At 44.3% G+C, this 67,338-nt stretch overlaps 1 protein-coding gene across 1 annotated transcript; it reads left to right on the top strand.

The window, feature by feature from the left end:
• The first annotated feature begins 8,082 nt into the window (after positions 1 to 8,082).
• Positions 8,083 to 42,808, top strand: PRIM1 (DNA primase subunit 1). Its single transcript, XM_082246818.1, has 13 exons — positions 8,083 to 8,247; positions 12,281 to 12,438; positions 15,854 to 15,960; positions 18,588 to 18,661; positions 19,225 to 19,361; positions 20,523 to 20,581; positions 30,014 to 30,126; positions 30,236 to 30,321; positions 31,108 to 31,237; positions 33,845 to 33,914; positions 34,411 to 34,511; positions 35,196 to 35,294; positions 42,758 to 42,808. The coding sequence occupies exons 1-13, from the start codon at positions 8,139 to 8,141 to the stop codon at positions 42,775 to 42,777; spliced, it is 1,263 nt and encodes a 420-aa protein (XP_082102944.1). The 5' UTR covers positions 8,083 to 8,138; the 3' UTR covers positions 42,778 to 42,808.
• The last annotated feature ends 24,530 nt before the right edge of the window (positions 42,809 to 67,338 follow it).

The raw sequence follows: 67,338 nt of genomic DNA, 5'->3' as shown, positions 1-67,338 counted from the left end.
GCTTCACAGGGCCTGAGTGAGACTCATTTTCCACCCTTGGGTTTTTATGCCTTAGACCGACCCACTTTAGTTCACGACTGACTATATTAAATGTAATTAAAACCTCAGAATATACGTTTGCAATGGCGCACTGTTCTCTACAGCCTTGTAATACATTGTATTTTTCAAAAAATATCATAATTTCCAAATCAGTGCAAATACAGTAGCCTACATCTGTTCCCCTCTGTACCCCCCCCCCCACCTGTTCTCCTCTATACCACCAACCCCCCCTGCACATCTGTTTCCCTCTGTACCCCCAAGCCCACCCCCCCCCCCACATTTGTTGCCCTCTGTACCCCCAAACCCCATTCTGCACATCTGTTCCCCTCTGTACCCCCAGGTAGGGGGGGTTCTTTGTTTAGGGTGGAGAGGCAGGGAGGGGGATCATTGTTTAGGTTGGAGAGGAAGGGAGGGGGGAATGTTGTTTAGGGTGGAGAGGCAGGGTGGGGTGTTTTTTTGTTTAGAATGGAGAGGCAGGGTGGGGGGGGGGGTTAGTGTTTAGGTTGGAGAGGCAGGGAGGGGGGAATATTGTTTAGGGTGGAGAGGCAGGGAGGGGTGTTTTTTTGTTTAGAGTGGAGAGGCAGGGTGGGGGGGTTAGTGTTTAGGTTGGAGAGGCAGGGAGGGGGGGTATTTGTTTTGGGTGGAGAGGCAGGGAGGGGTTTTTTTGTTTAAGGTGGAGAGGTAGGGAGGGGTGGGTTTGTTTAGGGTGGAGTGGCAGGGAGGGGCTTGTTCAGGGTGGAGAGGCAGGGAGGGGGGGTTGTTTAGGGTGGAGAGGTGGGGGAGGGTTTGTTTAGGGTGGAGAGACAGGAAGAGGGGGTTGTTTAGTGTGGAGAGGTGGGGGGGGGGGTTATTTAGGGTGGGAAGGTGGGGAGGTTTGTTTAGGGTGGAGTGGCAGGGAGGGGGGGTTTGTTTAGGGTTGAGAGGCAGGGGGGGGGGGGTTTAGGGTGAAGAGGCAGGGGGTTTGTTTAGGGTGGGGAGGCGGGGGGGGTTTGGGGTGGAGAGGCAGAGAGGGGAAACAAGATGGATTTGCAGCTGCAGAAAAACTCCACTCAGTAGTCATGTAGAGATAGGTTGAAATACCAATTCCAACTCCCAAGACTCATCACTGTGGTCTGTCTGATTCAGCATACAAATATACACACTCAATAAGATGTTCCTGGAGTGATAGATGTATATAGCAGTATAGTGGTGATGAGCTGAAGAGAGAGGTATGAACAGTGACAAATAGGTGAACAGCACTTGAGAGAAATGTTCATGAGAGTATAGATGGTAACAGGTAGGATGCAGATAGGTTAGCAATCATGTATGGTAGTAGGTGGTAGGACAGCAGATGACATACAGGAGAGACTAACCCAGTGCAAGGATAGATGTTAGTAGGCTCAAGAGCTAGCAATCCAAACAACAGTGCAGATGATAGTTACAGTCCTTAATATGCAGAGCTAGATAGTGTAAGCTTAGTAGGAAGGTTATGGAGGATTCCCCTGCGGGGTACATATCACTAATAGCAAGCAGTAGTAGAGAGGTTCGGTATGAGCGAGTGATCCGGTAGCGGGATACAGGGATCAGTAGCGAGGTTCCGACAGCGAGGTACACTTGTAAGCATATGAGCTTCAAGGCAGGTTGAAGAGTGAAGGGTGAAAGCAGCATGCCGGGAGTGATCGGGTGGCGAGACACAGGATCAGATATGGAACAAGTTCAGGTAGCGAGATACAGGAGCGAGTTACATCTGGCATGCCGACTTCAGACAGGGACGATCCAACCATGACGGTTGAACGAACATGTGAGTGAGAACGCCGGCGGTTGAAATAGCCGCTCTGCGGCGCTCAGTGATGACAGCATCGGTCTTAAAGGTGTATGCGCACCTACCAGAAGAGAATGGTGGGACGGATACAGTGAATTGGAAAGTGGAATAAGGGTACCAGAGGTACCAGAACATTACAGAAGGGAGGTATTTGAGGTTTGGGAACCCCAGAGCTGCCAATCACTGCCTAGCACCACAACACCCAGCAGCCCCACCCTCCCCCCTCCATGAAGCTTTGCAGCAGTTGAGACACCCAGGGAAAGTTATCAGAGGTGGGGGGAGCCTGGCTCACAGCAGGACACACGCAACGGAAGAAATGTAAAACAAGTAAATATAATATATCTTACTATCAATTTACTATCTATTGGGGTAGACTTTAGTACTCTATGCAGGTACCGTTGAATAGCTAAGAGTCAAGGGATCCCTACGGTATCCAGCACTTCCTGCTGTGCCATACGGGCCGGGGACCACATACTCTCAAGAGGCCCTAGAAAAAGTTGACCAGGAAATTTTGGGCTTACAACCCCAAAATGTGTCCCCTGCCATCACGCAGCATGTGTCCCTGCCATCTTGCAGCCTGTGTCCCCCCATCATCCAGCCTGTGTCTCGCTGTGTCCCGCTTTCATCCAGATCCAGCCGATCTATCGGCGTGTAAGGGGTTAATTCACTTGAGTTGTGTTTGGCAAGTCGCCAGTGGGAGGGCTGCAGGGAAACTGATTGAAGGAGATGATCCAGCCCCCAGACAAAGACAAAGATCAAAGGATATAGCTTTATAATGTGAGGCTATAACTCTATAACTTCAGGATATTGCTCTATAATCAGAGGATATAGATCGAAGATTAGAGGATATAGCTCTATAATGAGAGTATATAGTGCTATTATTATTATAATACAGGATTTATATAGTGCCAACAGTTTGTGCAGCGCTTTACAATGTGAGGGAAGACAATACAGTTACAATACAGTTCAAAACAGGAGGAACTAGAGGGCCCTGCTCGTTAGAGCTTACAATCTAGAAGGGAGAGTCAAGTGAAACAAGAGGCAATAACCGTGGGGGATGGATTGATGGAGAAAATGGAGGTACATTTGTTAGGTGTTAGTAGGATAGGCTTCTCTGAAAAGGAGGGTTTTCAGATATCGCCTAAAAGCGATAATCGGACAGATAAGGGTAAGGAGTTCCATAGGATTGGAGAGGCTCTGGAAAAGTCCTGGAGGCGAGCATGGGAGGAGGTGACGAGGGGGCTAGAGAGCAGGAGGTTTTGAGCGGAGCGAAGAGAGTGATTAGGTTGGTATTTTGAGATGAGGCTGGTGATGTAGCTGGGGGCTAAGCTGTGGATTGCTTTGTAAGATGTTGTAAGTATTTTGAATTTGATTCGTTGGGTGAGTGGAAGCCAGTGGAGGGCTTGACAGAGAGGAGCAGTGGACACTGAGAGATTGGTGAAGTGGATGAGTCTGGCGGCAGCATTCATGATGGATTGAAGGGGGGGATAGCCTGTGTAGAGGTAAGCCAATGAGAAGGGAATTGCAGTAGTCAAGGCGCGAGATGACCAGGGAGTGAACTAGGGGCTTTGGTTAGAAAGGGGCGTATTTTGGAGATGTTGCAGAGGCTGAGGCGGCAAGATTTGGACAGCGATTGGATGTGGGGCTTGAAGGAGAGTTCAGAGTCCAGGGCAACACCTAAGACCTTGGCATGCGGGGATGGGCTGATAGTTGTGCCATCGATATTGACTGAGAAATCAGGGGAAGGGGCTCGTGGTGGAGGAAAAATGATAAGCTCGGTTTTGGATGAATTGAGTTTGAGGAAGTGGTGAGACATCCAGACCGATATATCTGATAGTAAATTAGTGATACGTGAGGAGACTGAGGGAGAGAGATGAGAGGTGGATAGATAGATTTGGGTATCGTCAGCGTAGAGATGGTATTGGAAGCCGTGGGAGGCTATCAACTGATGGTGGTGTAAATTTGAAAATAGGAGGGGTCCAAGAACAGAGCCTTGGGGGACCCCAACAGAGAAGGGAAGAGGAGAGGAGGAAGTAGAATTGTACATAACGCTAAAGGTGCGGTTGGATAAGTAGGAAGAGAACCAGTGAAGAGTAGAGTCACGGAGACCAAAGGCATGGAGTTTTTTTGAGGAGGAGGGGATGGTCAACCGTATCAAAGGCAGCAGAAAGGTCCAGAAGTAGGAGTACAGAATAGTGTCCATTGGTCTTGGCCATTAGTAGATCGTTTGTCAGTTTTAGGAGAGCAGTTTCAATGGAGTGTTGAGGCCGAAATCCAGACTGAATCAGATGATATAGCTCTATAATGAGATGGTATAGCTCTATAATTAGAGCATATAGCTCTATAATGATAGGCTATAGCTCTATAATCAGAGAATATACATTATCTCACAAATGTGACTACACCCCTCACATTTTTGTAAATATTTTATTATATCTTTTCATGTGACAACACTGAAGAAATGACACTTTGCTACAATGTAAAGTAGTGAGTGTACAGCTTGTAGAAGGGTCCTTTGACCTGGAGCACCGTCCGATGAGGTCCGTTCTGCTAAGCGGGGGATCGGTCCGCCGATCCCCGCTGAGCAGGTGGGTGACAGCTCTGTCTCCGCTCTGCGTGCGCAGACGGAGCTGCCAGATCCCCGCTGTCCTCTATGGGGAGATCGGATGAGAATGGACCGCCTGTCTGTTCTCGTCCGATCCTATCCGATCCGCCAGACGGATGGAAAACAGGGTTTCCGTCCATCCGGATTTCACGGACAGGATCGGATCGGAGAACAGCGGGTGTCAGCGGACATCACCGCTGACATCCACTGCCCCACAGAGGTGCATGGAGCATCCGATCAGATCCGCCTGAAAAAACTGACAGGGGGATCGGATCGCCCGTGTGAAAGGACCCTAACAGTGTAAATTTGCTGTCCCTCAAATAACTCAACACACAGCCATTAATGTCTAAACCGCTGGCAACATAAGTGAGTACACCCCAAAGTGGAAATTTTCAAATTGGGCCCAAAGTTTCAATATTTGTGTGGCCACCATTATTTTCCTGCACTGCCTTAACCCTCTTGGGCATTAGGTTCACCAGAGCTTCACAGGTTGCCACTGGACTGGAGTCCTCTTCCACTCCTCCTTGATGACATCACGGAGCTAGTAGATGTTAGAGACCTTGCACGCCTCCACCTTCTGTTTGAGGATGCCCCACAGATGCTCAATAGGGTTTAGGTCTGGAGATATACTTGGCCAGCTTCTTTAGCAAGGCAGTGGTCGTCTTGGAGGTGTGTTTGGGGTCGTTATCATGTTGGAATACTGCCCTGCGGCTCAGTCTCTGAAGAGAGGGGATCATGCTCTGCTTAAGTGTGTCACAGTGGGCATTCATGGTTCCCTCAATGAACTGTAGCTCCCCAGTGCTGGCAGCACTCATGCAGCCCCAGAATATGACACTTTCACCACCATGCCTGACTGTAGGCAAGACACACTTGTCTTTGTACTCACCTGGTTGCCGCCACACACGCTTGACACCATCTGAACCAAATAGGTTTATCTTGGTCTCATCAGACCACAGAACACGGTTCCAGTAATCCATGTCATTAGTCTGCTTGTCTTCAGCAAACTGTTTGAGGACTTTCTTGTGCATCATCTTTAGAAAAGTCTTCCTTCTGGGACGACAGCCATACAGACCAATTTGATGCAGTGTGCGGCGTATGGTCTGAGCACTGACAGGCTGATCCCCCATCCCTTCAACCTCTGCAGCAATGCTGGCAGCACTCATACGTCTATTTCCCAAAAACCACTTCTGTATATGACGCTGAGCACGTGCACTAAACTTCTTTGGTCAACCATGGCAAGGCTTGTTCTGAATGGAACCTGTCCTATTAAATCGCTGTATGGTCTTGGCCACTGTACTGCAGCTCAGTTTCAGGGCCTTGGCAATCTTCTTATAGCCTAGGCCACCTTCATGTAGAGCAACAATTCTTTTTTTCAGATCCTCAGACAGTTCTTTGCCATGAGGTACCATGTTGAACTTCCAGTGACCAGTAGAGAGTGAGAGCAATAACACCATATTTAACGCAGATGCTCCCTATTCACACCTGAGACCTTCTAACACTAACGAGTCACAGGGCACCGGGGATGAAAAATGCCTAATTGGGCCCAATTTGGACATTTTCACTGAGGGTTGTACTAACTTATGTTGCCAGCGGTTTAGACATTAATAGCTGTGTGTTGAGTAACTTTGAGGGGACAGCCCATTTAGACTGTTATACAAGCTGTACACTCATTACTTTACATTGTAGCAAAGTGTTATTTCTTCAGTGTTGTCACATGAAAAGATATAATAAAATATTTACAAAAATGTGAGGGGTGTACTTACTTTTGTGAGATACTGTAGCTCTAAGATCAGAGGATATAGCTCTATAATCAGAGGATATAGCTCTAAGATCAGTGGATATAGCTCTATAATCAGAGAATATAGCTCCATAATGAGAGGATATAGCTCTATAACCAGAAGATATAGCTCTATAATGAGAGGATATACAGTAGCTCTAAGATCAGAGGATATAGCTCTAAGTTTAGTGGATATAGCTCTATAATCAGAGAATATAGCTCCATAATGAGAGGATATAGCTCTATAATCAGAGGATATAGCTCTATAATCAGAGGATATAGCTCTAAGATCAGAGGATATAGCTCTATAATCAGGGAATATAGCTCTATGAGAGGATATAGCTCTATAATTAGAGGCTATAGCTCTATAATTAGAGGCTATAGCTCTATAATTAGAGGATATAGTTCTAAGATCATAGGATATAGCTCTATAACCAGAGGATATATCTATAATAAGAGGATATAGCTCTAAGTTTAGTGGATATAGCTCTATAATCAGAGAATATAGCTCCATAATGAGAGGATATAGCTCTATAATCAGAGGATATAGCTCTAAGTTTAGTGGATATAGCTCTATAATCAGAGAATATAGCTCCATAATGAGAGGATATAGCTCTATAATCAGAGGATATAGCTCTAAGTTTAGTGGATATAGCTCTATAATCAAAGAATATAGCTCCATAATGAGAGGATGTAGCTCTATAATCAGAAGATATAGCTCTATAATCAGAGGATAAAGCTCTGTGATCAGAGGATATAGCTCTAAGATCAGAGGATATAGCTCTATAATCAGTGAATATAGCTCCATGAGAGGATATAGCTCTACAGTATAATGAGAGGCTATAGCTCTATAATGAGAGGATATAGCTCTAAGATCAGAGGATATAGCTCTATTATTCAGCTATTTAATTTTCCTCGACCTCCCATAGAATGTTATGTACAGTCGATCCCCGCCCCTCTCTCTAGGGGTGTGTCATTATCGAGTGGCAGGGCTGGACAGAGTGCTTCCGCTGACATCACAAGAGAGCTGCCACTCCTCTCAGTCAGCGCTCTGCTCCGGTGTAAAATTTCCCTCGACCGAAGAATATGTTCTGCGCATGCGCACCGGTGACGTGACGCCAGCTGTTCAATGACGCGGCCGCACTGGAAGTGAGCGGTCGAGGATTCTCATGGGTCAAGGAAAATTTACTACACCGGCTCTAAGGCTGAGAACCAAGTGATCAAACACTGCTGATCGCTCGGTTCTCAGAGCTCCCTGAGCAGAGAGTGGGTGGCTGTCAGTCACTGGCTCTCTGTTAACCCTGTAAAGGAGAGCAACTTGCTGAGAGGCTGAGCCAGGTGCCGGTCCAGACATGTAAGTGGATCCCGACCATATGGTCAGGATCCTTGCCTTCGTTGAGCCTGGATCGGCTTTGCAACTTCAACAGTGAGCTTCAGCCTGCTGAAAACGGGTCACAGAAGTGCAGAATAAACTGCACTCCTGTGATCCACAGAAGTACAGCCAAACTAGCTTAGGCTGTACTTCTCTTTTAATATCATTATGAATATTCCACATACTGTCTCTTCGTACACTACAGGTGAGCATGCTGCTGTTCTATGAATCACTAATAGCACTAGTTGATATGATATTGGTAGTATCAAGTGACAACACGGTGACTACTATACTCTTTCAACCAGTGACGCCTTTAACCCCGCCCACACTACGATCACGAATACCCCCTGAGACTTTACCCACACACCACCAAGAACACGCCCTATGCCTGTGTCCACACCCCCGGAAGTGACGCGAGAGTTCGGCGCACTGGTCGGTATGGCGATGACGTAGTGCTGGGAGAGCGGTGTAGGGATTGGCTCCTTCTTTTCCCGCGCACTTTGTGTTGTTGCTGTCAGGATTCCGGGCCGCGCCGTGTCACCCTATGGATCTGTCCGTGTATGACTCCGCCAGCCTGCCGGACCTGCTGCCGCTCTATTACCGGAGGCTCTTCCCTTTCTACCAGTACTTCAGATGGCTCAACTACGGTGGCGGTGAGAACATAGCGGGGCCTCTGTCATGTCATTGTGACCTGTGTTCTCTCCACAGACACCTCTGTGACCGCTTTCTACAGCGGCCTCTCTGTACTTCAGGGATAGCTGTGCATACAGCGCCACGGATGTTGTTGGCATTATATAAGTCAATGTTGTATTTGTCTGTTGTCTCTGTATCAGTTAGGTTTTCTGAGTCGCAGCAATTGGAATCACAGCTATTTCTTCTTTGTGAGGCCTCCTTCACACAGGTGTACTTAACCACTTCCTTACCGGGACAATTCTGGTACTCCTACATGTAAAAATCCTTTTTTTTTTTTTGCTAGAAATATACTCCGAACCCCCATATGTTAAATGTATTTTTTTTATAGCAGAGACCCTAGGGAATAAAATAGCATTTGTTGCAACTTTTTATGTTACATGGTATTTGCGAAGCAATTTTTCAGTCGCGTGTTTTTTTTTTGTTGGAAAAACTTTTATGAATTAAAAAAAACCCCCCAAAGTTACCTTAATTTGTTTGAAATGTAAACAATGATGTTACGCCAAGTTAATAGATATTTAATATGTAACGCTTTAGGATTGCGCAATTTCGTGGAATGGCGTCATTCAGTACTTATAAATCTCCATAAGCGACACTTTAAAAATGTTTAGAGTTATAGAGAAGGTCTTGGGCTAGAATTATTGCTCTCTCACTCAAACGTTCACGGCAATACTTTGCATGTGGTTTGAATGACGTTTACATATGTGGGCGCGTTACAGGTTCACTCTTTGAATATATATATATTTAACTACCTAAGCCCCAGCCCTATTTCGGACACTTTTTTTGTTTACAAGTTAAAACCAGTATTTTTTCCTAGAAAACTACTTAGAACCCCCAAACATCATACAGTAAAACCTTGGATTGCGAGCATAATTCGTTCCGGAAACATGCTTGTAATCCAAAGCACTCAAAGCAAATTTTCCCATAAGAAATAATGGAAACTCAGATGATCCGTTCCACAACTATTTATTCATAAGTCTTTCAGTTTATAGTCTATATACAAAGGTTATAGCAATGTCATAGGTTGTGTCATCATAAAATGTCCATCCACAAGGGGATTGGAAGCAAAATCCAGCAGGAGCTACAGAGTATAGAAGAGAAGAGAGGCGCCTCTAAGTGTAGCAGTATGGGGACATTTAATGAAGCTACAACATTTAGCAACTCGCATGGCTGATCAACCATGTCACATGTCCCAGAAAGCTGCGAGACCATTCAGACAGCACAGTCTTATATTTCAGCACACCAAAATACCCACGTGTGCTGAATCATCTGTGCATTGCGATTCGTTAAAGTACCAAATCCAGGTACTATGGTGTACAAAAACTTCCTTTACCTTCTCTGACTGAGCCAAATCCTCCTCTCACACGCTCCCTCTCAAACACTGCAGCTTACAGAAGAAGTTTAATCAGCTGAGGCAGTGCCGTCCATCCAGAAAGCAGAGGTTCGTATTAGGTGTAGGCAGGTGCTGATTGAAAATCTACAGGCTTGTTAACCACTTGCCGACCGCCGCAAGTTTATATATACTGTGGCGGTCAGCCCCTCACAGGCAGAGTGACGTATCGGTACGTCACTAGCCTGTGAGGCTCTGGGGAGTGAGCGCGTTCACAGACCCCCCCCCCCCCGCGCTTGTGACCGGCGGACCCAATGTCCGCCGGTCACTCAGCGATCGTCGGGGGAGATGGAGAAAGGCAGGCGGCTAGTGTAAACAAGCCGCCTGTCATTCTCCCCTGTGTAGAAACAATGATCATACGGTTCTACTATGTAGGACCGTTGATCATTGTTCCTACAGCTCAAGCCACAGCCAATCACAGTTAGAATCACGCCCCTAGGGACACACACAGCCCCTCCCTCTCAAATAAAGTTAACCCCTTAACTGCCATGTAATTTTACAGTAACAGTGCATATGTATAGCACTGATTACTGTAGAAATGTCACTGGTAACCCCAAAAGTGTCAAAAATGTCAGTCAAGGGTCCGATCTGTCCGCCCCAATGTCGCAGTACCGCAAAAAAAATCGCAGATCGCCGCCATTACGCGGTAAAAAAAAAAACAAAAATGACAAAAATCTTTCCCTTTGTTAGTAAACGCGATAATTTTTGCGCAAACCAATCAAAATACGCTTTTTGCAATTTTTTTTACCAACATATGTAGGATTAAACAAATTGGCTGAAAATGTTAAAAAATTTAGATTTTTACATTTTTTTGGGGGGGAATTTCACATAAAAAAAAATGTGAAAAATATTGTTATTTTTGCAAAATTTACGCTATTTTTTTTGTTTATAGCGCATGATCAAAAAATCGCACAGGTGATCAAATGCCACCAAAAGAAAGCTCTGTTTGTGGGAAAAAAAGGACGTCAAATTTGTTTAGGTACAGCGTCGCACGACCGCGCAATTGTCCGTTAAAGTCACGCAGTGCCGAATCGCAAAATACCCCCTGGTCTTTCAGCAGCCAAATCCTCCGGGGACTAAGTGGTTAATCACAGGTGACCATTCTCTCTGTGGTGCATGCAGGCGCAGCCTGATGAGAATGGCAACACTGCTCTGAATTTAGGAGCAGTAACGTATCATTTCTATACCATCACATAAAATTTTAATTATGTGGGCAGGATCAACAGGTATATGTAGGACTTTGCAGGGGGGACTAAAGGAAAACTAAGTGCAGATACACTTCTACTAAAGGGCCGTAGCACATTTTTTTTCTAATTTCCAATCTAGTCGAGTTATCAACAGCAACACAGACGGCAATAAAAAAACTAACAAAGGGTTCTAGCAATCCCCTTAGAATGGATGTACTGGTGTCTTTATTCAACCTTACTAAGAAAGTTTGTGCTGCTGTTCAGAAAGTAGATTTTCCAACAAACATTCATACGAAAATTCTTTGTACAATCATCGACTGGACAAATCTCATTTGGAAGCACTTCATAATTTTGTTTGCCTTTTGGAATGAATGGACTTTCCTGAACAAAAAACACTTATACCGTTAGAAATTCATTGGTTCATTAAAAATTTACATTTTGCTCCTTCAAATTTTCAAATAAAATGAACGTCGATTTGACCCATTGACAAAAAATGTTCCTAAAACAAAACATTTTGAACAAAATTCTAGTGTATGGCCAACTTTAGTAAAGATAAATTTTAAGTGCTCATTCACATTTTCCTTACATGCATTTCCAGAGCTATGTGTATATGAGGTGTGCTGCAGTGCGATTCATTGTGTATGGTACACCCAACAGTACAATGCAATGCAAAAGTGCAGTGCACAATTCTTTTTATGCTGCTTTATTAACATTAAACAAAAGTAATGTGAAAAAATGGGCTGGCTTAACACAATGGGCCCTAACAAGACCTTAAGATAGCAGTAAAAAAAAATCTGTTTTTCAGTGTGCTTGAGAGGTTGTAATCTGCCAGAGGTTCTGAGACCTTTATCTGAGAAGATCTCTTCTATTAAGATTTGCGCTGGTCCTACCTATCCTATACTTCGTAAAGTGATACATTGACCCAAAAATGTCCTTTAGATTTAGGCCCCTTTCACACGGACACCTCTGCTAAGCGGAATCTGCTTGCTCAGCGGGGGATCTCTCTGCTGATCTCCGCTGAGCAGGCGGATGACAGGTCCGTGTCTGCTCCACTAAGCCCAATCCCACTTTCTTTTATGGGGCAATTGGATGAAAACAGACCGCCTGACCGTTTACATCCGATGAAGAATAGGACCACCATCTGTTCTTATTTTGGCCAACAGGATCGGATGGCGGCGGGTGTCAGTAAACGAGTGTCCACTGACATCCACCGCTCCATAGAGGACAATGCCAGGTCCAATCGGGTCCGCCTGAAAGACTGATGTGAAAAGGGCCTTATGGTATATTTGGAGGCAGAGGGTCAAAAAGAATAGCAGGGAAAAACAAACAAACTGAAAGTTTCTAATTTTCTTTCTTTTTTTTTTTTTTTTCTCTTTCGAGACACTGGATAATTTGAACTTTTTCTGGGTGTTCTTCCAGTTGTGAAAAACTACTTTCAGCACCGGGAATTCAGTTTCACCCTGAAAGATGACATATATGTACGATATCAGTCCTTCAACAACCAGAGTGAGCTAGAGAAAGAAATGCAGAAGATGAATCCATACAAAATAGATATTGGAGCCGTATACTCCCACAAGGTGGCCACTTTATTTATTTATTTATTTATTTATTTTTTTTACTAACAGTTATAAAGAATGTGTTCTGTTTATTATCTTTACATAACTGAAAATTTGTCTTTTACACATTGCGTTTTTGGACCATTTTTCAATATTGCATCTTTTTGCCTAATTGCATGAAATTTAATTGTTATAACTGTTTGTTAGCTAGATGTACGAACCTAACAGAATTCTATCTATAATTTTCCAAAATATTTGTTGTAAGGCCTGGTATCTCTTTACTTTTTTTGCTTTCTAACATACACATGCCAAAAACACTCTTGCACATCAGACTCCAATCATAAAATCTAAGTGCCGTTGACCCTATTCCCAAAGTGATACAACTCTTTATGCAATATAAAAAAAAGATAGAGCTGCACATGGAGTGGTGGATGCTCTTAAAGCCCATCTCCGGGGTCTCAGCAAATACAGCGCACTTGCTGTGATCTCCCACTCGCAGCAAGGGGTATCTCATATAAAGTCTTTTCAACACCCCATGGGGGATCTGGTGCAGGACCTGGATCAGATACCCCAGATTTTCCATGACTATTTCAAGGATGCTTACTCTAAGCCCGACTGCCCCCCCTCGGAGGAGGCGTTGGTGGCATTTCTGCACCATTGTCCACTACCCAAGCTAATAGTGACCGTAAGATGTTAAATGCCCCCATTGCAATAGAGGAGCTTACTGAGGCGCTGGCTGCAATGGCCAATAGTAAGTCCCCAGGTACTTGCAGCCTACCAGCAGAAATATATAAACGATATAGCGACTACCTTTTTGCCTATCTTATTGACTATTAATGCTGCAGTGCGTGTTAAATATTTACCTCCTTCTATGAATGAAGCGGTTATAGTAGTACCCCCCAAACCTGGCAAGGATGTTACGCTACCAGATTCATATAGACCCATATCGTTGCTAAATACAGATTAAATTTATTGGCTAGGGTGCTCGCTATGATACTGGCGAATGTGGTCTCCGGGTTGATTCACCTAGACCTATCCGGTTTCATACCAGCTAGGTCCATGGCACTGAATATAATAAAATGGTTGTCTCTGAATGTTCAACTCCCAGTAGATAACCTTGGAAATAGAGCAGTGTTATCCCTCGACGCTGCCATAGCTTTTGATAGCATTGAGTGGAAATACCTTTTGGGCGGTTCTGTGGAAATTCCAGCTGGGAAGCTCCTTTATTTCCTGTGTTAAATTACTTTATTCAGCTCCTACAGCAAGAATTTAATCAATGGTGCCCTCTCTGAGGCCTTCCCGCTTTACAGGGGAACTAGACAGGGGTATCCCCTCTTACCCCTACTTTTTGCCCTAGCACTGGATCCATTGGCAGCCGGAGAGGGCTTCTACGGATATAGTTTGGTTCCGTAAAGGGAAGATAAACTTTCCCTTTTACGCAGACGACACTTTTAATATATCTAGGAGACTAAGTGGGGTCTTTGAAAACTGTCATGCAGCTTAAAGAACATTTTGGGCGATTCTCAGGGTTTGCCAGCAATTGGCATAAGTCGTCACTTTTATTGTTAGATCCACTGCTATCAGCCCTCCCAGAGGAGGCATCTCAGGTGGAAGTAGTCCAGTTTTTTAAATACCTTGGAATAGTAGTGACAGGAGATGTTGGGGACTACATATCCTTAAATCTTAAACCTCTATTGCTGAAATTCAAACGTAAATGTGCCAGTTGGTGCAAGCTGCCCTATCGGTAACAGAGCTAACCTTATCCAAATGGTGTGGGCTCCTCCACTATTTGTCCTTCATAATGCCTCAGTATGGATACCTCAGTATTGGCTTGACTGCATAGACTCTCAGTACCGTGCCATAATGTGGTAAAAATGGAGTGGCACAAATTAAATTAACTACCCTGCTAACCCTAAGGTTTAAGGTGGCATGGCAGTTCCTCACTCTTTTACATACTTTCTAGCTGCCCAGCTACAACATATGGCAGGCTGGGATTTACTAGTTGGGACTGACCCTTCTAGGACCTTATTGATTCATTCCATGGTGTACTCGGCTATATCCCAACTGGATATGGGTCTTCGGAGACACCATCAGACTATCCCACAGTGCAACTACTCCTAAAACTCTGGACAGAATCAAAGCATAGAATGGGTATAGTGGGTTTTCTTGCAAACACTCCGATGTGGGATAATGGATCTTACAGTGAACTAGGTAAATTACCTTATAGCTTGGTATAGGTGGCTGCTTGCGTCAAATATCTTGCACAATTATGTAACGGGTTGGATTTGAAATTCTTCTTCCAATTGTGTATTGTCTAGTCAAAAAAATGGTAGCAAGATTTTGACCCTCTCTCCCCAAGACCCCACGTGTTATCAATGGATTCAACCGGTCAATAACATACTTGTCCGATTGAAAAATACTTATCAGCATGGAAATGCTGGCAAAATTTACGAATATTTGGCACGAATGGTTAGAAACTCCTGGAGTGGCTCCTCCACAACTCGTTCTAAATAGATTGCTTCAAGAGTAAACAGGCCGGGTGGAAGGGTCATTGCATTGTACAGATGTTTAGGAAGGGTGGTAGGCCGTCCTACTAGACAAGGTACTACCATGAGCCATTTTGACCCGCTATTGACTCACTGACAGTCCCATTCATTTTAATGGGACGGCTGGTGATGCGGCAGTGACAACAAAGTGAGGGACGTGATGGTAGCAGGTGAGTGGACAGGTGCTCTTTAAATGTTGGGGCTTATTCTTGCTGGTAGTTAGAATCTTTAATATTTGCAAACAATATGAAGGTTTCCTTTTTAGAATATTAAGCTGTCTGGTTAGTAAAACAGTGATATCAGAACCGGTTCAATCATACAGTTTGTAGAGTACATAGATTTGCAAAATAATGGAATATTACTGAACTTTGTTTTATCTCACGGTAACACTGAAATTGTGTGAATGCATCAATGCAGTGCATTTTATCAGAGCTGGCAGAGCTTGGATTCATTGAATGAGTTTACCAAAAATGTAAATATTGCAGAATATACAGCCTCGTGCTACATAACTAAGCTCCATTTTATGCTGAATAAACTAAACTAAATTTGTTTTCTATTTAAGATGCATTATTATCTTTCAATAGATATTTGTTTTTTTTTTTTTTACTCAAAGCATTTTATTAAAATGTGTGATAAAAATAAAAAAATCCAATTTAAATTTAAAAAATCCGCCTTTTTTTTTTTTTTTATATATATATATAATCATTGATTTTTATCCACCCTGATTTATATTGGTGCTATATTTCCTTTTTATATTGTATGCGTGATATGCTCTAATCCTTTGAATAAAGGCAAGTTAAAAAAATACTTTTGACACCCACACACACGTAATCGGAGTATCTTGGCCAGTTAGAATGTATTGAAATATGTTCATGAATTTCTCTCCACAGCCCAGCTTGCACAATTCTGTAAAATCGGGCACATTTCAAGCACAAGAGAAGGAGTTGGTGTTTGATATTGATATGACTGATTATGATGATGTTCGGAGATGCTGCAGGTAAATGCTATATTCTCTAATTTTTTTTAAACCTGTAGTACCAACTGTGTTATACTGCCCTAAGTGCAATTGAATAATTTACTAGCAATTGAAATTAATGAACACTCAAGTGCTAGATGCTCCTAGCGTTTATGCGAGTCAAAACTGCTCCTGGATGCCCTGGCAAAAGGGTGTGTTTAATATATATTTTTTTTTTTTTTTTTTTCCTGCCTCTAAACACCTATGTGTGCATTAACACACAGGCTAATATACAGCATAACAAACTGGCCTACTTAAAATCACCAACGACCTAACTGCTAAAACCAATGGTCAGTACTCCGTACTCTTGGATCTTTCTGCTGCCTTCGACACAGTTGACCACCCACTCCACCTCAACAAACTTTAGTCCCTTGGCCCCTGTGATTCTGCTCTTTCCTGGTTCTCCTCCGACCTATATTAGCGCACTCGGTGTCCAATGCAACACCATCCTCTCCTCCAACTCTTCCTTTCTTTTGGGTACCCCAAAGCCCGACTTTGGGCCCCTCCTATTCTCGCTTTACAGCTTCCCTGGGCCAATTGATAGCCTCACATGGCTTCCAATACCACCATCTGAGCTGAGGACACCCAGATCGATCTCTCCACTCCTCAACTCACCCCCTCAATCGCCTCCTGTATCACACACTTACTGAACAACATATTCGTATAAATGTCGCACCACTTCCTCAAACTCCAACTTTCTAAATGTGAGTTTATAATATTTCCTGCTCCCCAATCCCCTCCCTATGACTTTGCTATTGAGATCAAAGGCACAACCATTGGTCACTCCACACGTGGCAAGGTGCTCGGTGTAACCCTACACTTTTACCTCTCCTACAGCGCCCACATCCAATCACTGGCTACATCTTGCCGCCTTAACCTCTGCAACATTTCCACAATCTGTCCCTTCTTAAATAACGCCACAAAACAACTTTTTCACTTGGTTATTTCTAGGGATGCACCGATCCGATATGGCCATTTTTGATGGATCGGGGGATCTGTAACATTGACCAATCCACGGGCCGATACGTTTTTTGCTGAGTAACGGCTCAGCCATCCCTTACTAGGTGCAGTAGTAGTATGGGATGGGAGCCGCTACTTCCTGTATAGGTCCGGCTCACAGGCGGAGTGATATCAGATGCACTCCGCCTGTGAAGCAGCGGCTTTGCTCTGTACTGCAGCCGCTTGGTGTGTAGCTCCGGATCGGTATCGGCGATTTCACAACGCCAGATATCTGTATCGGATCCAAAAAAGTCGGATCGGTGCATCCCTAGTTATTTCCCGTCTTGACTACTGCTCACTGACCTACCTTTTTTACATAGGCTAGCCCCCCTTCAGTCTATTATGAATGCTGCAGCAACACGAATACACCTTACTAACCGATCCGTGACTGCTGCTCCTCTCTGCCAATCCTGTAATGGCTTCCCCTACCCCATCGTATAAAAGTCAAAATACTAACTACAACATGCAGTGCCATTCACAACATCACCCCCCAGCTACATTACCAATTTCATCGGCAGATATCGCCCAAGACCTCCTACTTTCTGGCTCCCTTGTGCCCTCCCCCCCCCCCCCCCCCCCCCGCTGACCTCTAGGACATCTCCAGAGCCTCTCCCGACCACTGGAACTCCCTGCTCCGGTTTGTCCGGTCAACCCCTACCCTGTCCGCCTCTAGGCGATCCCTGAAAATTCACCTATTTACTGAAGCCTACCTTGCCTCCACCTAAGAACTGTACTGAGTCACCTCCATCAGATCATCCCCGCAGCTATTCTCTTTTGTAATCCCCCCCCCCCCCCCTTTAAATTGCAAGTTCCATGCGCAGGTCCCTCCTATGCCTTCTGTATTGCACTGTATTTTAATTGTACTGTCCCCCCTCTACATTGTAAAGTGCTGCATAAACTGTTGGCAGTATATAAATCCTGTACAATAATGTAGTGGTGTTTAAAGGCACAAAAAATAGCCAGATGCCCCTAGGAGCAACATTTAAAACATCCAAGTTGCATGAGACCTTAAGAGCGGTTTACCTCTAAATCTCATGGGGTGAGTCATAGTATTGCATAACTGCTTACCATGTTTGTAAAGCATGTTTGTGTTTAAGAATCCACATTGTTCTAGATGGACCAACGCACTTTTGTATCTTGCAGGTCTAATTTTTTGGCACTTAACAAAATTCTCTAACTGAACTAAACTTGTGCAGTTTATGTAACCCTAGTTGTTGGGAATGTATTTTGGTTGTGGATTTAAATTTTTCAAGAAGCTTTACTGGTTTTAACAACTGCATGGTTTGAATGCTTTCCAGCCTTTTAGTTTCCATAGGTGAGGGTAGCAGATTTCAACTGATAATACTTGGGGACCTAGGAAGCATTTGCCCCAGGTATCAGATTCAACCAGTCTGAACCTCCATTCCAGCAAAACACTGCTTTAACAATATTTTACTCCACATTTATGTTTTTAAATTTATGTAAGAGCTGCTTGTACAGGATTTTACCCCTCATCATGATGAATACATTTTCCACTGGCTAATTGTTGGATGTTTATCGCAACAACTATTTAAATAGATTTTTGCTTTAACGATTAGTTGTATGCAATAACCTGCTTCGTAATGTTCCAGTTCTGCAGATATATGCAATAAGTGCTGGATTTTAATGACCATTGCCATGCGGATACTCGATAGAGCTCTAGCAGGTAAGTGTTTGCTGCAAGAGGTATTACTACTTTTACTATAATCTGTAAAAATTCTTTGAGAGTTACTGTATTTTTCACAATGCTTCTTTTATCACACTATAAAATATGTGCTAGAAAGAAGCATACTGTATGTGGATTTCAGCAAGCCTTTTATAAGCACTTTTTATATAAACAAAGACCACAGCATAACAAACATAGCTAGGAACTGGCAACCATTAAAAAAAGTCCTCATTATCAGGTGTGTGTGTGTGTGTGTATGTATGTATGTATATGTGTGTGTGTGTGTGTGTGTGTGTGTGTGTGTATATATGTATATATATATATATATATATATATATATATGTGTATGTATGTATTAAGCTTTGTCTCCCATTCTGGACATGCATTGCTGGATCTTGATCTGCTGTTTGCCTTATGCTGGCACTGCTCTTAGGTGTATGCTATTTAGGCAGCAAGAAGTTGATAATCTGCAGGCTAGAGAGGGATCACTTTGATGAAGTTGTGCAGCTTTAAAAATGTATTGCATTATTTGCAAACTAATTATTCATTTTTTTCTTTTTTAGAGGACTTTGGGTTCCAGCATCGATTGTGGGTTTATTCAGGCAGGAGGGGGGTGCATTGCTGGGTGTGTGATGAATCTGCCAGGAAGCTCTCCCAAGCTGAAAGATCTGCTGTAGCAGAGTATTTAAGTTTGGTGAAGGTAGAGTATTTTCTTTTGTGGCTATCTGTGACTGTTAGCAATGCAAAATTAATTTTTCTCATTAGCACAAGATGGCCAAAGATATTAATTGACAGCTAGATTAGGGGGAAAAATACTATTATACAGGATTTTTATTGGTGCCAACAGTTTGATCAATGCTTTATGCCTTTCTATGGAAGATAGATTTTTTTTTTTTTCCAGAGAAGACCTTGCATATTTCAACAGGACCATGCTAAACTGCATTCTACATCTATGACAACAGCATGGCTTCTTAGTAGAAGAGTCTGAGTGCTTAACTGGCCTGCCTGCACTTCGGACCTTTCACCAATTTTATAAAATTGGTGCATCTTGAAATGAAAAATACAAAAAAGACCCAGGACTGTTGAGTAGTTAGAATCCTATATGGGGCAAAAATGGGACAACATTTCTCTCCCAAAACTCCATTAAATAGTGGTCTTAGTTCCCAAACCTTTTACAGAGTTATCAAAAGAATAGGGGATGTTACACAGTGGTAAACATGTCCCTGTCCCAACTTTTTTGAGATGCATCGCTGCCATCAGTTGCAAAATGACCTTATTTTTTTTTCTTAAACTGGTACATTTGCTCAGTTTAAACATTTGATATGTTTTCTATTTTCTATTGTGACTAAAATAATACATTTTATTTATAGGCGACTTTTCAGAACACCCAAAGTCCCCTTACAAAAATAGCAACATAATATGGGTTTGAGATTTGCAAATCATTGCATTCTGATTTTTTTATGTAGATTTTACGCAGCTTTCCATCATTTTTGCAATTGGGGTTGTAATTACACACTATGCAAACAAGGCTTTTACAAGGAAATACACATTGATGCAAATTTGTACATCATTCGAATGTACTTTGTATGTTTGACAGTGCTGGGACAAACTGAGATATAGAGGATTTTACAACATTTATTTAATGGTAAAATACTCGGCTGAGAGCAGGGAGGGGGCTCTGTGCTGGCTGTGCCTCCCTCCACAGGAATGTCCCTACGTTGGCCCTTTAAAATGTGGTGGAGTTAAAGCCAGCATTAGGAGGTGCATTTAGGTGCATCGGTCAAACCAAGACCAAGTGCTGTTTGAACATTTCATATGTGCTTCTGCTAATTTGAGCTGCTTGTGACTGTTCTTTCTCTAGGGAGGGGAAGAGACCATAAAGAAAGTTCAGCTCTCCGATCCCATTCACCCATTTATAAGGTATGTTTAGCTATTGATGCTGCCATTTGATTTACTGTTCTATTTAATAAACATGTAATATAAATAGAAGAAAAATTTCCGCGCTAGATGTGACAGAAAACCAAATGATTAAGAACAATAGTGAGCAGCTGGCACAAAATCAACTAACAGTGATTCAAAAAATACAATAAAAACCAAAAAGTGCAGCGCTGAAATCAGTATACAATTATATAGCTGAAAAGCTCATATAAAGAAAACAAAAAAGGAGAGGGGATAATGTCCAAATGAATAGTCCCAATATTAAGTGCAGAGATGTGAATCCACGTGCAAAATAACTTTCTTCCAGTGACACCAGGGAAAAGTGTAGGAAGGGGACACCCTTGTGCTCAGGTATAACAAGCAGCTTACCGAAATTCCGTGGCTGCTCAATTTAATGAGACAGCCTCTCCCAGCTAGTAGTAAACCAGTAGGTCAACCGATATCAAGCTCAGGTGCTTCGAAAGACTCCAAAAGCCGAAAGCCGTTTCCGGTGTGTTGTTAAACCGATCACATTAATATGTGGCACACTTGGAACTTCTCATATACTCCATTGAACGTAAAGCCATAATTTAAAAGACAAAAACAGGCATGTAGTATGTGCCGGTCATGGATCTAACCGCGGCGTCCCGCAAGTCTCCAGATCAGCATATGGATAAACGGCCGGCTTCGTTGGGGGGCGTGTGGACGTTTATGTCTGGGATCGCCAACGTTTCGTCATAAGAAAGACTTCTTCTGGGCGCCCAGAAGAAGTCTTTCTTATGACGAAACGTTGGCGATCCCAGACATAAACGTCCACACGCCCCCCAACGAAGCCGGCCGTTTATCCATATGCTGATCTGGAGACTTGCGGGACGCCGCGGTTAGATCCATGACCGGCACATACTACATGCCTGTTTTTGTCTTTTAAATTATGGCTTTACGTTCAATGGAGTATATGAGAAGTTCCAAGTGTGCCACATATTAATGTGATCGGTTTAACAACACACCGGAAACGGCTTTCGGCTTTTGGAGTCTTTCGAAGCACCTGAGCTTGATATCGGTTGACCTACTGGTTTACTACTAGCTGGGAGAGGCTGTCTCATTAAATTGAGCAGCCACGGAATTTCGGTAAGCTGCTTGTTATACCTGAGCACAAGGGTGTCCCCTTCCTACACTTTTCCCTGGTGTCACTGGAAGAAAGTTATTTTGCACGTGGATTCACATCTCTGCACTTAATATTGGGACTATTCATTTGGACATTATCCCCTCTCCTTTTTTGTTTTCTTTATATGAGCTTTTCAGCTATATAATTGTATACTGATTTCAGCGCTGCACTTTTTGGTTTTTATTGTATTTAATAAACATGTCTTATTCCCCCCCCCCCCTCCTCTTTTTTTTTTTTTTTTTTTTTTTTTTTCTTTTCATTTTCAGTGGGCATAGCCCTCTTGGTGACTGACTCAGATAATTTCTGTCAGTTTTTGAATTATTATTATTGTGTATTGAAGGATAAGTAGTGGCATCTTGGTAACTATTTAAACAATGTTGATCCTTTTTTGAGTTAATTGAAATCTAGACCATAGAGACCATGCCCCCAGAGGCAACATTTTCTAGTTAAAACCTGAAACCAGAAACCATCAAACATCTGTGCTGATTGCCTCACTGTAGCCTTTCTACACTAGCCAGCTCACTATATAAATATATAGAGCAGGAAGTGTTATAGTATTTTTGATTAGCATGGTGATTAAAGTGCCCTAATCCTTCCCAATCTATGTGACAATCAAAATAAGAATAAAGTGACCAGTTTTTCCACTTGTAAAGTGCAAATGCTAACTGAAAGCAAGAACCTACTTGTTGAAAAAAGTTTTATGGTGATTAATTTCCTTAGAGCAAGTGCTGTGCTAATGTTAAAATATGTAAACAAATACAATTCACTTATGTGTAAACAAACACAGTTTATAAGTGCAAGTATTCATTATTAGTCCACTACGCCTGTGTTTTTGTTTATTTATTTTTTGTTTCCCCATCCGAAAATGTGTGTTAATAATCCACCAATCCTCGCACACTTTTATTGCTGTGGGTTTATCCCATTTAACTTTTACAGAATAGCTGCTCTTTCTGAGCAATGATTAACCTTCTAGTTAAAAATAGGATCAAACATGCTTTTTTCCTCAAATGAGAATCGACATGGACATCAGGACCAGCTTGTACACATCCAGGTAATTCCAGGCAGAAACTAAAAAAAAAAGTATTTTTATCGTGATGATGTGGACTGAGCAACTCAAGCAGGCAAACGTTTTCTGTTCGAGCAGCCCCAATTCCACAACATAGCTATAATTCCAGAAGTGCATTTCCATAGGGTCTGGACAAAAAACAAAACTTAGGCTTAGCCATTAAACATTTTGCTATAACATTACTTGGCAGATAAAGGAAGCAAATAATTTGTAACAGACATTCTTATCAGTCTATTGAGAGGACACAGGAGGCCCTCTCAAACCTGTTAACCAATACCCAATTCAGTCTAGGTGCCCTTGTAAAACAATCAAACTTGCAAGCTTGGGCTATCAGGAAAGCAACCAGAGATCCTGCCACCCCGCATTATAAATACTTCAGCTGCAGTCATTAGCAATATGCATTGCTGTCTCTTCTCCCCGGTAGAATCAAGAAATTCAGTGTATTTCATAATTCATGAGATAAACAGTTCAGCCAAAAGGATGTATTTACCTATACAGTTAGTTTGCAGCATTTTGAGCCCAAACACCCCTATATTGGAGGGTACAGAAAGCCAACGGCACACAATTCCTCTCCTAGGCAAACTGAACATTCACAATCATATTAATCTCTATTGAAAAGGTAATTGCACGCTGGACAATAATTTGCAAGTTAGTGGACTGTAACTTGTAGGTATTCAGAGATCCTAATACCTAAATAAAACTGGATCTGTAGCATGATCATAAACACACTGGCATCCCATGGTTAATCCTCAGCTGATGAATTGGTCAGGTCATTCCTGCCAACACCCCTTTCACTGACAAACTAGGGGCTGCTCCTGCAGTTGACATCTCTCATGTACGATCAAAAGACAGAAGGTGTACCATCCTACTCCTTGATTGAACATGAAACCGGTCTTGATAAGTATTTTTTTTTTTTTTAACCCTTTTGTTTTGCTGCTATGTTGTCTTACCTTTTGTAGACCTTTATTCTGTAAAAATGTATTTGCACCATTTTTTTAGCTTTTCATTATTAAACAAGGTTTCTCTATCGTTAATTGATGGACGCAGTCTCTGATCATATGAGTAGGGTTATACTGCCCCCTACAGGAGTAGGACACTAGGTAGAAGAAAAAAGTTCTGGCTACACCTATGAGCAGTCCCAGGGGGTATTTTCTCTCTCCCTGCTATAGGATGTCAGTTTTAATCTGCATAGTCCGGAGTAAGGAACCTAGTTCCTTACTGGTCCTGGCAAGTTTTTTTTTTTGTTTTTTTTTTTGTTTTTTTTTTTTGCAGTTTGTAGATAGCTTTTTCACCGGATTTTTTTTCCTGTGAGATCTGAGAGCAACTAAGCCAGATCTGGGCGACAAGCTGGATATATAGATCCAGTGGTCACCCCAGCCGGCCAGCGAGTGCGCGCAGACCCCAGCTCCGCGCTAGGTTGGCCATGACATAGTTCCACTGGACAGGGACTGGCCCCGCGAGTTAAACTGGGACCTGGGACGGCCACTCGCAACCACGGGTTCCCCTCTGTCATGTCACGCACCCCCTCACCTACCTATGTCCCGTAACTACTCCTGGGGGCTGGGACCGAGCTTTATGCTGACAGTGGGGGCAGGGGGGGCTGTGCCGGCGATGAACGATCGTGCGGGGCGGTTTACCTGTCACTCACAGGGCCCCCTTTTCTGTCGATCCAGGAGGCTGGGGGTTCCCCTCAAGGGCCCTCAGTAGCTCCGCAGGCCACCATTTTCTTGTAGCCCATGTGCCCTGCAAGATTCGGAGGCCATATTGGTAAACCCGGTGGCCATTTTGCAGTGGTTTTCTATTGAGAATCACTGGCGGCCATGTTCTGGGAGTTCCTAGAGGCGTTTTTTTCTGGTGGTGGAGTCCCTCCCTATACCTTAGTGCTGATACTCGGAGATCTTTCTCTGTGGATCGAGATCGTGGCAGACACGTTCAGCCGTTCTGGGCCTCCTGGTGCATCTTTGGTGAAGTGTGGTGAGTCTGGGGGGGGGGGGGTCTCTCTCTCTCTGCTGGGGGGTCTCCAGTGCTCTCTGCCTGACCTCTTGGGGGCGCTGTAGCACGCCGTATCTGGGGTGGAGGGATGTCTCTACCCGACAAATGGGTTCACAGGGTCATACGGTCTGGGTACAATGTGAGACTGTCCCCGGATAGCTTACAGGCTCTCTTTGGGGCGGTACAAGACCTGGTTCAACAGGGAGTAATAGTTCCGATTCCATGTGCAGAACGTTTTCAGGGCTGTTATTCAAACCTGTTTACACTCCCCAGGAAGGAAGGCAAGGTGCGCCCAATCCTGGAACTGAAGGCACTGAATTGCTTTGCGCAAGTTCAAAAATTCAAGATGGAATCCATTCGCGCGGTGGTGGCTTCCCTACTTCAGGGGGATTTCCTGGCCTCCATAGGCATCAAAGATACCTACCTTCACATTTGAATATGTGCAGGACCTCAACGGTTTCTGCGCTTTGCCGCAGGAGAGGATCATTAAAGTTGTTGGCACTGTTAAGACAGCGGGGGATATCAGTCCTGCATTACCTGGACGATCTGCTTCTCCATGCAAGGTCTCCCACGGTGCTGGTGACAAATTTGGAGATCATCATGAGAACTCAGAAGGAGTTGGGGTGGATTCTGAACCTTCAGAAGTCGTCCCTGGTCCCTTCCATGAGACTGGACTATCTGGGCCTGACTTTGGACTCGTCCGCAGCCAGGGTGTTTTTTCCTCTGGAAAAACTACAGACTGTGATTCAGCTGTTGCTGTCCAGCAAATGGTCATTCCTTCGGACCTGTATGAGAGTTCTGGGACTGATGGTGTCGTCCTTCAAGGCGGTCCCCTTCGCTCAATTCCATACGAGAATCCTCCAGAAGGAAATCCTTCTCAAATGGAACAAAAATCCAAATTCCCTGGAAATCAGATCCAGATGACTAGGGAGTCCCTGATCTGGTGGCTTCAGTCCCCGATACTCAAACAAGGGAAATCCTTCCTTCCTATATACTGGACAATTGTCACCACGGATGCCAGTCTGTCCAGATGGGGAAGGGGTTCTTGGCAGGTTTTCTGCTCAAGGAATCTGGTCCTTGGAAAATTCAAGGTTACCGATTTAAATGTACTGGAGCTGAGAGCGATCAGGATTTGCCTAGTCCACTGGACCGAGTATCTTCGGGGTAGTTCAGTGCGTATTCAGTCGGACTATGCCATGGCCGTGGCTTATGTCAATCACAAAGAGGGCACCAAAAGTGTCCTTGTTGCCTTGGAAGTGGCCGGCGTCCCCGATGGGTGGAACGCTTTGTTCCATCTCTCTCCGCTGTTCGTTTTCCAGGAGTGGAAAATTGGCAGGCGGATTTTCTCATTCGACAGACCTTGGATCATGGGGAATAGTCTGACCAACCTGGTCAGGCTGGTTGCTCCTTGGAGACTTCCTCTCAGGGAGGATCTACTTTCTCAAGGGCCAATCTTCCATCCTGCTTAGTGAAAGCCCGGTGCTGAAGGACGGGTTTGTCTGCTTAAAGCAAGGACTTCTAGAAAGCTCTATCATCATACATGGAAGTCGTATATTGCGTGGTGTGAGTCTCTTCTGGTTCCCCCACGCTCTTACTCGGTGGCTCGGATCTTGGCTTTCCTTCAACAGAGAGTTGATCCAGGGGGTGCCACACTCGGCACCTCCGGTGCAACCTCCGTTGCCACCTTGGGGCCTTAATTTTAGTGCTGTTGGTTCTCCAGAAACCTCCTTTTGAAAGTATTCGGGAGATTCCTCTGCTTACCTTATCCCAGAAGGTGACCTTCTTGGTGGCTATTACTTCTGCGTGCAGGGTGTCGGAACTGGCGACGTTGTCCCGTTGTCCTGTTCTCTCCCTATCTGGTGGTTCGCTGGGATAAAGTGGTACTTCGTCCGGATCCATCCTTCCTTCCGAAAGTGGTTTCCAGTTTTCACTTAAATGAAGACATCATGTTACCCTCTGTGTCCGAAGCCTAAACATCCTAAGGAAATTGCATTACATATTTTGGATGTGGTTCAGGCATTCAGGGTGTACTTGGCGACTACTTGAGTCTTTTCGAAAGTCAGATTCGCTCTTTGTACTCGTGGATGGCACAAGAAAAGGGCTGCCTGCGTCTGCTGTGACTATTTGCAGATGGATTAGACACAGTTGTGCAGGCTTATTCAATTAACGGTCAGGTTCCACCTTTCCCTGCTAAGGCGCAATCTATTCGGGCGCTTAGTGCTTCTTGGGCTTTTTGCCATCAGGCATCTGTCCTTCAGGTTTGCAAATCTGCTACCTGGTCGTCTGTTCACACTTTCACAAAGTTTTACAAGGTGGATGTGCTGGCATCTGCAGATGCCTCTTTTGGCCGCAAAGTTTTCCAGGTTTTAAGGGTGTTATTGTCTCCCTTGAGGGTGTTTAAGGTTTTTCCAGGTGTGTCTCATCTTGTTCTGATGAGTCCTATGTTGTCTGGTTTGGCTATGGTTTAGCCTTGGGGAATTATTTTTCTGCTGTTCCCACTCCTCATCTTATGGCACTGCTTTGGGACGTCCCTACTGTTATAATAGCAGAAGACTACATCCGTCAATGAACGATGGAGAAAATTTGGATTTTTGTCTTACCGTAAAATCCTTTTCTCCGAGTTCATTGATGGACGCGGTACCCGCCCCTCTATTTGAGTTGGGTGGTTGTTTTCTCTGACACTGCTTTGATACAAAACTGACATCCTATAGAAGGGACAGAGAGTATAATACCCCTGGGACTGCCCATAACCGTAGCCAGAACTTTTTTCTGCCTAGAGTCCTACTCCTGTAGGGGGCAGTATAACCCTACTGATATCAAGATTAGAGACTGCGTCTGGCAATGAAAGGATTTTACAGGTAAGACAAAAATCCAATTTTTGAAAAGTGTTAAAACTGTGGACTATCGCAAACTAAACAATATACACTATTTTGGGTTATTTTTACCAAAGAAATGTAGCAGAATACACTTTGACATAAATTTATGAACGATTATTTGCCAAATTCTATAATGAAACCCCCCCCCTTTTTTTTTTTTTTTCTTCACAATATTCAGTCTTTTCTTTGTTAGCAAAAAGTAAAAAACCCAGTGGTGATTAAATACTATCAAAAGAAAGCTCTAGCGGTGTGAACAAAACAATAAAAATGTAATTTGGGTACCATGTTGCATGACCGCGCAATTGTCATTCAAAGTGTGACAGCGCTAAAAGCTGAAAATTGGCCAGGGCAGGAAGGGGGTAAAAGTGCATGGTATTGAATGTGTTTATCTACATGTAAGTGATATAACTAAAGTTTTGATGCCAAAGGAAATTAATAAGCTATTGCGCTGACTGGAACCCAACCGTCATTTAACAGGGCACATAAGAGGGCCAGGAGAGTGGTAGGGAATACCTAATAAAGTGGATATAGCTATCAGATTAGGTCTTTCGATCCTAATGCACATAAAAAAAACTAACACAAAAGGGCGCCTCCATCTAAGTGTAGTGATTTATTAAAAACAAGGATAAAAGATAATAAAAATGCACTCACTAGATAAAAGTGGATCAAGGCTTTTCATAGACCCATATAGACCTCCATAGGATCATCATGAGGCTGCAGAGCTCAGCAGGCATGTGGCTAGTTGAGGCAGAGTTCTTTGTTTTATTTTTAAACACAAGGTTTGGTGGGCAAGGTATGTCTTTTTGCTGAAGACACAAGTGTGAAATAGGGTTGATATCCCTGGAGGAATCTGTAACATGATTTGACATTGCTGGAAGATTGGTCAGTGCAGTAGAAACGGCTGTTCAGTGTTTATAAATGTAAATAATGAATCTAGGGGAAAGATTCTCCTTAATAGAGTACAATGGTGGAGAAAAAGATTTTGGAGTATTTTTTTTTTTTTTAGAAGATTGCAAAGTAAACGGTGTGGCCTGGCAGTGTGAAAAGTGAATAGAGTTCTACGATACACCACTAGAGGGGTCACCAGCAGGGAGAATTAAATCCTAATTTCCATTCTATAGATCTTTAGTGAGACCTCATTTAGAATACTGTACTGTATTCAGTTCTGGAGTCCTCCCTTATAAAAGGTAAAATAGAACCAATCCAGAGATGGCTAACAAAATTGGAGAAAGATCTGAGAGATAAAGCCAGGAGACTTCAGGAACTTAATATGTACAGTCTGGGGGAAAGAAGGGAAAGGGTAGAGATGATTGAAACCTTTTAAATACACCTGGGGAGGATAAATAAGGTTCAAGAGGGGTAGTATATTTAAATATGAACCACAGATCAAAAACACTGGAAGATGACCTAAAACTAGCAGGACGAAAGTTCACAACTAATCTGAGAGAGTATTATTTTACTGAAAGGGGAGTTGACTCTTGGAATAGACTTCCAGTAGAGGTAGTGAGTCAGTCCACAGTATGTGGATTCAAACATGCTTGGGAAAAACCCAGATCTATACTCAGACAAAAAAGTTAAAGAATACAAAAGCATGTATAAACTGGGGGGGAATGGGGCAGACCCGATGGACCATTTGGTCCTTTTTTTTTTTTTCCTGCCTTCACTTTTCTATGTTTCTACTTAAAAAGTTCCATGCAGATAATCTTTATTCCTATTAATGGATGGTGAATTTAGCAGTAGGTACGTTTTTTTAGGGCAGTATGCGCCCCAGGACAAGTGCCTAAAATGCAGACTTCCTCTACATTAAACAGGCTGCCAGTAGCGGGCCAGCAAGGTGCACCTGTGCCCTCTGCCGGCAGCCAAATGCCAGAGCCCCATGTGCAAGATGAGACTAATAAAACCAGAGGCATCAGTGCCTTAGATGATCTTACACTGCAGGTATACCACTTTTAGGCTACAGAACAGGAGTGTGTCTAAGTACAGAGGCATGTTAGGAAGTGCTCTATTAGTTCTCAGAATTAAGACAATGTGCTTACACGGTTATGTTTCTATGTCTAATATAAAAAAATAGCAGATCTTCACTTTGTTCAGGTCTGCTTTAAAGTATATGTAGATCTAAAGCCAAACTTTTTTTACTTGCATTTCAGCTTTTCATACATTTTCAAATGGGTGGGCAAGAACCCATGCTTTAACCTAGTGCTTTAAACCATTATTGAAAACCTCATGAAAACGGTTAGATTTTTGTTAGCGGGAGCTATTTTAATGGTACCATGCAGAGAGTCACTAGTAACTGAACACAATGTTTCACTTTATGAAATAATTGTTCTGTCTTTTAGGAAATCCATCATGGTGGTGGAGAAATATTTTGAACAATATGCTTTGGTGGGGCAAGACATTCTGGAGAATAAGCAGAACTGGGATAAGGTGTTGGCACTTGTTCCAGAAGATATCCTTTTTTTTTTTTTTTTTTTTTTTTTTTGACCATTCCATTTATTGTACAATTTGTGTGGGTGTGAAAAAAAAAAACTGTTTAAATCCTTAACCAATGAGATCACCAGTTCGAGAGGCTTTGCAAAAAGATTTCCAGAAAGCACGCACTTCAGTTGAGCGATGGGAGAAACTAAAGAAAAGTTTAAACTCAACGGTGTGTAACAAATACAGGAAAATGCACTTGTTTTTCAATTTAACCCTTTTATTCAGTCTTGCTGTCAGTCCCTTTTAGAACAATGGGGCACATAAAGCGTATTCTTTGTAGATTCTCTATCTTGTATTCCTTTTTGGGGGGTTTTCAATTCATTTAATGCCTTAAGCCTAGTACACACTGCAATTTTTCTTTTTCACCCAACCCAGTGGGTTTTTTTTTTTTTTTTTTTTTTAGTTCAGCTGGCAGCTCAGGTCGGGGACTTACTACTACTAACGATCCAATCTCCCCGGATCTCCCTGGATGTTCTGTTGTGTTCTGACATGGGGCTCCCCCCTCCAGAACATTCCGGTCAGTGCTCTTAGCCATTGGCTGAGAGCGCTGACCGGGAGGCGGTCGGCAGAACTTTCGGTCATGCCCCTTTTGACAGAAGCCGGCCCAGCTGCAGTACACACAGGCTGAATATTGGCCGGTTTCTGATGAACCAGCCAATCCCACTCAACATGCGGCCCATGTGTACGGGGGCTTTAGACAAAGAAAACTGAAAATCTTTTGACAGTTGTCATAGAACATGAGGTGGGAGAAAATCTTTTAGAGGGGACACCTGAGCAATGACAACTTAACATTTTTACATTTCCCAGTTAACAGGAAGCAGGGCAGTAGGTTAAGGCTTAGATGCTGAAATAAATGGGGTATTTACAAAGTAAGTTGGTATAAGGGTCCTTTTGGGCTGTTAAGTTCCCAATGTGTACCTGCATATACTGAAACATTTGCATTTTGCTTTTACAGGATCTTAAAAAAGGTATATATGCGTCTAAGGAAGTTATGTTACAATACTGCTATCCTCGATTGGATGTGAATGTCAGCAAAGGTGTTAATCACTTATTAAAGAGCCCTTTCAGTGTTCATCCTAAAACAGGTAATTGAACATGGCGCATATGATATGCTTCTCTCTGATACAGTGCTGATCATAAGTCCCTTTTTGAAAAGTAAGATTTTATTCAATATCTCAAACACAACAAAAAATTTCCAAAACTTTTGACAAAACTGAGTTTTATAGAACATTTGTTTAGCTCATATACATGAAAATAATGGCGCTTTTCCACTGCATGGAACCGAACGGTTCGGCTCGCTTTTGTGCTTTTCCACTGCTGGTACCGCATGGTACGGTGTAGGAACGGTACGGCGGCGCTTTTCCACTGCAAGGAACCGAACGGTACGGCTCTCTAAACAGTACCACCTCGATTGTGGTTCCAAGAGGTACCATATCCCACAATCCTTTGCATGCAGTCACTACTAGCCACTGATTGGTCAGAGAATCGTTGTTATCCCACCCACTTAACTTTAGTACTACTTTAGTGGAAAAGCAAACCATACCAAACCGAACCGTTCCAACATTCCAGCAGTGGAAAAGCAAGCAGGGCCGAGTAGAGCCGAGCCGGTACTTGCAGTGGAAAAGTGCCATATGGTTAATATAGCTTGGATTTCAAATTTTCAGTTTTACTTAAATTGATGCAAAAATGAATACACCCCACAACAAAAACTACTACATCTAAAGTTTTGTATGACCTCCATGATTTGTAAGGACCGCACCAAGTCTTCTAGGCACGGAATGAACATGTTAACAATCTATTGCAATATACGTCTCTTTCCATTCTTCAAGAACGACCTCTCCAAGAGACTGGATGGAGACTGATGCTCAACTTGTCTCTTTAGGTGCTCGATTGGGTTTAGATCAGGAGACCTACTTGGTCACTGAATCACTTTCACCCTGTTCTTCAGAAATGCCGCAGTGGCCTTAGATGTGTGTTTTGGGTCATTGTCATGTTGGAAAAGTGCATGACGACCAAGGGTGCGGAGTAATGGTAGCATCTTCTCTTTCAATATAGAGCAGTACATCTGTGAATTCATGATATCATCAGTGAAATGCAGCTCCCCGACACCAGCAGCACTCATGCAGCCCCACAGAAGGATACTGCCACCACCATGTTTCTCTGTAGGCACCATGCACTTTTCTTTGTAGTGCTCACTTTTGCGAGGCCATACAGTTTTGAAACCATCTGTTCCAAAAACCTCTATCTTGGTCCCATCACTCCAGAGTACAGAGTCCCAGTAGTCGTCATTTTTTTCAGCATGGGCCCTGGCAAATTCTAGGTGGGCTTTTTTTGTGCATGGGCTTTAGGAGAAGCTTCCTTCATGGCTGACGCCCATGCATGCCATTCCTCTGTAGAATTTTTTTTTTTTTTCTCAGGCCTTGCGTTATTTCTCTTCCATGTGGGGCCATTGCTGACAGCATGAAATAGTAAGGGGTTTTCTTTAAATAATGCCCTTTTATAATTGCCTGTCTTCTGGAAACCTGTTTAATGAATAATCAGACTCGCTTGTGGTTGAATTCTTGTTAATTATGATTTTGTTGCCTAAGGCTCCTTTCACACGGTCCGCCTCCATCGGCAAACTCTGTGCTGCTCAGCGGGGGATCAATACACTGATCCCCGCTGAGCAGGCAGGTGACAGCTCCCTCTCCGCTCTGTGTGCGGAGAGGGAGATATCAGAGCCCCTCTGCTCTCTATGGGGAATTGGATGAGAGTGGACCACCTGTCCGCTCTCATCCGATCTCATCCAATCCGATCCCCTGGACAGATGGAAAATATGGTTTCCTTCTGTCCGGATTTCAAGGACAGGATCGGATGCGGATGGCAATGGTTGTCAGCTGACATGTCTCCGCTGACATCCGCTGCCCCATAAGGATGCATGGAGGGATCCGATCAGATCCGCCTAAAAAAACTTACAGGCGGATCTGATCGCCTCGTTCGTGTGAAAGGACTCTAAGATTTTTATTCAGGTGTATTCATTTTTGCAACATGGTCTTGAGTGAATTTGTTAGAAAAAAATACTTTTTTGTGTGTGCAAATGAACAAATCTCGGTTACAATCAATGGCCTGCATTTGTGGGAGTATTTTGTAGGATAGTGTCCCATAGAAAATGTTGATTCTGAAAGGAAAGGTTTTCTGACAAATCTGTTGGGGTGTACTCATTTATGCTGAGCACTGTATATTCATTATTAAAGGGTCTTTCAGCTGTAATGTGACATTTTATTTATATATGGGGTTTGGTGGACTGAGCCAGCCCTCCGACTTCAAATTTGTCTTAAATACTCAAAGCAGTGAGATTTTCATTTTAGAACTGCTGATTCTGTTCTTGTATACTTTTTTTTTTTTTTTTTTTTTTTTTTTTTTTTCTTCCCCCATGTTTCAGCATCACCTGTTGGATTCACTGTAATATAAAATCCAACAGGGAGAATGGGAACCCCTGGCTGTAGTAGGTGTGCAAACATTGGAACGTGCTCAGAAGATCTTACCAACGGAGTCCCTAAGAGATACTGAAAATGTCATGTAGTAACTTGCAAGCACTGATCTATCCGTTTTGGGTGTACTGCTGCTGTAAAACCAATGAAAAAATATTTGATTGGCCTTTCCTGGTAATGGATGGCAGTATTTTTAATTTTGCACGGTATTTGTCTTTTCAGGAAGAATTTCTGTACCAATAGATTTCAAGAGGCTTGATCAGTTTGATCCATTTGCAGTTCCAACAATAAGGTAGGCAACAGTTGGGGACTTGAAATTGGAGTCCCAAACTCCTTCTCTTGCATAATCTGTAATGCTGTGTGGAGTAAGCAAACGTTACACATCAACAATAAGTTTCAATGACCCTTAACGCAAACCTTTATACACTTTAACCTTTTATCTTGGTTCAATTCAAACTGTAAACCATTTTACAAATGCTTCCTATCATAGCATTACTATAAATACCATCACCGCAGGGAAATTCTGGCACCAAAAAATGTGCCTAAATGAAATGATTGCCACCATTGACGTGAATTTTTATGAATACTCCATCTAGTCATAAAAATTCACGTCAGTGGTGGCAATCGTTTCATTTAGGCACATTTTTTGGTTGCGAGGATGGGACAAAAAAAAAATGAATGCTACTTAACTTTTTTTTTGGTTGTTAATAATAATGGGCTTCTGGTATAAAAGTTGCTGTACAAGTAGTTAAGTAAAACATAACTTCTTTTTTTTTCTCCTGATTTAGCTTGATATGCAGTGAGTTGGACAATGTAAATGTAAATGTAAAAGAGGAGGATCATGAAAAACCTGGTGATGAAGACTCAGAAGTCAAACGCAAAACAAGAGGTAACCTAAAGAAATTATAAAAAAAAAAAAAACAGAAGCTTTACAAGGAATTGAACCTCGTGAATCTGAAAATACCCTTCTCGAACCATTGCTTGAATACTTCCTAAACATGTGTAATTCCTTTTCCCCAATTCAATTGCATTGTAAATATATACAGTAAGTAGCTATCATTTTGCATTATACAAATGTGTGCAGGCATCTGGCAATCAGAAATTGTCTAGAAAGTATATGCTAAATGTATTTATGTATTTAACTTGCCGTCCTGAATTTTGAGTCCGATACATTTTGGTATTCCCATTTACCCTCACTTCCTGTTGGGGCAGGGAATGAAAATTTCTCTAGTTAGAATAGAGAAATAAAAACGTATCTACTAGTTAACTGGGAAACAGTTTAGAACCTCTGTAAGGTTATTACTTTTTTTTTTTTTGTCCCGATGACAACTGTTAATTTATGTCTTACCTTGTTGAAGCTGTTACAGGGACGAAAAGTGGGGTGAAATCTCAATAGGGCCAATGACTGAAATGACCAATATGGTTGCTGTACCAAAGTCTGAAATTACATTTTGTTTCTTACGTGACCCTTATTTTTCATCATTAGATGGGACTTGCACTTTTGGTTAGATTTCTTTTTTTGTCTAGACTTCAGCTTTCAAAGTAAAATACAAGTCCTGTTTGTTTTCATTAGATTATAAAAGAACAAGCCTTGCTCCATATGTGAAGGTGTTTGAACAGTTTCTTGATAAACTCGATCAATCACGAAAAGGTGAACTACTGCTGAAAAGCGGTAAGTGAAAACGGCTCATGTACGACTTACCAAGTCAGGGAAAATATGCATTTTCAGGTTTGAGGAGGCTTAAACTAGATGCATAACATTGTTCTAGATCTCTGTCTCCAGTATTTAACATCTAAATATATAGTGGCAAGAAAAAGTATGTGAACCCCTCGGCATTAACTGGACTTCTGCAGTAATTTTGCCATAAAATGTGATCTGATTGTTATAAAAGTCACAACAATAGACAAACGCAATGTGCTTAAACTGATAAAACACAAAACAATTCTAATTTCTGTTGTCCTTATTGAATACACCCATTGAGCATTCACAGTACTGGAGGAAAGAGTAAGTGAACCCTTGGATTTATTAAGCAAACACTTTCTCTATCTGACATGCACAACGTCCAGGAGGAATTTTGACCATTTACAAAACTACTTCAGCTCAGACCCATTCATGAGATGTCTAGTTTGGCTCTCTTGAGGTCATTTCACAGCATCTCTATGGGGTTAAGATCTGGGTTCTAACTGAACCACTCCAAAAGGTGCGTTTTCTCTTTCTGAAGCAAGTCTGTGGTGGATTTATTTCAATGCTTGGGGTAATTGTCCTGCTGCATCACCCAACTTCTACTAATCTTCAGCTGGCAGACAGCCATCCTGACATCCTGTAGGATATTTTGGTAAACTTGGTAATTTGTTTCCCCCTCTGATGACAAGTGGTCCAGCCCTAAGGCAGTGAAGCAGTCCCAAATAATTATGTTCCCTCTACCATACTTCACCATTAGAATCATGTTTTGATGTTGGTAAGCCGTGCCCTTTTTACGAAATACATTTTCCCAGTAGTGTTGAGGTTTGCTAAGGTGCTCTATGGCAAACTTCTGGTGAGCAGCAATGTATTTTTAGAGCAGCGGTGTCCTTGGTGGTGTTGGATCATGGACACCCTGCCTGTTCAAAGACTTGTATGGTAGACTCATGAACCGGAATGTTTGCCAATTCCAGTGATCTCTTCAAGCCTTTAGCTGTTACTTGTGGGTTCCTCTTTACGTCATTGAGGATTCTGCGTTGTGCCTTGAGTAATCTTGGCTTGTGCCCACTTCTAGGAAGAATAGCTACAGCACTGAACTGTCCCTGTTTATAGACAATTTATCTAAGTGTTGACTTATAGATGCTTAAACACCTTGAGGTTGCTTTGTATCCCTCTCCAGCCTTCTACAGAATAACTACTCCTTGATCGTATGTCTTCAAAGAGCTCCTTTTTGCAAGACCTGGTTCACATCTGCTGTTTCTTATGAACAACAATCGAATTGTTTAATTGTTTAGGGGTCTGGAGGTAGAGCTACTTAGAAGATGCTCAGACAACTTTAATTGTACCCCAGGTGTGCAAACTACTGACTTAATGAGCTTGGAAATTGGAATTGTTTGTGTGCTATCAGTTTAAGCATATTGTGTTTTGTCTATTGTCGCTTAGATGAGGGTTAGATCACATTTTATGACAAATTACTGCAGAAAACCAGGTAGTAGGTAAGTGATATTGCACCCAAAAATGTTACGGCCTTGCATATCCTTAAATGCTGTGACTGAATTTGTTTTTCCGTTTTTTTTTTTGGGGGGGGGGGGGTGTTTTTTTATTTTTTCCATTTTCACCTGGTAATACAGCCAGTAACACACTCCCTCTCTTAGGTTGGCTTCATTCCACTGGAGAAGCAATATAAACATCTTTGGACAGCAGTATTGTCTATCTTGGGGAGAGGGTAGTGTTAAGTGAACAAGTAGCTTTATATGGAATTGAATAAAAAATTAGAGCTGAAATCCAGCAAAACCCTTGTAAGCAGTTACAGGGAAAGGTTTTTTTCTTTTCGGATAAAAGTTTTACATACTGTAAATGGATGGATAAAATATGACCATTGTAAGCACCCCTGTTAGTGGCAGAGGGTTTGTCTCAACCTAACTGCTGCTTTCGTTGGACAGCTTGATATTGAGGCCTCATCCAAACTGGACGTTTTTTTCTGCTGCTCCTAGGGTCGTTTAGAGGCAGGGGGAAAAAAAACCTCCAAATGCCCCTGCATGTTAGCCTGTGTGTCCATGCACACATAGGCGTTGTAGAGGCAGGAAAAAACCCACAGCCAGTGCATCCAGGCATAGCAAAGTTTTGGTAGAAAAAACGCTTTATGGGGCTAAACGCGTCTCACGAGTTTACAAGTGTCTGCCAAAATTGCTGCTAGGAGAGTTAGCAAAATGTCCAGTGTGCATGGGGCCAGATTTACCTGGACACATCATTTGGAGAAAAAATAAAGGGAAAAGCCCAAAAATAAATAAAAACTAAAGCAGCCACCACATCTAAGAATTAGTAGTCTGCGATATATTACATTTATGCCTTTTGGGTTTAAAGTGGTTGTAAACCCTTACATATACCCAGTGAAGTGACTGACCTCAGGTGATACACAGAAATTAAACAAATCCCCCTACATAAGTTGTACCAAGCCCAGAATTTATTAAACTTGTCTGAGCTTTCAGAAAATGGGATGGAGAGCTGAAATTACACACTGCACAGCTCAGTGAGGAGAGCTCTAAGCTAATTGGAGGAAAGGGACACGCCGCTCACAGCATATAGAAACAGAGCCAAAGTTGTCAATCACAACTGTGTGATGATGCTCCCTCCCGTCTCCCTTTTTTTTTCTCTTGGTTTAAGAAAAACTTGTCAGAAGTGATTCATGCTGATAGCAGAGGAACAAAGCAGTAGAAAGAAATGACAAAGTGCTCTCAATTGAGACAAGTATACACTAAAGAGGGATATGCTTTGTTCATGTCTGAGGTTTACAACCACTTTAATACTGCTTTAAATTGATATGTTACAGTTGTGGTACTCCCTACATACAGTATGCAGCAGCACATTAACCACTGGTCTACTATGGTATGGATGTTTATAAACATGGTAGACAAGTTATTTAATCAAGCTTAAATATGTGAGCTTGATACCGGCTTTAAGAGCCAGTGAAGGGCTTTCCGATAAAGTGATCAGGGCACCTGTAGCTGCCTGATCACTTGTGATAGGATTTCCAAAGGAATGCGTCTAATAGACCCCCAATTGTCTCCATAAAGAGGACCTGTCATCTACCCCTGCTATCACATAGGGGGCCTCCTATGTGATTTGCAATAAAGTAAAAAGAAAAAAAATGTAAAAGTTTAAAATAATGGGAACATTTTTTTTTCTTTTTTAACTACTTGCCTACTGGGCACTTTCACCTTCCCAGGCCAATTTTCCGCTTTCAGCGCTGTCACACTTTAAAATTACATTTGTGTGATCATGCTGTACCCACTTTTTTTTTTTTTTTTTTAGACCGATTTCTTTGGGAAGGACCGAACATTTTGGGGGCGGGGGGGGGGGGTGGATTTTCTTTTTGTTATAAAATTATGTAAATTTTTTTCTCCACTGATGTGGTGGCACTGATGGTCGCTGAAAGGCAGCACTGACTGGTATCATTGCTGGGCACTGATAATCTGTGCCTTGATTATCTGTGCAGATCTCCCCTGCGAGGAAATGCTGATCGGTTGCCTTCTCTCACGCTGTCAGTTTGAGGAAAGGAATGCTGATAACCGACATTTCCTTGTTTACATGTGATCAGCTGTGATTGGACACAGCTGTTTACATGGGTAAAGAGCCTCGGCATAGGCTCTTTACCGAGATCGGTAATGCGCAGTGTCCCAGGGAGAGAGCAGACCACCGATCACTGCTTGCCCCTGCGGCGAGATTGGGACAACACCCTGTGACATAGTTCCAGAACAAGAGAGCCGCTGCCTGCCCATCATTTGTCAATACGGCAGGTGGGAGGTGATTAAAGCACACACCCCCATAACAGTGCATCGTAGTGCAAGCACCTGTACACTGAACAGAATTATAAACGCAACACTTGTTTTTGCCCCCATTTTTCATGAGCTGAACTCAAAGATCTAAAACTTTTTCTATGTACACAAAAGGCCTATCTCTTGAAAATATTCAGAAATCTGTCTAAATCTGTATTAGTGAGCACTTCTCCTTTGCTGAGATCCATCCACCTCACAGGTGTGGCACATCAAGATGCTGATTAGGCAGCATGATTATTGCACAGGTGGGCCTTAGGCTGGCCACTCTAAATTGTGCAGTTTTATCACACAGCACAATGCCACAGATGTCACAAGTTTTGAGGGAGCGTACAGTTGGGCATGCTGACTGCAGGAATGTCCATCAGAGCTGTTGCCCGTGAATTGAATGTTCATTTCTCTACTATAAGCCGTCTCCAAAGGCGTTTCAGAAAATTTGTCAGTACATCCAACCGGCCTCCCAACCGCAGACCATGTGTAACCACACCAGCCCAGGACCTCCACATCCAGCACCTTCATCTCCAAAATTGTCTGAGACCAGCCACCCGGACAGCTGCTGCAACAATTGGTTTGCATAACCAAAGAATTTCTGCACAAACTGTCAGAAACCATCTCGGGAAGTTCATCTGAATGCTCGTCATCTTCACTGGGGTCTCGACTTGACTACAGTTCGTCATCTTAACCGACCTGAGTGGGCAAATGCTCACATTCAATGGCACTTTGGAGAGGTGTTCTCTTCGTGGATGAATCCCAGTTTTCACTGTACAGGGCAGGTGACAGACAGCGTGTATGGCGTCGTGTGGGTGAGCAGTTTGCTGATTGTCAACATTGTGGATCGAGTAGATCAAGGTGGCGGTGATGGTATCGGCATGCGTATGTTATGAACGAGAACACAGGTGCATTTTATTAATGGCATTTTGAATGCACAGAGATACCGTGACAAGATCCTGAGGCCCATTGTTGTGCCATTCATCCACGACTATCGCGTCATGTTGCAGCATGATAATGCACGGCCCCATGTTGCAATGATCTGTACACACTTCCTGGAAGCTGAAAACATCTCAGTTCTTGCATGGCCAGCATACTCACCGGACATGTCACCCATTGAGCATGTTTGGGATGCTCTGAATCTGCGTATACAACAGCGTGTTCCAGGTCCTGCCAATATCAAGCAACTTTGCACGGCTATTTAAGAGGAGTGGACCAACATTACACAGGCCTCAATCGACAACCTGATCAACTCAATCCGAAGGAGATGTGTTGCACTGCGTGAGGCAAATGGTGGTCGCACCAGATGCTGACTGGTTTTTGGACCCCCCTCCCCATACAGTAAATATATGCATTTTAGAGTGGCCTTTGTGGCCATCCTAAGGCACACCTGTGCAATAATCATCATGCTGTCCAATCAGCATCTTGATATGCCACACCTGTGAGGTGGATGGATTACCTCGGCAAAGGAGAAGTGCTCACGAACACAGATTTAGAAAGATTTGTGAACAATATTTGAGAGAAATAGGCCTTTTGTGTACATGGAAAGTCTTAGTTCCTTGAGTTCAGCTCATGACAAATGGGGGCAAAAACAAGTGTTGCGTTTTTTTATAATTTTGTTCAGTGTATGTAACCTCCGATTGTACCACAGGTTAGGTATTGTCATGGACATTGGAGTGAGAGCAATAATTCTAGGGCCCTAAACTGATGACCTGTGAAGTCATTTAAAGCGTTGCCTAATTAAGATTGGACTTGTTTGGCATCTATTTACTTGAGACCAAAAAAAAAATAGTAAATTGCCTTGGTAGACAAGTGGTTAACCGGTTGCCGACCGCCGCACGACTATATACTGCGGCGGTCAGCCCCGGCCAGGCAGAGTGACGTATCGGTACGTCACTCGCCTGTCACTGACTTGCGAGCCTATCGCGGGCGGGCGCGCGCCCGCCGAGGCGCGCGCCCGCCGCGGCTCGTTCACAGGCAAGTCAGTGCGTGTGACCGGCGGACTCGATGTCCGCCAGTCACACTGCGATCGCTCCTGTGAAGGGAGAAAGACAGAGCAGCTTGTGTAAACAAGCTGCCTGTCAGTTCTCCCTGTGTAAAAGTAAAGATCTGACCGTTCTACTATGTAGAACGGTTGATCTTTGCTTTTACACCAATAGGAATGTCCCTACACAGTAGAAAGCACGCCCCTAGGACACACTTAACCCCTCCCTGTCCAATAAAGTTAACCCCTTCCCTGCCAGTGTCATTTTTGCAGTAACAGTGCATATGTATAGCACTGATTACTGCAGTAATGTCACTGGTAACCCCAAAAGTGTCAAAAATGTCAGTCAAGGGTCCGATCTGTCCGCCGCAATGTCGCAGTACCGAAAAAAAAATCGCAGATCGCCGCCATTACGCGTTAAAAAAAAAAAACACCAAAAATGACAAAAATCTTTCTCTTTGTTAGTAAACGCGATAACTTTTGCGCAAACCAATCAAAATACGCTTTTTGCGATTTTTTTTTTTTTACCAAACATAGGTAGCATAAAACAAATTGGCCGAAAAATGTTAAAACATTTTGATTTTTACTTTTTTTTTTGGGGAATTTCATATAAAAAAATGTGAAAAATATTGTTATTTTTGCAAAATTTACGCTCTTTTTTTGTTTATAGCGCGTGATCAAAAAATCGCACAGGTGATCAAATACCACCAAAAGAAAGCTCTGTTTGTGGGAAAAAAAGGACGTCAAATTCGTTTAGGTACAGCGTCGCACGACCGCGCAATTGTCCGTTAAAGTCACGCAGTAAAAAATCGCAAAAAGACCCCTGGTCCTTTAGCAGCCAAATCCTCCGGGGCTTAAGTGGTTAAAGGAGAACTACAGACAACACATTTTTAATAAGAAATGGCTGATTCCTTCAGTTTTTGCCTTTGGTATTTGAATGCCCTGCTAGGCAGAATGCTAGTCTTTGCTATATCTACTTCTTGCAATATTGGACATTCTGTGCCCAGGATAGCACTACTCTTGGGTTGGATATAAATCTACTGTAGGAAGTACACACACCCAAGCATAATGATCCTTTACCATTTCATATCCACGGAGAGAGACCGTGCAATACATTGATGAGTTAGCAGAGCTTTGATCATGGCAAGGACTATGATGGATTGAGAGCCTCAGGACACTAGGGGTAAAAAAGGTGCTTGCAGGGAGTTTGTTCATTCATATCTGAAACAATATCAGTTTGTGGTCAGCACATCAATTTAAGGGTTGTGTTTCTTGTTTTCTGTAATCCCTTTTTTGTTGTCATGGCGCACACACATTTTGTGTGCAAAATCTGGTGCAGGTGTGCATTGTAGCCAATCAGGTTTTAACTTCAGCTTGGTCAAAAAAAAGCTTTGACCGAAAAAAAAAAAAAAAAAAAAACCTGGAAATTAAATTGGTTTCTATGCACAGCTGCACAAGATTTTGCACTCATTTTTAGTAAATCAACCCCATTGTGGCTTAGACCCTCAACTTTCACACTGTACCTATTCATACATTTCCTTTTTGTTATGTTATACAGTTTGTAACTTCTCAAGTTATACGTGGGAAAATTTTGTAAATGGAAATTATGTTTATGAATATACCATAATATATAGCTTTTTACATTTTAGATCTGAAGCGGGAGTTTTAAGTTTTCTGGGATGATCATCGGCTTGCATTTTGTGTCTGATGTACAGCAAGATAATCTTTATGCGTTTGGGACTTATTTAATAAGAGAGTGCAGAGTTCAATAACCCGTATCAACTAGATTAGGTAATGATGAAAACTGATTGCTATGGGTTACTGCATTTTTAAGTCTACTTGACTCTCTTCTCGAATGATCTTTACAAAGCTACATCTGTACATTGTAAGTAAATGCAGGAGATGATTCACTTTTTTTTTTTTGCCCCAGAAATATGACTGCCAGAGCTGCCCAGATGCACTCCCAATTCTAAAAGCATGCATGCCTGGGAAATTCAAATGCTGTAGGTGTAAGCACCTGAAAAATATCTATACATGACTGGATTGTGCCTGCATATCTTTAGTGTCAACAGCCAGCATTTGAGTTTTCTGTCTGAAATGTAAATATAAAAATTTTTCATATTGAATTGTTCCATCGCTAAGATATGAAGAAGCTGCCGAAGAACTGTCCAATGTTACTAAAGGATGTATACTTTGAATTTTACTTTTGTACCCTGTAAAATAAAAATTCCTTCAAGTTGTATGTTTTACAAATAAATTGTCATATAGTTTGGTACATGTGTGTTGCATGTAAAAACACATTCATAGAATGAATTTCATGATAATAGAAAATTCACAGCCATTGGATTCGTTTTAACTGCAATACATATGGAATTTCCTGTAAAAGTAGGGAACAGTGGGGTTGACGGAAACCAGCTTAACCACTTCAGCCCCGGAAGGTTTTACCCCCTTAATGACCAGGCCATTTTTGCAATATGGCACTGTTACTTTAACTGACAATAACGCAGTTGTGCGACGATGTCTTTCTTTTGGTGGTATTTAATCATCTTTTGCCTTGTGCTCTGAAGAGGGCTTCTTTTGGGGTTGTTTCTGGGCGCACACCGGGGGTTACAACGGGGTCTTTTGCCACCCTAGGGGGGTAGTGACCTGCAAAAGGGGGTCTTAAGGGCTCCCAGCTGTTGTGTTGGGCTGGGGGACTGGATGGGTTCACACCCTGGGGTCCGCTCTGCATGCGGCCGGGCTCGGGCAATAATTTAGGCTGTGGCCTACGGGCCGGATGCTTTCAGGGGAGGCCTCAGCGAGGGCCACCACCCTCCGTTTGTGCATCCGCCCTCTTCCCCGTTGTCCCTGGGCGGTCGGCCCAGGCAGTGGGGTGCCAACAGAAATTTAGGCTGCGGCCGAGTGGTTGCAGCTGTGGGGGGGCGGCCCCTGTGAGTGTCCTGTAGCCACCCGCCTTCCCTTGGATGGGATCTGTGCGGCTGGGCCTCCACCAAAATTTAGGCCGCGGCTTACTAGACCGTGCAGCCGGTTTGGCTGGGGGGGGGGGGGCGCTGTGGGGATGGTCAACTTTTTTGATGACCGTATGCCACCATTATTGCGTAGGGCGCTTGCCCTTTTAGCACTGCGGACCCTCTGGGTACCTTGCCTGCATGTCCGCGTTATGACAGGCGGCCACCGTTAAGGGGCCTTTTATTTTCATGCCGTCCCCTATGGAGGGGCTCAGAGCTACCTCCCACCCTCATTTTTTTTTTTTTGCGGGGTCCAGTAAGTGGCCCATTCGTGGGCACTGAGCCGGCGTCCCCTTGTGGGATCGCAGTCGGTGACCCTCACCCGCCTAATGTTGTTTTTTTTTTTTTATTATTATTATTAAGCCTGGGAAATACAAACACTGCATAACCAAAATATTCCTACAATTTTATACATAAGCAGTGTCATAGTTATATATTTATCCTGAGAAGTATAACTCAAATAGCAGAGAGAAGGAGAGAAAAAAAAAAACACACACACAAAAATAATCATATTAACCTATCCCAAGCCCCCTATTTATAAAGTAAAAAAAAAAACCTGCCGAATTTTGTGTGTATATATATATATATATATATATATATATATATATATATATATATATATATATATATATATATATATATATATATATATATATATATATATATATATATATATATATATATATATATATATATATATATATATATATATATATATATATATATATATATATATATATGTGTGTGTATTGGATAATAAAATCAGGCAATACATCCCCAAACCAGGTTCCAAAGAACCAACATAGCAAATGGGACAATAATAGTATAAATAGATATCATGACATTCAATGACTGACGCGTTTGGTGGGCTTCGCCACTTCTTCCGAGTCGATGCATGATCCATGTCTATAAAAAATAAATAGATATAGATGTATATAGGCATTGCACAAAATGATGATGGAAAATGGAGAGGGGAACAAGTCCCCACATTCCCAGAACTTACATAATAGCTGAAGCAGTAACCATTGCTGGCGGTGGGGGCCTGGACCCAAAAACGCCTCCCACGGGAGCTGAGGGCGCATGAGGCGCGGCGGGCAGGGCGAAGGATGTCACACACCAAAGGAATGTGAGAAGAGGTGATATAAATAATGCTGAGTAGCCACATAGAAATATCTATAATGGTAAGTAAAAAAATTGGATATTTGAGTATAATAATATGGTATAGAGTGGGGTAAGACAGATTTTGTTGTTCCTACTTACCAGAAGCACAAGTTCTTGGTCTTCCACCCTGTCAGAACAGCGATCTGCCTTGTTTACGTAGACAGACCCATTTTGTGTCTCATGAACAATCGCGGATGGCCAGTGGACCCGCTGATGGGCTCCCGCTCTAGCCAAATGGTGCACTATTGCACCTCCGGCGGCATGAGCCCCTGCACAAAATAAAAGCTATACAGGCACGTGATTTTGCGCAGGGGAGCCGACTTGCCACAGTAAAAGTACGTTAGGCATTTAGCAAGTGGCTAAGATGGTCATTCAAAACAAGGTAGAGTGACAACTGTGTGAAAGTTTCTTATGGAATTGCCAGTCAGTGCAATATCAAAAGAATGTGCTTGGTTACAAATTGCTAAATCTCAGGCGATAATGCCACCTCTTGGATCACTACCAGTTCTTTACAACTTCACTGAGAGACTTGCACATTTTTTTACTCACAAGCTGTCCTTTGTCTATATGCACAATGCTTTGTGTTCTGTGAATAGACGGAGAAGAGGAGGGGGCAGGCCAATGACAGGTACAGCGTGCGCACACTAGAAGTCTTCTTTTAAAGCACCTGAACTATAGCAAAAACTGTTCTAATCACTCTATCATCCTCAGTTTTTACTAGTGTCCTTAGGAGAATGGTTTACCCCTCTTAGCTTTTCTGCTTTCCAAGACTATTATCTTAGTGGAATTGTTCATCTGCTGGTTCCAGGCTTAAGCAAGATTGTGAAAATGTGGTTGGGATCTACCCCCATGCCTGGACCAGCAGCCGGCTCAGCCTCTCAGCGCGCTGCTGCTGGTTTTTATGCCCAGCCAGGGAGGGGGGGGTACCAGTAAGTGCATTAATAAAAAAGTGTTTACCTTGGCGGCTAAATGTGCACTCGCATCCACAGGAAGGAACGCTTGTAATGTAACAGCAGCAAAGTTGATGTATTGATTGTCCTTTTCATAATCTAGGATGTCAACCGCAGTGGCAGAACTGCGTGAATGGGAGAACCAGGGTGTCACTAGTCAGCTGTGGTGGAAGGCCATCTGGAACTATCGTGGAGTGCGTAAGGGAAGTAATGTTAAGCCTGAGATGATCTGCTTTAGTAACACGTTTTGAGTCTGTCATTCTGGCACAGACGGAGTGTGCCAGCATGCGTACAGACTCAGGGGCAGATCCAGAGTCTTATCTCGGGAGGCGCACTGCCAGAAAATAAGTTGTTGCTTACAGAACTGTACTGCAAAACTAACTTTCCCCGCACTTCTCCTTTAAGTGTGTAACCAGCTAAAAGTGGAAAGGGCTTAAAGGGGGGCAATAAAACAGAATCTGTGCCTACTCGTATACACTGCACACACATACCACAATCCTTGTACCACAAAATACTCCTAATCACTGTGCCACAGGTAACCGTTTTTATAGGCACATATAAACCTCAGAATGAACGATCATTTTTAAAAAAATGTTTCCCTCACATATTCGTTACTTTGCAAAGAAACTGATTATTGAGCTTACCTTAAAGAAGATCTTCATTAAAACCTATATCCAGGATGGGTATGGGGAAAAATCATGAGAGCAGCCTAAAAACATCAAATGAGGATAGGTGTAACCAGTCAAAATTAAGAGGTTTGTATACCAATGCCAGAAGCCTGGCCAACAAGATGGGAGAGCTGGAGCTGCTGATGGTTGAGGAGGACTTACATTTTGTGGGGATAACTGAGACTTGGTTTGACAGCTCTCATGACTGGACGGCGACCATTCAGGGGTATTCCCTTTATCGCAGAGATAGAGAAGGTAAAAAAGGGGGAGGGGTATGTCTGTATATTAAGAACAGTGTACAGGTAAATATGAGGGATGATATTAAAGCGGTAGTAAACTCATTCCTAGTATATCATTTAAAAACATCAACACCTGTAACATGTAATTTCCAATCCAATTTAGTGAAATCAATCAATAGCTCGTTTAGCTAACCTGTATTATTTTATATAATATGTTCTTATTTCCTCATACTACAGCGCCGCCATCCTTACTGTGGCTTTCTCCAGCGGAACGCTTCTGTGTTTCCGCCCACAGTACGAGTAGTATTGCCGAAATCCCACGCATGCGCAGTAAACGCCGAAACCAAGCCTCGCTTTGGTTTCATTCACGATTTGGACAGCCAATAGGAGGCTGTCCAACATATTCCTTCTGCACAGTTGCTCCCCCCCTTCTCCACGATCTAATAATAGGGAAACAGTACACTTTCGTTTCCTTATTATTACCTCATGGTGTAAAGGAGGTGAGCTGCCTTCATGTATATAATATAATAATACGTCTATATAACGCTATCTAAATCTGTTCAATAAATTTAAAGATGTGCTTATATATATATATATATATGTGTGTGTGTGTGTGTGTGTATATAAATATATATACACATATATATATATATATATATATATATATATTTTATTTTTTTTTTAGAATATATATTTATATATATATATATATATATATATATATATATATATATATATATATATATATATATATATATATATATATATATATATATATATATATATATATATAGAGGGAGAGCTATATATGTATGTATATATATTTACATTTATATGGGAAGGAAAGGAGGGGCAAAAAAAATGTCAGTAAATAAACCTTTATTACTTGTGAGTCGGTGATTGGTGCACTATTGATAACTTCTCTCTCGATCTCCTCTTCTCTGCCGCTCTGCCCTCCACACGTCTTCTTCCTCTCTCCACTACTCCACTATCACTCCCCTGTGACGTAGCAAGTCACATGGGGTAGTGGAGAATTTTTTTTAATGGGGGAAGGTCGAAGTCTCGTGGGAGCACGGGGCTGACGTCTAGGAGAGGAAATGACGCAGCCCCACACTAGACACTGAAATTCCGGCAAGCTAATTATCTTGCCGGAAAAAAAGATAACGATGAGCATGCGCAAATGAAGTGGATCACAGCACTGATACAAATCTAAGGAGAACGGCTCTATAACATACGGACACATGTCATTATTATACTGCAAAGTGGAAAATTAGATGATACTACCGCTTTAATAATGGAGCTAAGGACGAGGCAGAATCCCTATGGGTAGAGCTTCAAAGGGAAGGCACTGTGGGAAAGGTATTATTGGGCGTATGCTATAGGCCCCCCAACCTGAGGGAGGAGGGGGAGGTGGACCTCATTTTACAGATAGGATTGGCAGCAAGGATGGGAAATGTCATTATAATGGGGGACTTTAATTATCCAGATATAGACTGGGCAGAAGGAACCGCACACTCAGCTAAGGCTAGGCAGTTCCTAAATATTTTGCAGGACAATTTCATGGGTCAGATGGTGAATGCACCGACAAGAAACAATGCGGTACTTGACCTACTGATTACCAACAATACAGACCTGCTCACGGATATAGAAATGCGGGGCAACTTAGGAAACAGTGACCATAGGTCAATAAGTTTCAGTATTAATTACAGTTATAGGAAGCAGAGGGGTAATATAAGGACGCTGAATTTCAAAAGAGCCAATTTCCCAAAACTGCGCTCGCTGCTAGAAAATATCAAATGGGATAGAACCCTGGGAACAAAGAACACGGAGGACAAATGGGAGTGCTTCAAGAGCATACTTAACAGGGGGATTGGCCAGTGCATTCCAAAGGGAAATAAATTTAAAAGAGCAAAACTAAACCCTGGGTGGCTAAACTCCAACATAAAAATGCATATTAGTGCTAAAGGAAAGGCTTTCAAAAAATACAAGGCTGACGGGTCATTGGCAGCATTTAAGCATTACAAAGAGTGTAATAAGAAATGTAAAGATGAAATCAGGGCGGCTAAAATAGAACACGAGAGACATATAGCGGAGGAGAGTAAAAAGAACCCCAATAAATTCTTTAAGTATATAAACAGTAAGAAAGTGAGGCCAGAACACATTGGCCCCATAAAAGATGACAAAGGAAATATGGCCACTGAGGACAGGGAAAAGGCGGAAGTGTTAAATAATTTCTTCTCTTCAGTCTTCACAAAAGAATCGGGGGGCTACACAAACCCAGTTTGTAAGGCCAAACTAAACAACACACCTCAGGAAGTGCCGCCATGGCTAACAGAAGATAGACTCAGAACTAAACTTGAGAAACTTAACATAAATAAATCACTGGGACCGGATGGCTTGCACCCGAGGGTTCTTAAAGAGCTCAGCCAGGTGATTGCCAGACCATTATTCTTGATCTTTAAGGATAGTTTACAGACGGGTATGGTGCCAGCCGATTGGAAAAAGGCCAACGTAGTACCAATATTTAAAAAGGGGCCGAGGTGTATCCCGGGTAACTATAGGCCGGTCAGCCTAACATCTGTAGTCTGCAAGATTTTGGAGGGGATGTTAAGGGACCACATACAAGACTTTAGTAATTAAAACAGTATTATTAGTAGTAATCAGCATGGATTTATGAAAAATCGTTCTTGCCAAACCACTCTACTTACCTTCTACGATGAAGTGAGCTGCCACCTAGATAAAGGTAAGCCTGTGGATGTGGTGTATCTGGACTTTGCAAAGGCCTTCGACACCGTTCCCCACAAACGCTTACTGTACAAACTAAGGAAGGTAGGTATGGACCATAAGGTGAGTTCCTGGATAGAGAACTGGCTCCAGGGGAGAGTCCAGAGGGTGATGATTAATGGGGAGTACTCGAATTGGGCGGGTGTGGAAAGTGGGGTCCCCCAGGGTTCTGTCCTGGGACCAATCCTGTTTAATTTATTCATAAATGATCTTGAGGAGGGGATATCTAGTACAATCTCAGTATTTGCGGATGATACTAAACTAGGCATGCCAATATCTTCTATGCAGGATGTGGAAACCTTACAAGCGGACCTGAACAAAATAACGGGGTGGGCAACTACATGGCAGATGAGGTTTAATGTTGAAAAATGTAAAGTAATGTACTTGGGGGCCAGAAACCAGAAAGCAAGCTACTCTCTGGGGGGGAAACCTCTGGGTGAGTCTAGGATGGAAAAGGACTTGGGGGTACTGGTAGACAACAGGCTTGTCAGTGGCATGCAATGCCAAGCAGCTGCAAGCAAAGCCAACAGAATACTGGGATGTATAAAAAAGGGGATTCACTCCAGAAATAAAGAGATTATTCTCCCGCTCTACAAGACTCTGGTCCGGCCACATCTGGAGTATGCTGTCCAGTTCTGGGCACCGGTCCTCAGGAAGGATGTGCTGGAATTGGAAAGAGTCCAGAGAAGGGCAACAAAAATAATTAGGGGAATGGAGGACATCAGCTATGAGGAAAGACTACAAGCACTGAACCTATTCTCTCTGGAGAAGAGACGATTGAGGGGGGATATGATATCAATGTACAAATACTGTACTGGCGACCCTAGCATAAGGAACAAACTATTCAGAGTAAGGGAATACAATAAGACACGTGGCCACTCACTAAAACTAGAGGAAAGGCGGTTTAACCTTAAAATGTGTAAAATGTGGGGTTCTTCACTGTGAGAGCGGTAAGGATGTGGAATTCTCTTCCACAAGCAGTCGTATCAGCAGGGAGCATTGATAGTTTCAAAAAACTATTAGATGGGCACCTTAGAGACCACAACATACAGGGGTATACAATGTACGGTTAAAAGCAAACACACACACACACACACACACATCATAGGTTGAACTGGATGGACCTCACTAACTATGTAACCTGCAACTGTTGGGACAATAAACGCCTTGGTCAGGGTTATGTAATGTACAACATACTGTGTAGAGTGCAGGGGGCAAGAGGAGTAACATACAAAACATCATAATGGATAGAGTGCATGGGGCCATGAGTAAAGCTCGCCATACATGGTTCAGTATTTTTCATTCAGCCAGCTGAACAAAATAAACTGAATAAATTTCCCCATCCACACATTCCAAGGTGAATGCGGAAATCCTCCCTGTTGTGTCTGTATATTCTGACAGCAGGATTCCCCCACTGTCAGAATACAATGATCAGCATTGCAGTCACTGGCTATATGTGCTGACTGAATACTGTAGGACTGTTTATCAGAAGCCAGTCTATCAGACAAAACAACAGATAGAGTGCTGCAGTCAGGACAAGCCCCCCTGTTTACATGAATATCCCTCTTTACATTATAAATCCCCATCTTCCCTCTTTATCAGAGTCCTCCCCCTTATGTCAAAGACACCTACCCCTTATGTCCCCAGAGTCACCCCCCCCCCCCATTACATCAGGGTCCCCAGAGTCACCCTCCCCCCTTACTCCAGGGTCTCCAGAGCCACCCCTTTTACATTAAGGTGCCCTGATCCTCCCCCCTTACATAAGGGTCCGCTGAGCCACCCTCCCATGCATTAGGGTCCCCAGAGCCCTCTCTTTATTACTTCAGGGGCCTCAGAGCCCCCTCATTACATCAGGGTTCCCAGAGCCCTCCTCCTTACATCAGGGTCCTTAGAGAGTCCCCCTCCTTACATCAGGGACCCCAGAAAGCCCCCTCCTTACATCAGCATCCCCAGAGAGCCCCCTCTTTACATCAGGGTCCCCAGAGAGCCCCTCCTTACATCAGGGTCCCCACGGAGCCCCCTCCTTACATCAAGGTCCCCACAGAGCCCTTCCTCACAGGGTCCCCACAAAGCCCCCCCCCCTAACATCAGGGTCTCCACAGAGCCCCCTCACATCAGGGTCTCCACAGAGCACCCCTCACATCAGGGTCCCCACAGAGCCCCCTCCCTCACATCAGGGTCCCCACAGAGCCCCCTCCTTACATCAGGGTCCCCACAAAGCCCCCCTCATATCAGGGTCCCCACAGAGCACCCCTTACATCAGAGCCCCCCTCACATCAGGGTCCCCACAGATCCATCCCCTTACATTAGGGTCCCCACAGAGCCCCCCTCACATTAGGGTCCCCACAGAGCCCCCCTCACATTAGGGTCCCCACAGAGCCCCTCCTCACATCAGGGTCCCCACAGAGCCCCTCCTTACATCAGGGTCCCCACAGAGCCCTTCCTCGCATTAGGGTCCCCACAAAGCCCCCCCCCTCACATTAGTGTCCCCACAGAGCCCCCTCACATCAGGGTCCCCACAGAGCACCCCTCACATCAGGGTACCCACAGAGCCCCCCCCCTCACATCAGGGTCCCCACAGAGGCCCCCCTCACATAAGGGTCCCCACAGAGCCATCCCCTTACATTAGGGTCCCCACAGAGCCCCCCTCACATCAGGGTCCCCACAGAACCCCCCTCCTCACATCAGGGTCCCCACAGAGCCCCCCTCTCATCAGGGTCCCCACAGAGCCCCCCTCACATCAGGGTCCCCACAGAGCCCCCCTCACATCAGGGTTCCCACAGCCCCCCCCCCTCACATCAGGGTCCCCACAGAACCCCCCCCCCCCCCACATCAGGGTCCCCACAGAGTCCCCCTCACATCAGGGTCCCCGCAGAACCCCCCTCCTCACATCAGGGTCCCCACAGAACCCCCCTCACATCAGGGTCCCCACAGAGCCGCCCTCACATCAGGGTCCCCACAGAGCCACCCCCCTCACGTCAGGGTCCCTGTAGGCTGACACTGTGCTGGAGTAGCTGGAGGGAGGAGGTGGGTGGAGCCAACACTCCACTCGGCACGCAGCAGAGGAGGAAGGAGGCTCTGCAGTGAATGCTGGAGCATCCCTCTCCTCCTCCTCCTCAGGTGACGTCACTGGTTGCTAGGCACCGGGCGGCGATAGCAACCAGTGCACTCACTGCTGTATAGGCCAGCAGTGGTACTGACACAGAGGCTCTCGGCTCCGCTGCCGCCGCTGCTGGCCTGGGACACTGACACACAGGGGACTCTGGTATTGACTGTCACTGGAGTGGCTAATATTTTCGGGGGGGCAATTGACCCGATGCCCCCCGGATCCGCCACTGCACAGACTACAAACGGGGCACGTATGTGTGTCATGTTGTAGAAGAGACTTAGCATGTCTCTTCTACAATGGAGTTGCTTGCAGTTTTTAAAATGTTCGCTTTAGTTCCATTTTAACCACTTAAGCCCCGGAAGATTTTACCCCCTTCCTGACCAGGGCCTATTTTGCGATTCGGCACTGCGTGACTTTAACGGACAATTGCGCGGTCGTGCGATGCTATACCTAAACGAATTTGACGTCCTTTTTTTCCCCACAAACAGAGCTTTCTTTTGGTGGTATTTGATCACCTGTGCGATTTTTTGATCATGCGCTATAAACAAAAAAAGAGCATCAATTTTGCAAAAATGAACAATATTTTTCACATTTTTTTATATGAAATTACCCAAAAAAATTTAAAAATCAAAATTTTTTTAACATTTTAGGCCAATTTGTTTTATGCTACATATTTTTGGTAAAAAAATCGCAAAAAGCGTATTTTGATTGGTTTGCGCAAAAGTTATTGCGTTTACTAACTAAGGGAAAGATTTTGGTCATTTTTGTTGTTTTTTTTTTTCTAACGCATAATGGCGGCGATCTGCGATTTTTTTTTTTTTTTTTTTTTTTTTTGCGGGACTGCTGCCACATTGCGGCGGACAGATCGGACCCTTGACTGACATTTTTGACACTTTTGGGGTTACCAGTGACATTACTACAGCAATCAGTGCTATACATATGCACTGTTACTGTAAAATGACACTGGCAGTGAAGGGGTTAACTTTTTTGAGAGGGAGGGGTTAAGTGTGTCCCTAGGGGCGTGTTTCTAACTGTGGATTGGCTGTGGCTTGAGCTGTAAGAACAGTGATCAACGGTCCTACATAGCAGAACCGTATGATCACTATTCTTACACAGGGGAGAATGACAGGCGGCTTTGTTTACATTAGCCGCCTGCCTTTCTCCCGGTGTAACCGACGATCGCGAGTGCCCGGCGGACATGGGATCCGCCGGGCACACGTGCGCGCGGGGGGGGGGTCCGTGACCGAGCAGAAGCGCGCATCCGGCGGCGCGCGCGCTCGCTCCCCAGAGCCTCACAGGCTTGTGACGTACCCCTACGTCACTTTGCCTGTGAGGGGCTGACCGCCGCAGTATATGTACTTGCGGCGGTCGGCAAGTGGTTAATGGCCCTGTAACCAATTGTCCAATAAATAATTTCTAACAGTTTTTCTGCCTCCTTATAACATCTGTGAGTCATGTTTGCAACTGTCAGCCTTCTTCTATGTGGCCTGACAATCTTTAAGATGCATTTAACTACTTCAAAACAGGGCACTTTCACCCTCTTCCTGCCCAGGCCAATTTTCAACTTTCAGTGCTGTCGCTCTTTGAATGACAATTGCGTGGTCATAAACTGTACCCAAATTCATTTTTTTATTTTCTTCACACATATAGAGCTTTTTTTGGTGGTAATTAACCACTGCTAGGGTTTTTTTTTTTTTTTTTTCGTTTTACCTTTGTTTGAAAAAAAAAAAAAAGTTTATCGTTCATTGACAGATGCAGCTCCATATCTTCTTGACCATTGGATTATGCTGCCCCCTACAGGAGTAAGACTCTAGGCAGGAAAAAACTTTACCACTCCTATGGGGCAGTCCCTGCAGTCATATCCCCACACACTCTGCTATAGCTCTATTTGTTTCTGCCTAGTTTAGGAGTAGGACCTAGTTCCCTGCTGGGACTTCGGCCTTAGCTGTCTATTTTTGGGAACTATTTTTTATGATTAATTTCTTTTAGTTAGAGTTCCTGGAGAACTACAAGCAACAGCCGGCTGGGCTTCGCACTGGATATTCTAAATCCTTAAGGTCTCCCAGCCTGGCAAGCGAGTGTGAGCAGGTTAAAGTCCAGCACTAGGCCTCCCCACACCAGAGCCTCGATTGACTGAGATGAGCCTGTGAGTGGACCATCTTGCCGGGACATGGACAACCTGGGATTCCCTGAGTCGCAGCGTACCCCCTGGCTGTCAGCACCCCCACCCCGGGTGGGAGGTGGTCTGTTCGCAGTAGCGCCCGCCTGATACCGTGGTATGGTGAGTGTCCCCCTAATTCCCTGGCGGTCTTGGGGTTGACGTTGGCCCTCTGCATGAAATAGTCGGACCCTCGGTTCCCCTGGCCTCTTGGGCATACCAGGCCCCCCCCCCCTTTGTAGCAGGTTGATACCTCATGGGGGGTGGTTGTATTGTGGCTGCTGCAGGGGTTCTGTGGGGGAGGGGGCTTCGGTCCTGATGGGGTCTCCTTCTGGGGATCCTCCAATGCCTTTGGTATGATGACCCCCATGGGGGTCCTGGAGACCGCATGGCACATCGTGGTGGCTGCCATTTTGCTGTAGACTTGTGCTCTGCCTTAATGTAAAAAGTTTTCTCATTACAATCCATGTTTTGATAGTTTCCCATAGGAATGCATAGGGCGGCCATTTTCTTGTAGTCCACGATCGCTGGACAACAAGGGGAGACACTTAAGGCTCTAGGCATGACCCAGGTGCGTTTCATTTCCTGTGCCAGATCGTTTCTATCTTCAGCAAGGAACATTCCTATGGCTTCCAGACCGGTTTGGTGGCAATGTTTTTGGGGACCCTGTAGGCATTCCTCACACTGCTGCAGGCTGCGTTAGGCTGGGACTTGTAGTATTGCTGGAGCAGAGGTGCAGATCGCGTTTTTGCGACCTTTTTGAAGTGACACTGCATTTTTTTTTTTTTTTCAATGCTAACGGAGTCCCAGGACAAAATTTCACCTATAGACCCCCTCAGTGCGGCTGCGGGACCCTCTGGGTTGCAGCCCCTTTCTGCTTTTACAGCAGTTTTGGAAAGCATGGTGTCAAAAGTCTATTTAATTTTAAAAAGCGCCCTTTGCCTTCACCTCCCTCTGTGGTGGCCTCAGATTTTGAGGCAGATATGGCTGCTGCGGACGCACCCCACCTTTTGGTAGATCTATGTCATTGCATTCTGATGGCGGGAAAGCACTCTGGTGGAAGCACTTATAGTAGCAGTGCGGGAAACATATAAAATGGCAGATGAGTCTACAGGGTCCAGGATGCAAGTGTCTTTTGGCACCCGCAAATCCCAGAAGTCGGGCAAGGTGTTTCCTTGTCCGAAACTTTTTGACAACATTGTCAATGAACAGCGGGGGCGCATTGTTAGTGGTGCCTAAGCGCTTTAAAGTTCGTTACCCCTCGCGGATGCGGTTTTCACTGGGTGGACCGTACCACCTAAGCTGGATCATCCAGTTTCCAGACTGAACAAGTCTACAGTAGTTCTGGTGGAAGAATCCCCGGCTTTTACTGATCCTGTGGATTGACGGATTGAGTCTATGTCCCACCATTTACATGTGTTAGCGGGCTCAATATTAAAACCGGTATTTGTGATCACATTGGTATCACAGACCATTACAGAATGGGTGAAGTTACTAAAAGCTAACTTGGAAATGAAGCAGCTCTCTCCGGGTCTGATTAAGCTAATGGACCAGATGGGTCAAGCCCTGCTGTATATTTGTGATGCGTCGTTGGATGCGGCTCCCCTCGTGGCCAGAGTGTCTGCTGTGGGGATTGCTATTAGACACATGGTGTGGTTAAAGAGCTAGTCAATGGACCCACTCTCCAAAAGGGCTCTTTCTAACCTTCCCTTTACGGGGGGCAGGTTGTTTGGATCCTCCTCGTGTGAAGGAATGTAATGAGCACTGTGATGAATCAGGCAAAATGACTATTTTTTATACATGTAAATATGCTTTTATACTCCTTACTCAAAATGGTTGTTACTAGATACCCCCTCCCATCGAAATGGAATTTGTGTGAGGAAGACAGCTCTTCCGTATGGACCACTCCTCCGCAGATAACATTCATAATTTGGAGGGAGTTTACCTTATAATGGACATAACCAACCAGAAAGCTGCAAGCAATAAGATAATATTATGCTTATGATGACAGAAACTACTCACAATATATAACCCACGTATGCTGTATAAATAAACAGAAGTATCACTTACCTGGACAGGTGTCAGCGTGGTCTTCTTTTGCATGCACTAAAACATCTAATAATTAGAACCAACAGCAGAAATCCATTTTTGAGCCTGATTGAGGTTCTAGATGCATTACACTTGGATGAGCTAATAAAAGGCCTTACGGGAGGGAAGAGTACTCTTCTTCCACAATCATCCAAAAGCAAGGCACCACGTATCAGAGGGGGGCCCTCTTTCACTGCTCATAGGCAGCCCTTTAGTTCATCCGGGTTGCAGGAGAAAGGAGCAAAGCCATTCTGGTCTTCTGGGAGGGTTCCAAGATAACATGGTCGGGTAAGCAAAAATCTGGCCAGTCTGGATCTGCGGACAAATCCTCATCTGCATGAAGGGACGCCCTCACCCGTTTCTGGAGTGGGGGAATGTCTTTAATTCTTTCCGGAACCATGGACTTCCTTAACTCAGGACAAAAGGGTCCACAAACTAATCCGTTCGGGTCACAAGATCGAATTCTGGTCTCGACCATCGGACAGGTTCTTCCCGTCCAATCTACGCCTATTTCCAGACCAGTTAAGGGTACAAAACCTGCTGTCACAAGGGGCGATTGTGACGGTTCCCTCTCGAGAACGCTTTCAGGGATTTTATTCAAACCTGTTTACTGAGCCCAGAAAGGAAGGCAAATTATGTCCAATTCTGGACCTCAAGTCTCTGAACCGCTTTGTGCGCGTACAGAAGTTTTGAATGGAGTCCATTCAAACGGTAGTGGCGTCTCTACACCAAGGGGATTTTTTTTAGCCTCTATAGATATCAAGGACGCATATCTGCACATCCCTATCTACGCTGGACACCAGCATATTCTTTGCTGTAGGAAAGGCGCATTATCAATTTGTGGTGTTACCCTTTTGTCTCGCCTCTGCCCCCAGGGTCTTTACCTAGGTGCTGGCTCAGATTTTGGCATTACTGCGCCAACGGGGGATTTCGGTACTGGGATACCTGGACGTTCTCCTTTTGAGAGCGGACTCTCATTCAGCCCTGTCAGGCGACTTGACGATCATGATACGAACTCTGCAGATTTAGTTGAGTCACAACACGAAGACTGCTCTTCTCTGCTGGCTTTGATCGTAAGCACTACACCAGGGCAAGTCCTTCCTTCCAGTGTATTGGACGGTGGTAACCACGGATGCCAGCCTGTCAGGCTGCGGTGGAGTGCTGGGGAAACTCAGCACCTACGAGCCTGGACGGTGGAAGAGTTAAAACTTCCGATAAATATCTTAGAGCTCAGGGCGATAAAGCTTTGCCTGAGACATGGGACAACTCGTCTGCAAGATTGTCCAGTCCGGATACAATCGCCCAATGCCACAGCCGTGGCTTACATCAATCATCAAGAAGCACAAAAAGTGTCTTGGCAGGCCGGGAGGTGGTCAAGTTGTGGAGAACTGGCAGGCGCATGGATCAGGGGGAGTGGTCCCTGCACCCGTAGGTGTTTTATCTCTTGTGTGTCCAGTGGGGGATACCCGACGTCGACCTGTTTGCGTCTCGACTCAACAAGAAGGTCCAGAGGTTCATAGCCAGGACTCGGGATCTTCTGGCTGACGCCGCAGATGTGCTGGTGGTTCCTTAGAGTCAGTATCAGCTGATTTATGCATTCCCTCCGCTCAAACTTCTATCGAGGCTTCTTCGCAGGATAGAAGTGGAAGGGAATTCCGGTCATTCTGGTGGCCCCAGACTGTCCTCGTCGGTCTTGGTACGCAATACTGGTAAGGTCGGTCGCCAATGCTCCCTGGAGATTCCCTCTCAGGGAAGATCTGCTGTCTCAAGGACAGATCGTCCATCCTGCTTTAACAGCGTGGGATCTGAATTTGGTACTATCTGTTCTTCAAAAACCTCAGTTTGAGGACATTAGGGAGATTCCTCTGCTTACCTTGTCTCAGAAGGTTGCCTTTTTGGTGGCTATTACTTCTGTCCACAGAGTATCTGAGTTGGCGGCGTTGTCCTGCCGCTCACCATATCTGGCAGTCCACAGAGATAAAGTGGTCCTCCGACCTAATCAGTCTTCTCTTTCGAAGGTGGTTTCTGATTTTCATTTGAATGAAGATATTGTGCTGCCTTCACTTTATCCTAAGCCCAAGCATTCCAAGGAAATTGCATTGCATTCCTTGGATGTGGTGCGAGCAATTAGTCTATCTGGCGGCTACTAAGTCATTCAGAAAATTAGATGCTCTACTTATCTTTACCGAAGGATCTTGTAAAGGATTGGCTGTGTCTGCTGCGACCATATCTAGATGGATCAGACAGATGGTAGTTCAGGCTTATTCACTGAAGGGTCAAGTTCCTCCTTTCCCTGTGAAGGTGCACTCTACTAGGGCGCTAAACGCTTCCTGGGCTTTTCGCCATCAGACGACCGTGATGCAAATTTGCACGGTGGCGATTTGGTCATCAGTGCACGTTCACAAAATTCTACAAATTAGATGTCTTGGTTGGAATCTTCGAATGACTCTTTTGGCCGCAAGGTTTTGCAAGCTGCTGTCTAAAAGAGAATTTTTTTTTTCTTTGAGTGTGTTTTTTTTTTCTGGTTGAGCTCCATGTTACCTGGTTGGCTAAGTTTAGCCTTGAGAAATTACGTTATTTTTTTGCCTTGTTTTTCCCACCCCTTATGCAAATACTGCTTTGGGATGTCCCAATGGTCAAGAAGATATGAAGCTGCATCTGTCAATGAACGATAGAGAAAACTGGGTTTTTGACTTACCGTAAAATCCTTTTCTCTGAAGTTCATTGACAGACACAGCACCTGCCCCTCTATGAGTGGAATGGGGTTGTGGTCTTCTAAAACACTGCTTGCAACAAAACTGAGAGCTATAGCAGAGTGTGTGGGGTTATCTGTGCAGCAACTGCCCCATTGGCGTGGTAAAGCTTTTTCCTGCCTAGTGTCCTACTCCTGTAGGGGGCAGCATAACCCAATGGTCAAGAAAATGTGAAGCTGCATCTGTCAATGAACTTCAGAGAAAAGATTTTACGGTAAGTCAAAAATCCATTTTTTTCTTAGTTTCTGTCAGAAAATTTTGTAAATGAAATAAAAAATACATTTTTCTCCTTCACTGATGTGCGCTGATGAGGCTGCACTGGCACTGATGAGGCAATACTGAAGGTCACTGATGTGGTGGCACTGATGAGGAGGCACTAATATGTGGCACTGATAGGTGGCAGTGATGGGTAGGCACTGAAAGGCAGCACTGATTGGCATAACTGATGCGCACACAGTGCCTACTTATGAGCACAGACTGGAGTCACTGATGGGCACAAAGTGACCTCACTCATCAGTGGCGGCTGGTGCTCAAAATTTTTTTTGGGGGGGGGCGCAAACAGAAAAATGTAATAGGCATTGCTTTGCGGCCAAAAACGCTGTAAAAAATTGCGTGACTTTTGAGGTCACAAAAGTGTGAAAGGGGCCTTCAGTAATCAAGGTATCGTGTGCCGCCTTTCAATGCAGAGAGCCCAGCATGCCCCCTTTCAATGCACAGTGACCAGCGTGCCCCCTTCACTGCACAGTGACCATGGGTGCCCCCTTTCAATGCAGAGAGACCAGTGTGCCCCCTTTCAATGCACAGTGACCAGCGTGCCCCCTTTCAATGCAGTGACCAGCGTGCCCCCTTTCAATGCAGTGACCAGCGTGCCCCCTTTCAATGCAGTGACCAGCGTGCCCCCTTTCAATGCAGAGACCAGCATGCCCCCTTTCAATGCAGAGACCAGCGTGCCCCCTTCAGTGCAGAGACCATCGTGCCCCCTTTCAATGCAGAGACCAGCGTGCCCCGTTTCAATGCAGTGACCAGCGTGCCCCGTTTCAATGCAGAGACCAGCGTGCCCCCTTCATTGCAGAGACCAGCGTGCCCCCTTCATTGCAGAGACCAGCGTGCCCCCTTCATTGCAGAGACCAGCGTGCCCCCTTCATTGCAGAGACCAGCCTGCCCCCCTTCAATGCAGAGACCAGCGTGCCCCCTTCAATGCAGAGACCAGCGTGCCCCCTTCAATGAAGAGATCAGCGTGCCCCCTTCAATGCAGAGATCAGCGTGCCAAGCCCCCCCCCCCCCCGAGACACCTGTATCGACGGCTTCTCTTCAGTCCCCACGTCTCCTTAAATCCTCGAGCTACCCACTGCAGCGGCTTCAATCACTTCACTTACCTGCTCTCCTGGGCAGTGGGCTGGCTCGGCTGACTCGACTCCAGACTGTGAGATGTCCACGCGCTGCTCCTCTCTTGTTCGCTCTGACAGCGGCCGGAACCGGGAAGGTGACGGAGACGGACGGTGACGGTGAGTGAATGAATTAAGCACCGCCCCCACAACGAAGTCAGCCGGGATGTCCTGAATGATTGGTCCAGGCTGGAGTCTGGACCAATCACAGCCAGGACAGGACTACAGTAGGGAGTGTCGGGTAGGGTGACAACCATTGCTCCCGAGTCCCTACATAGGAGTGGAGGAGTAATGGCCACCCAGGGACAGGAAATATGTTATTTGCAGGATTAACAGGTAAAAATCAAGCAAAAGAAGCTTGAAATAAATAAACAAATAAATAAAAAAAAAAAAAAAAACTCAAAAAACAAAGAAGAAACAAATGCAGCCACCACACCAAGGACTAATAATCCCCAATATTATCACATTTCTAGTTTTGGGTTTAGATACACTTTATATAATTGTATTGGCAATATAAAACAAACAAGGAAACCTCTTTCTTCTAGGTGTGCAGGATCCAGCAATACCTGTCTACCTCCAGACAGCCCAGACAAAAGCATTTCCAGAAGAAGCAGTCCAGCAGGTGACAAAGACATGGCCAACTGGTCCATATAATAAGATGGAGGTGTCAGTGTAACACGTGATCAGTGTAGTGTAGAATGGAGTGGGAGGAAGTGTCAGCTCTGTGACAGGTGCAGCTGCTGAGTGAAGCTGTTTGGGAAGTTTCATTAAGAAATAATAGTGAGTGCTGTGTACACAGATTGTATACTCTGTACAGAGTCTGTACCCAGGCTGAGCCAACATCTGCCATCTCCTGTGATATCGGACAGAGGTGGAGCTGCACTGCCTTGTGGACCTTACTTGATCATCACAGAACCTTGCCAGAGATCTCCCCCCTCCGAACTTCTCCAAGCTGACTCACCTCATTCTCCTAGAGATCAGCGGCGGTTCACGGCTTCAGTTCCCCGGCGTGGGCGGCATCTCCTCGAGTCCTCAGTCCTCCCGGCTCCCGCCTCCTCCCCAGCCAATGGCATGGGGTTTGCCTTTTGGCCAATCAGGAAGCGCGTATCGGACCCGCTTCCTGATTGGCCAGGGGGAGGATCCGTGTGACAATAGCGAGTTTTCATTCGCTATTGTCACACAATGGGTGGGCTCGGGGCACACTGTTCTGCGCCCAGGGTCCACCCTTTGCTGAAGCCTATTAGAGCTTCTGCCTCTAATCAGGTGGTGCAAAAAAAAAAAAAAAGCCCATTCAACTCCATGCGTCCGGCGCCCCGCATGTAGATTAGGGGGCCGGATGCATGGATAGGGGGGGCGGTGCCCCTGCGACCCCAACACACCGGCCGTCACTGTCACTGATGGGCACTTTTGGGGCTGCATTGTAATCAGGGCACTGATGATCAGTGCCCTAATTACCTTTACATGTAATCCCTGTGAGGAGATGCCACTTATCAACTCTTCTCACCTCATACTCTGTCAGTGTGAGAGAGGAAAAGTTGATAAATGGCACTTCCTTGTTTACATGTGATCAGCTGTGATTGGACACAGCCGATCACATGAGTAAACAGCCGCGGACACAGCTCTTTGCTGAGATCGGGGTCGTGCCGTGTCCCAGTAACACAGCGTCCCCATGATTGCCGCACAACCCCGGAGTTCCTTGCCAGCATAGGCAAAATGACCCTTTAATGGTTTGTCAGGATGTGGCAAAGGGGTTAGGGAGATTGTAGTCAGATTGTTCAGTATATTGTACAGAGATATTGCTGCGCTTAAACGATTAAAAATACAATAGTATTAAAAAAGGCGAAAAGCAGCTGACACCAGTGGCGTAGCGTGGGGGGTGCAGGGGGGGCCGTCTGCACCGGGCGCAGCATCACTCTGTCTGTCTGACTCTGACATACACAGTTCACACACTGTCTGCGGCTGCCTCCATCTTTAGGCTGGGAGATGTCCAGCGCAGCCGCCCTATGGCTGAAAATGGCGGGTCAGGCGGGGCTGGACAGTGCCTCACCTGTCCATTGGTGTAGGGTGGGGCGGATTTGCAAGCCAACCCCCGCCTATGCCGCCTCTCTTCACTGCTCAGTCAGTTTAGCAGCGAGTGAGTCAGCAGCCTGGCGCTGTCACAGAGTGGGTTTTTTTTTTCTAATCACCTGATTAGAGCCAGAGGCTCTAATAGGCTTCAAAAAAGGGTGGACCCGGGGCGCAGAGCAGTGCGCCCTGAGCCCACCCATTGTGTGACAATAGCGAATGAAAATTTGCTATTGTCACACGGATCCTCCTCCTGGCCAATCAGGAAGAGGGACCGAGACCTGCTTCCTGATTGGCCGAAAGGCGATCGCATGCCATTGGCCGAGGAGGAGGCGGGAGGACCCGGAGACGCGGGGAACTGAGGAAAAGCCGCCGCTGCAGGTAAGTCTCTCTGGTCTTTCTGCAATGAAAGGGGGCACGATGATCTCTCTGCATTGAAGGGGGGCACGCTGGTCATTCTGCATTGAAAGGGGGCATGCTGGTCATTCTGCATTGAAAGGGGGTACGCTGGTCATTCTGCATTGAAAGGGGGCACGCTGGTCTCTCTGCATTGAAAGGGGGCACACTGGTCATTCTGTATTGAAAGGGGGCATACTGGTCTCTCTGCATTGAAAGGGGGCACGCTGGTCTCTCTGCATTGAATGGGGGCACTCTGGTCATTCTACATTGAAAGGGGGCACGCTGGTCTCTCTGCATTGAAAGGGGGCACGCTAGTCTCTCTGCATTGAATGGGGGCACGCTGGTCATTCTGCTTTGAAAGGGGGTATGCTGGTCTCTCTGCATTGAAAGGGGGCACGCTGGTCATTCTGCATTGAAAGGGGGCACGCTGGTCATTCAAACTTGTATTTAGATGCATTTTACTTTAATTACATCAGTATGTAATTAGGGGGTAAGGGTTTCTTTACCTAATCTAGTGGAAGAGACTCGAGTGCTAAAATCCCGCGGGTTAGAGGGCGCAAATTACTTGCCTTGCCCCGGGTGCTGACAACCCACGCTACGCCACTGGCTGACACAGATCTTGATTATAGAAGTGGATCAACAATAAGCGGAAATAAGGGTGTATCGCTAATCTCAAGGTATATAACTGAAATGCAAGTCCACATAATGAAGAAAGTCCACAATATGAGGGTGTCCACTCCACAAACAGATGTAAAAAAGCTATAAGCTAGAAGAACCGCCACCGAGCCCAGAAGACACACTGCCTCTTACCAGATAACAGAGACAGCAATCAGACCTCTAGTCAAAAGACTCTTCCACTCTGGTGACAAGTGAGATCTCCTCCAGAAATGGATGGCTCAGGTAAGACAGAAAAAACAAGGCATTCCTCATAGCGTATTAAGTAAGAACAATATTATTCCACACACTGCTCCATACTGCTTACATTTGAGTAGAATCTGGGCAGCATTGGGGATTTCCTTCACTTGCGGTCCGCATCCGTGTACACCACTGAAAAGATGGCCGCCACGTCTCCTCCTCGTGGTAGCGAGTGTCGCCTTAGGCTCCTCCCGACGCGTTTTGTCTTAGGCTGAAGTCGTCAAGGGGTGTATAGTATATTGGCTTCTTGAAAGATATTATACAAATTGTACGATCAGCTTTTAAGGCTCTGTTCAGATCTGTGTGTGTGCACATCATGGTTAAGGGGGGAATCATCCCTTTTTTTTTTTATTCCACACCAAGTCACAAATGCAAAAATGTAATGTGGGTGCTGATACATGGGCAAGCCATTACTGAATAATCAAAATATCAAAAAACAATCAGGGCAGTAAATAATCATTACATTCATGCTCAATCTATAAGTAAATATAGTGCATATCCTTAAAGAGGAGCTCCAGGCTCCCCCAAAAAATTAAAAGTCAGCAGCCAAAAATACTGTAGCTGCTGACTTTTAATATAAGGACCCTTACCTGTCCAGGGATCCAGCGATGTCCTCACCCAAGCTGATTCTTCAATCAACTTCGGGTGGAGGTGTTGTCATCCGAAGTAAGGGAAACAGGAAGTGAAGCCTCACAGCTTCACAGCCGCTTTCCTAATGCACATGCGTAAGCCCTGCTGCGCCTTGCAAATGGTCCTGTAGTCTTCTGGGACCTGTGTCCCAGAAGACTGAGGGGGGGGGGGCTAAACTTCCAGCTCAGATCCCCCCCCCAACACCCAAAAAGTGCCAAATGTGGCAGGGGAGGTAGCAAACACGCGGAACATCCCCTCCTGGGTGGAGCTCCGCTTTAAATGCTGCTAAAACATCTTTGAATGTTTTCACCACACACCAACATTTATACAAAATATAAATATTCACGTAGCACAAATAAAATCAACACAAAAACTAAAGTTCATAAAGTACAAAAAATAATAAAGTGTATCCACCACCCAATGTGCTGGGATGAATGAAATTCCACTCCACCAGATGCTGTTCAGGCTGTGCATACATCCACCTCATGTAGGTAATAAACGATCACTTCACAGTACTGATCTGAATGAAATCGAGGCAAAAGCTGATAATACAGCCCAAGGAGGGGCAAAAAAGTGTCATGTTGGGCCTTGATTTCATTCAGGTGAATACTGTGAGGTGAGCATTTATTACCTACATGGGGTGAATGTACACACAGCCTGAAAGGCATCGGGTGGATGTTTTTAGGCTCCATTCACACCTAAGCGTACTGCAGCGACACCTGCTGCTCCACATTTTCTTTTTACGCATTTTGGGATCAGCACTGTTCCTCTCCACTCCAAATAAGCACCAAAGAAGCTTATGTACCAAATTCTAACACAGTGCCAGTCATGTTTGGCTTTGCATTTTTGCCTAGATTTTCATGTGTTTTGCCACATGACAATTGTGGCAAAATCACACAACATTTGGGGGGGCCATGAAGAAATAATGGCATCGCAAACATGTCCCGAGATTTGTGTCTGCAAAAACCAGCACTGTGAACAACAAATGTTACTATTCAAAACCTAGTTAGTGTCCATCAATATAGCCCATTCATATGAAACAACAAAGTGCTACTTTGCTATTGTAATAGTGTGTCCATAAATTTTTACAATAAGATACATAAGTGAAAACAAATTTGTCAAGCCTAAGTAAATTAGGGTCCTTTCACACGGCCGCTCCGTGTGTCCGCAAATCATCCTATTTTTTTGCGGATGATTTGCGGACATAATGTAAGTGAATGGCACTGCGGATGTCAGCGGAATACCATCCGCTGACATCCGATTTTCTTCCTTTCAGTTCTGTTCCGTTTTTTCGAATGGAACAGAACCCCATTTTTTCTTCCATGTAAAAAACGGAAAGGAAGGAAAATCGGATGTCAGCGGTGTCATCCGCTGACATCCGCAATGCCATATACTTACATTATGTCCGTATATCATCCGCAAACAGATAGGATGATATGCGGGCACACGGAGCGGATGATAGAAATGTCATCTGCTCCGTGGAAAAAAAAAAAAAAAAGTCCCGCAGTGGACCTTTCACACGGAGCGGCCGTGTGAAAGAAGCCTTACTGTGAACCATATTACACCTATAAATCTCAATGCTGTGGGCCTCTGCCTCACCAGTAATAGTATACTAAGTGTATGCAAATCTTATTGCAACATACAAAACAAAAATCATCAAGAACAAATATATATATATAAAAGATTTTTTGTAAAAAGATTTTTTCCCCCAGTTGTCTTCCAGGTCAGCCCTTGAGAGATGGAGTTCCTCCCTCCAAACAGGAAACACGTTGCCAATTACCCTTTTAAAGCTGGTCCCTGATCAGTCTTAGTGTTTCTCCATTCAGCGGAGACATGTTGCCTTATGGGACCACCAAAGGCTACATCTCTCAAGGGCTGCACCTGGGGCATGTGTATTATGCTGGGCAGGAGCAGGGAGA

The sequence above is a fragment of the Pelophylax lessonae genome, assembly GCF_965119305.1.
Source record: "Pelophylax lessonae genome assembly, chromosome: 2".
Lineage (NCBI taxonomy): Eukaryota > Metazoa > Chordata > Amphibia > Anura > Ranidae > Pelophylax > Pelophylax lessonae.
This window is presented reverse-complemented; position numbering and strand designations above follow the sequence as displayed.

Coding starts and splice junctions, on each gene's coding strand:
- PRIM1 (XM_082246818.1), top strand. CDS start 8,139: ATGGATCTGTCCGTGTATGACTCCGCCAGCCTGCCGGACCTGCTGCCG. Junction 18,662..19,224: donor ACTCGATAGAGCTCTAGCAG/GTAAGTGTTTGC, acceptor TTTCTTTTTTAG/AGGACTTTGGGTTCCAGCAT. Junction 31,238..33,844: donor CAGTGTTCATCCTAAAACAG/GTAATTGAACAT, acceptor TTGTCTTTTCAG/GAAGAATTTCTGTACCAATA.